Raw genomic sequence first — 72,089 nt, 5'->3', positions numbered from 1 at the left:
AAGGAACAATGTGTACAAAAAATGTTTATAGCAGTCCTTTTTGTGGTAGCAAAGAAGTGGAAATCAAGGGAATGCCCATGAATTAAGGAATGACTGAACAAGTTGTGGTATATGATTGTGATGAAATACTATTAGAATATACAAAATGATTAGCAGGATGGTGTCAGAAAAACCTGTGGAGATTTATATTAACTAATGTAAAGTGAACTGAGCAGAACCAGGAGAACATTGTACATAGTAAAAACAATATTGTAAGCATGATCAACTGGGAAAGATTTAGTTATTCTAATCAATACAGTGATACAAGATAATTATGAAGGCCTCGTGATGAAAAATGCTGTTTACCTCCATAGAGAGAACTGATGAACTCTAAATACAGATTGCAGTATAAATTTTTTTCACTTTCTTCCTTTTTCTTTCTATTTTGCAATATGGTTAATACAAAAATATATTTAGCATGGTTTTATATGTATAATTTAATATATTGCTGGTCTTCAAGGAGTATGGGAGAAATGAGAGGAAGGGAGAGAATTTGGAATTCAAAATTTGAAAAAATATTGCTAAGAATGAATGAACAATAAATTTATTAAAAGAAAAAATAGCTCTCCTCACAGGAACCATATGATTTAAATCAGCAAATCCAAGAATTATCATCGCCATTTCTAAGATTAGAAAACTGAGCCTCAGTAACAGAACAAGTGGTTCTTTGGATACTGAGTACAGAATCTTGAACTTTATGTAGGTCTTCTTACTCCACATCTGAAGCACTCTCTCTTTTATTTCTTCTATTCCATAGTATCAATGTACTAACTTTCCTTAGAAACATGTCTCTATTTATTACATGTTGAATAGAAAACTAATGCTACTGTGGATTAAAAACAAAACCAAAGACCAAGAAACCAAGGAGATGGGGAATACCAACAAGATCTTTTATCCTATTCATTTTTTCCTATCAAAAGAAAAAAAAAAAGCAACCAACATTTAATAGGATCTCTCAGTCACACATCACCACATTAGTCAATTAGTCAATCAGAGTCTCATTCTAGCTTTCTTAGTTTCTTCAAGTCTTTTTCAAAAACCATAACTATATGGGCAACCCACAAAGATTTCAGAAACCAAGCTTTCCTTCCCAAAATTCAAATTTAAAGCTAATAAATGTAAAAATTCTTAGGAAGCAAAACAATTCAAGGAAAAACACATATCTTTAGAATCAAAATAGCAGTTGTCTGAGATTTTTCTAATAACTTTTTGTATAATCTTAAGCAAGTTATTTAATTTATCTGAGCCTTTGCTTTGTTATCTACAAAGTTAAGGTATAGTGGAAGAGGCTTTATATTCAGATATCCAGCAAAAGGTTTTAATTCTTTTTCTATCTCCTACTTGATGTGTGGATATCTCATTTCTACTCTCTGTCAAAGTTGCTCAATTTGGCTCTTTTTAAAAATATATTTCCTATTTCAAGACAAGAAGATGGAATAATTTTTTGAGGTCTCTTCTGACTCTAAGATTACACAAGAGCATTTATATGCAAGTCTGTTTTATAGGTAAGTGCAGGCAGTATGCTAGTCTACAAAAAGTTTTGGATTTTATTTTTACAAACCCATCTTTAACATGTGTTGCACTGCTGATACCATTTAAGAAAGTAAGAGAAGTAGTTATTCTCTTTACTGGTTAGCTGTCAGAAATTTTTGTGGTCTCTGGATACATAAAAGCTGTCATAAGAGGATTCCAAGAAAATTTACCACAAAAGGATATAGAAAAATTGCTAGGTCTTTGGTGAAGTGAATTTCTAGATTTATTTATTTATTTATGGTGAAGTGAGTTTCTAGATGAGACATTTAAAAAATCCTACCTTCGTTGCATATTTTTGGTATCATTATAAAGTTGACTATCACCATGAAATTTGAAGAAAAAAGAGAGAGAATGATTACGAAATCTCCAAGAAAATCAAGCCACTCCATGTAAAAAAAGAAGTGGGTTTGTTAAGAGGAGGGAAGGGGAGACAAAAAAGGAGAAACAAGGAGAGGGAGAAGAAGAGGAGAGAGTAAGGGAAAAAAGAAAAGGCGGGGAAAAGAGAGTGAGAGAAGGGGAGAAAAAAAGAAAGGAATGGGAAGAAAGGGAAGAGGAGATGAGGGGAAAGGAGGAGAAGGGAATTGAAGGGAGAGGAGAAAAAAGGCAAAAGAAAGGGGGAACTGAAGGTGGTTGTTTGTTACATTATTGGTCAGCTTTCCCAGTTAGGAAGGTTTTGCTTATATTTAATTGAAATCTGCCTGCCAGTAGCTTCTTCCTCTTTCTCTCTTCTGATTCTCTTCTCTGGGTCCATGCCAAACAAATCAAATCCCTGAAGTCTTTCACATATTTAAATGTAACTCACTTTCTTTCTATTTTGTCTTTCTAGGCTAAACATCTTCTCAGTGAATTCTCAGAAAGCATAAATTCGGGTTCATTCATTAGCTCAGATGCCTTCCTTCATATGTGCTCTGCTTTGGCAATGTTCCAGAACAAGCCATCACACTCCACATGTGTTCTGACCAGAGTTCAGTACAAATGGACTAATATTTCCCTTGTTCTGGACAATTATTATTATACTTCTATTAATATAACCTAAAACCACCTTCACTTTTTTGATTGCCAAATCTCAGTGATGACTCATATTGAGCTTGCAATTCACTAAGACTTTCAGATCTTTTTATATGTGTATGTGTATATATACATGTAAACATATATATAATTTTATTTTTCCCAATTACATGTTAAAATAATTTTAAAGTTTTTTAAAGTTTTGAGTTTCAAATTATATCCTTCTCTTCCTCCACTCGACCCATTTGCAATCAAATATACAGGTACAATCTCAGACCTTTTTCATATGAACTTCTTTAAAGTCAAGACTCTTCCATATAATAATCATATAGTCAATTTTTTAGAGCTTAGTTCAAAGTTTAAAATAATCTTGGCTACGTTTTCTTTCTTTTTTTTGCTGAGGTAATTGGAATTAAGTGACTTGCCCAGGGTCACACAGCTAGAAAGTATTAAGTATCTGAGACCAGATTTGAACTCAGGTCCTTCTGACTTCAGGGCTAGTGCTCTATCCATTGTACCACCTAGCTGCCCCTATGTTTTCTTAACAAATGAAGAGATGAATATATTTGCAGAAATGTCCCATTGAACGAGTATGAATGAGGAGAAAAATTAAGTGTATAATATATATGCCAGGCACTGTGATATTTACTAGGTATAAAAATACTAACAAGTAGGATAGTTGCATCTCTCAAAGAGCTTTTCATTTGAATAGTGAAAGATAAAACATGAAAAAAATCTAGAAGTTAGGTGGGGTGAGACTATGTGGCATAGTTCAGAAATAACCACAAAATGTGCAGAAGTTTTATTCTGATCACTATAAGGTAAAAGTTCACCTATCAGAGCTCAGGGCCCAACAAACATAGTAAACTTTTCTTTCTTTTTTTTAATTTAAAACTTTAATTAGTTGCTGGACCTATCCATTTTTCGGTGTGTCACCACCTGTTTAACTCTGGGTTAGATTCAGGTTGATCCAATAATTTGCTCAGATAGACTCAAAGTCTCTGGTTAAGAAGGCAGACCTAACATTCCAGATATCCACCAAGTCCAAAAGGCCTTGTTTCCAAGCAGTTAGGCCTTTTATATCATTAGATTAACAGTAAAACATATCAACATGATCTATGTCTACTCACCAGCAATATTAATTACCAAGGGGTTTGAACCATAATCTTCTGGGCCAGTAAAGTCCTGATGACAATATTCTGTCTTTTTAGAGGAAAAACTAACTTAATTTTCATGATCATACAATAAAGTAATACTGTTCAAGAATTACTTCAGCAATACTCACCTTAAGAACATTCCCACCCCATGGATCATGGCCTTCCCCAAAGCTTTCTATGTTTTTTTTCCTGGAATTATGATCCTGATAATATTAGTTTGACCCATTCTCTACCCCAGAAAATAAAATATGAACAAGCTTACTTTCTTATAACCTTGTTCAGAGGCGATATTTAATTATTTTCTGGGATGTCCTCCTAGTTTTGCAAAACTCAATTAATCAGTGATTCTAACAAACTTCTGTAAACTCAGGAAACTTGGTACAGCAGAATGAGTATGCTTCTCAGCCTCTCTCTGCTCTCAAGGAGCTTATATTATAATAAAGGAGACAATACACAAACAACTATGCATTTGCAACATGGATAATGTAAATGGAAAATAATCTCAGAAGGAAGGCAAATCAACATGCCTAGGGCTGATGCTAACAGGGGAGAGATATGTAGATGCCATATTCTAAATTAGTATCTCTACCTTTAAGTCTTAGTGTATTGATTTTATTTGCTTATGTGAGAACAAGGACATTCAGATGCCTTTCCAGATCCTATAAAGTGACCCATTCCTTTCTATACAGAATTTCCTTTCCAAATCAAGAATATTACATGGGCTTCACCGGACCTTACATTTTGTATAAAAAAACCTGCCTTTCTGAGTTTTCAGATTCAAGAAATCCATGTAATTCAGCTAGTATTTTTCCAAAAATATCTTGTACTTAAATAGTGTTGTTTTTTTTAAATAAACAAAACTTGCTGGTTTTATAACACCAGACAACAGTCTGAAGTAGATAGAAAGTACTATTATTTTTCCTTCAGATAAGAAATTGGAATAATAGAGAGCCTGTGTCATTTGTTCAGGGTTATCCGCTCTGTCAGTGGTAGAGCAGAAAATCAGTTCCCCAACCCCCTGACTACAAATTTAGGAAATTATCAACTGCAAATTGCATAGATTTCATGCAGTTTAAGAAGTTTTCAAGAATGGGTTGAATGTTGACTTGTCCTATTATATTTCTCTGAAATTCCATATTTAATTTAAAGTCAGCATTTATTTTTTTAAGGTACTGACATAGTTTAGTTTCATATTCTCTTATATTCTCTCTGTCTCTCTCTCTCTCTCTCTGTCTCTCTTTCTCTCTCTCTCTCTCTCTCTTTTTCTGTCTCTCTGTCTCTGTCTCTTTCTATCTTTCTCTGTCTCTCTGTGTCTGTCTGTCTGTCTGTCTCTCTCTGTCTCTCTGTGTGTGTCTCTTCCCTTTCTTTCTCTCTGTTTTATTATTTGGTTATTTCAGTCATGCTGACACTTTGTGACCTCATTTGGGGTTTTTTTTTTTGGCAAAGATATTAGAGCAATTTACCTTTGCCTTCTCCAGCTCATTTTACAGATGAGAAAATCAAGGCAAACAGAATTAAGGGTCACACAGCTAGTGTGTGTCGGGGGATGAATTTGAACTCATCTTCCTAACTCTAGGCCCAGCACTCTATCCACAGCTCTACTTATATATACACTTACAGACATATGCATATTAAAACATGCACATATTCATATGAGGAACACATGTGTATGTAGAATGAAGATAAATATACATATATTTTATGTAAATGTGTGTATATGTATGGATAGATATCCCTCCTTCTCCTTTCCCCAGAAAGCTCTTATTTATAAAAAAAGAATAAAAAAGAAAGAGAAAATAGTAGTTTAGTAATTCTAACCAACACAGCATTCATGTCCTACAGTATATAATTCTACTTCCATAGTTCTCCACCTTTGCAAGGAAAGGAGGAGGTGCATTCTCATATACCTTATTTTGGGCTTAGCTATTATAATTTCCCAGCATTCAGTTCTAATTGCTATCATTTTTTCCTATTTATATTATTGTAGTCATTGTGAATATTGCTTTTCTGGTTCTACTTACTTCATTCTGTAGCAGGTTATATAAATCTTCTCATAACTCCCTATAGTTACCATTTCTTCTCATGTAGCACTATTCCATTACATTTATACACCATAATTTGTTTAGCCACTCCTCACTCCTCAAGTGATATACATCCACTTTAATTCTGGCTCTTTGCTATCACAAAAAAATGCTCCTAGAAATATTATGATGCCTATTAGAGTTTTCTTTATAACTATGATCTCTTTGAAGTATATACAGTACTTGTACTTAAATATATATTGTATCTTGCATTTAAATAGTGCCATTTTGAGGTCAAAGAATATTAACATTAGTAATTTAATTACCAAAATTCCAGAATGCTTTCCAGAATGGGAAACAAACATCTATGAAATGTTTATTTAACATTTTATAGAGCTTTAAGGTTTGCAAAACACTTTACAAATATCTCATTCTTTCTTTACAACCACCTTGGGAGGTAGGTACTATTGTTATCTCTGTTTTACATGTAAAGAAACTGAGACAGACAAAAGTAAAGTGACTTGTCCAGGGTCACACAATTAGTATGTCTGGGGACTCATTTTAATGCAGGTCTTCCTGACTCCAAGTCCAGCATTCTATCCACTGTGCCACCTAGCTGGTTTAAAATGCTGCTAGCATGAAAATAACTGTCCTAAACCTGAGGATCTAAGAGACAGACAGACAGACAGAAAGTAAAACAATTAAATTTTTAGTAACTGACATTCTACTCATTCTATTGGGGGAAGTGTGTCTTTAGCATCACTAATTTGACCACCAGAAAAACATCCTTCTTAGTTTTCAAATAATATTCCAATTTAAGAAAGAATTTTCTATTTTATTAAAAGTACTGGGAAACCAGAATATAGTATGGCAGAAATTAGGCTTAGATCAATATATTACACCATCTCCGTCTCTCTCTGTCTCTGTCTCTTTGTCTCTTTGTCTCTCTCTCTGTCTCTCTCTCTCTCTTTCTCTTCCCCTTCCTCTGTCTCTCTCCTCCTCTCTCTCTCTCTTTCTCCCCTCTCCCCACCCCCGTCTTTGTTTCCCTCGCTGTGTGTCTCGTCTCTTCTCTTCTCTGAGGTATTTATAAAATACTGAGGTATTTATAAAAGCTAAAATAGATAACTCTGATTATTCAAAATAAAAGTTTCTACACAAATGGGGGGAAATATCTTTGTATCAAATTTCTCACATGAGTTAGGGTATTGAAGATATGTATAACTGTGTGTGTGTGTGTGTGTGTGTGTGTGTGTGTATGTGTATGTAACCAAAAATCATTTTCCAATGAATTAGTAATAAGAGGGTAAGAATATAGAGTTCTCAAAAGAATTGCAAGCTATTAATAACCATAAGAAAAATGCTCCAAAAAAGAGAAATGCAAATCAAAATAATCCTGAAGTTTTGCTTCATGCTCTGCAAAATGGCAATGACAAAAATTGGGAAAAGTTAGTGTTGGTGGGAATGTGGAAAGATAGGCCCACTAATGCATTATTAGAGAAGCTATGAATCAATACAACTGTTTTGGAAAGCAATTTGGAATTATGAAAATAAAGTGATTAAAATGTCTGACTCAGAGATTTCCCTACTATGCTTATATACCAATGATGCCACTAATAAAAAGAAAGCTTCCATATGTTGAAAAAAATTTACAACAGGAGTTTGTCGTAGCAATTCAAGTTAAATACCTATCTATTGGGGAAAAGCCAAACAAATAGTGGTATAAGAATGTACCACAATGGAATATTATTGTGCTATGAGAAATGATGAAATTGATGAATATAGAAAAGGAAGGAAAGACTTTCCCAGTCTGATGAAGAGTGATGTAGAAAGAGCCAAATATATGGATATAGATATCATACACACACACACACACACACACACACACACACTGATTACAATGTAAATGGAAAGAACAACTACAAAACAATCAAAAGTGAATTTGTAAAATCAAATTCATTGTCTTCCTTTTTTATTTGAACTTGTATCCCTCATGCTTAGCACCACATCTGTGGTACAGCAAATAATTAATAAATTCTGGTTTCCTTCTGTATAAAAAACAAACATATCCACAAAGAAGAGATATTGGAATATAATTTCTACTCCAGTGCTTTATACCTTTAATACTTTAAAGATATAAAGGATGGAGTAGAAATTATATTCTCATTTCAATTCAAGTTTGGTATATCACATATAGTTTCATACTTATTCAATATATTGATTTGGCTGATTTTTCTCTTCTATCTCCTTCTTTTCTATTTTATCTTCTTTAAAGAATATATTATTTGTTTTGGAATGCTTTCCAGAAGAGGTCAAAGGAAAGAGAATTTCTGTGGGCCTGTAATAGTTGTCTCTATAGCAATTACAATGCTTTATCCCCTTAAGTAGATTGCTACATCCTTGGACTCAAAAGATAAAAGTAAAAATGAAGTGAAATCTTTTCATTTATACATGTGGGCTGATCAAGAAGATGGAAGAATAGCACTTACAAAATGGAGGACAGCAATGAAAAAAATAGGGCACTGGTTTTGAAACAAAGTATGTATAGGACATAGGTACATGGGAAAAGTTTAGTTGCTTGGATTCCACTAAAAAACAATCCCACTAGTCAATGTCTTAACTGTATTTTTGTGTCCTTTCATACTCTTGGACTAAAATAAAAATGGTGGAGGGTGAGGGAGAAAGGAGTGTATTGGGGTCTAGTGAAAAAGCCTGGGTCAAGTAAACAACTCCTAGTGCCATTTGTAAAGACACTTCTCACCACATTCCTCTGGCACATAACCCGCTGGCCAAAGTTATCCTCTTGTAGGAGGAGTTTCAAGGTCATCAGAGTATGGGGAAATGAGGAGTTGCCTGAATTTCTGTTGACGGGTGCCTAGGGCAGAGCAAGGATGAAAAGTAAAACTCAGATGAAGGGGAGGAGGAGCAGAAAGAAGATGAGGAATTTTACTCCTGAAGAAAATATGTGGTTTGAGAGCTGTGAAATGCCATTGGAAGGGAGCCCATTACCTTTAAGAAAATGCAAAGTATGTGCACTACAGACAAAAGCAGTGAATTGTAAACATGACTCAATAATTCTTTCAAGTGGGGGAGGGGTTGTATTTACCTAATAGAGACACTGGATTATCCAACATTACCTCGGAAGGAGGAAATGTCTCTAACACCTTCATATCTTAAGTACATACCACATACCACAGAGCTCCATAGTGTCCCCATAACATGCGTAGCGGTCACTGAAAGGTAACCAATTCAGCAAATGCATTCATGTGCGTAATGTGTTTGGATGACTTGTGGATGTTAATTCTCCATTCAACAACAAGAGCAACAGCTCACCACATTAATTTTAATTAAACTCTTGCTATATGAAAAGCACTGTGTCAAGCTGAGTGGGGGCACTTTTTTTTCCCACTAGTTTTTTTTCTTACTTTATGGGGCTGGGATAAGGAAGCCTCAGTACAAATCTGACCTCATCCTAACTATCTAACCCAAGGCAAATCATTTAACTCCTGTTTTCCTCAGTTTCTTATTGTATTAAAGGGGAAGGGGCAACTGGGTGGATACAACACTAACCCTGGAATAAGAAAGGCCTGGTCTCAGACATTTTCTAGTTGTGTGATCCTGGACAAGTCACTTAATCCTTTTTGCCATGGTTTCTTCCTTTGTAAAATTAGCTGGAGAAGGAAATGACAAAGCACTCCAATATCTTTGCCAACAAAACCACAAATGGAATCATAAAAGATTAAACATGACTGAACAACAAAACTAGGGATAATAATAGTACCCACCTCCTAAAGTTTTGCAAGTATCAAATAAAATAATAATTATAAAACACTTAGCACAGTGCCTGGCATACAATATAAATTTTAGCTATTATCATAATGATTGGAACTGATAAACAGCATGATTAAAAACTGGGATCTACTAACTGGAGAGGCAACCTGAAGTTGGAGAAAGAAGGTTTACTTGGAAGAGAGAATTTGAATTCAAATCCTGTCTTTTATGTTTCCTAGTTCTGTGACTCTTGGCCTTTAAAGAAACAGTGTAGTGCAGTGGGCAATACTTTGAATCTAGAGTTAGGAAGATTTAGACTCTTGTCCTACACCAAATAGTTACTAGTTGTGTTACTCTGAACAAGTGGCTTAATTTTGGCCTTACCTATAAAATGCGAGGATTAGACTTTAGCTCTAAATTTATGATTCTACCTCTCAATCTATTGCCTTGTTTGTAAAATGGGAATGAAAATAATATTTATACTATTTAACATAATTATCATGAAGAAAGAATTTTGCAAAAGCTCAAAAGAAATCTAAATTGTTTTTATTGTTATTATAATAACTAGCCTCCAAAGCAATAAGAGAAAATGAAGTCCTTGTGGAAAAGCTTCAACTTGAGATGGAGAGTTCACAGGTCTTTGATCAATGATCTTTAATTAGGTGTTTGCTAGAAATAAATAGCATAGTTACTCATAGATTGTGAGGCAATATTCTGAAATATGCTTTAGACAAATCTACAGTGTGGTACAAGCACAAACTGAGATTTCTTTTCTAGTTTTGTTTGATTCAGTTCTGGCAAACAGAGCAGGATCGGATAAAGATATGAAAATGGACAGAAACCTTGGTGGAACTGAAAAGAAAATGATAGAACACAGAAGAGCAAAGGAAAGAAAAAGAATAAGCCAGGTGACCACTTGTTAAGAGACATTGTAGACAGAATTCCTGATGTGTACTGGGGAGAACCTTCAACAGAAGAAGGTGATTAAAGTACTTTCTCTGTTCTATGATTACAAAACTGTAGTCCAGCCAGGGAAAAAAAAATTGCATTCCAGAAAATGGATTCAAATAAATGAAGCTGACGAAGGGCCTAATGGAAGCAAAGACAAAACAGATTAAACTCTGGGTCACCTATTCTGTAAACCAAAATTGTTTTTCTCTGAAAAACATCTGTTTCATCTGAAAGATATGCACTGAAGAGGAAACTGTCTGAAGAGACTTTATTCTTTGACAGTCACCCCAAATCCCAAAGGAGAGAAAAAAAGTGTTCTAGAGTATATTAAGGCATAGATTTTTCAGAGAGATTGGTCTATATAAATCTGCAGCTGTGTGGATTTCAGTGAATAGATAAACAAGAGTCAGAAGATGGAGATAGAGTCTTGGGGCTATGACTAAGCCTGAGGTGTGTGGGGAGAGCAGTTCTTTACTTTGCTATAATCTAAAGAAGGACTCTTTGCCCCTGACTAACTTGTTGTTCAGGTGTTTTCAGTAGTATCCAACTATCTATGATCCCATTTGGCAAAGACACTGGACTGGTTTGACATTTCTTGCTCCAGCTAATTTTGCACTGGGAAACTGAGGCAGACAGAATTAAGTGACTTACCCAATGTCACACAGATAGTTAAGTATCTGAGGTCAGATTTAAACTCTTCTGAACAACCACACTAACTCTCAGGCAGATGTCAGTGTAGTGTCCTTGAATTTCTGGGGCATAACCTCCTTTTGCCATATAATTTGGAAAAATTAAGTCAGCTTTTGTATGGGAAATGGACCCCCACCTTGTAAATCTCAGCTGGAATAGAATTAGCACCTAGTGCTTTACCACACAAAAGTAGGATAATGGCATTGAAAACCTCTTCTTCAATTGGAACTTCATCTAGGGAGTGATCAGTTTCAACTTGAGATAAATGGTCAATTGTTTCAACATTCATCAACATTGATTCAACATTGATGATGGTCTGTTGAGGACACTGTAGAAGTGTTCCGCCTATCTCTCGATCATGTCCTTATCATTAATCAGTGGGGAACTGTAAGCACTGAGTAGTTGAGATGCGCCTTAGGTCTTTGGACTATAAATAGCTTTCAATGCATCATAAAAAATGTTTTGTATTGTTACTATCAGCATAAAATAGAACTTCATTTGCCTTCTTATTGAGCCAAGAATTCTGAATTTCTCTAAGTTTTGATTGGATGGAATTGACTTCTGACAAAATTAAAAGCTACCTTCTTAGAAATGAACTATTCTAGGGCACACCCTGTGGAGTTCTCATTTTTTCATTTAGCAGCTTCTGAATTTCCTCATCCTTTTCATCAAACCAGTCTTGATATTTATGAGTATTCTGACTCAGATGAGAAAATGCAGTGCTTCACACGAAATCTCTGAAAATTGCTCACTCCTTTTCTGCTCTATTGTTGCCAACTGTATGTTGGTTCAACTTCCCCCTCCAAGTTGGCAACAAACTGTTCCCTCTCAGAGAACCTTATAATTTGTTGACATGAATTCTTCTAGTAGTCTTTTTGCCTTGGGGCTGCTGATTTTGTTGAATATGAATATTTAGCTTGGAGAGGATAACTCTATGATCAGTACAGCACTCTGTACCACACATTACCTTTGTCACTCTCATATCCTGCTTGTGTCTTCTTCTTACAATCACATAGTTTATTTATTAAATGCCAATATTTGCTGCTAGAGTGCATCCATGAAGTTTTATTGTGTCTAGGTAAACAGAATACAGTGTTGGTAATGAGGTCATGAGATGCTCAAGTTTTCTATAGTAAATGATTATTGCTATTGCTATTTCCAATTCCATTCCTCCCAAGGACTCCCTGGCATATTTGATAGTCTGAACCTATTCTAGCATTAAAGTAACTCAGAATTATAGGCTTGTCATCTTTTGGCACATTGACGATGAGAGTCTCTAGTCTTCAAAATTTTTTCTTTGACCTCATCAAGATTTATCATTGTGGGAGCATAGGCATAAGCACTGATGATAGTGACACAACATTTTCCTTCAAGTGGCAATTGCATGGTCATGGGCCTGAGTAGGAATAACAAGAAATAGTAAAAACAAGATTCTCCTTCCCCAAGAAAAATGGAGGGGTGCATTCTACTCTGTTAGTGTATATTATTGGAAGTTAGTCCTTAATAAATATAATTTGGTCTTCTAATTAAAAGGCAACCCTTGTAAATCTCAAAGGCTACCTCTGTGAACAAAAATACTAAGGAAAAAAATAGACCATAGGCTAGACAGATGATTGTACCTTTCATGTGGAAGTCAAAGTAAGCTATGTAAGGAAAAGGCAATTAACTTTAAAGAAAGCCCTAGAAAAGCATAGGACTGTAATGGAGGGTAGAGAAGCATGACCCTCATCCCATAGGCACAAACCTGCAGAATGCTTTTGAACCAGTGAGCAACATCATTGAACCTATATATTTTAAAAAGTTATTTTGGTAGTTGTGTGAAAGCAAGCTTAGAGGTAAAGAGAATTACAGGAGTACAGCTGAGATACAACAATCTCTCATAATGGTAGTGGAGAAGACAGTTTGTAGGGACAGTGTGGCAGCTGATTGAATGAAGTGGGTAAGGGAAAGCAAAACTTTAAAGAGAGCCAAGGGAAGATACAAGACACAGTCGTTTTTTTTAAAAAATAGTCTTTTATTTTTCCAAATATATGCAAAGGTAGTTTTCAACATTCACATTTGCAAAATCTTGTATTCCATATTTTTCTCCCTTCCTCTTCCCTACCCTCTCCCATTGACAGCAGGCAATCAATATAGGGTAAATATGAACAATTCTTCTGAACATATTTCCACATTTATCATGCTGCACAAGAAAAATCAAAAAAAGGGAAAATGAAAAAGAAAAAAACAAGCAAGCAAATAACAACCAAAAAATGAAAATACTGTGTTGTGATCCACATTAATTCCCCATAGTCCTCTCTCTGAATGCAGATGGCTCTCTCCATCACAAATCTATTGGAATTTGCCTGAATCACCTCATTGTTGAAAAGAGCCAAGATCAAAGTTGATCATCACATAATCTTGTTATTGCTGTGTTCTCTTGGTTCTACGTACACAACATCAATTCATGCAAGTCTTGCCATTTCTGAAATCAGCCTGCTTATAATTTCTTATGAAACAATAATATTCCATTATATTCATATACCATAACTTAGCCATTCCCCAACTGAAGGATATCTACTCAATAAAATACAATGATTAAAGGGATGATAATAATAATATTTAACATTTATATAGTAGTTTAAAGTTTGCAAAGTAATTTAATTAGGTTATCTTTTTGATCCTCACATATCCTATAAGGAAGGTGACTTTATTATTTCCATTTTATAGATGAGGGCATTAAAGGAGAGAGAGAGACTGAGTTGCTCAGAATTACAGTTACAAAGTGTCTGAGAAAGGATCCGAGTAAGATTCTCCTGACTCCCTTTCCAGCATTCTAACCAGAGTTGGGGAGTAAAGAGGAAGGAGGGGAAAGGAGATGGAAAAGAACTTAAGGCATAATATTTTCAATTAAAGAAAAATTGTGGTAATTGTACTTAGCCATTATTCTCTGTCTTCACAGAAGATCAAGCAGGAGAAATAGGCTTATGTTGAAGCAAGGGAAGACAGACATAAAGAGGAACCTTTTTGATTTTAATAGTGACATTGCTGGCTTCTAAGAAAGGCTATGAATTCTTCATCCATGAAAATCTCTAAAAATATGATTAGAAAAATGGAATAATGAATGCTTGTTGGATTGGGATTGCATTGAGTTGGGTTGGATTGTAAGCACAGCCCTGCCTGCAGCAAGGAGTAAAGGCCAGCTGACCTCTTCTGATTCTTTCCAGCTCTATGATTTTATTCAATTTTCTTTTTCTTATCTCCTCAATGTGCTTGTAATAACCTGCCCTCTTGCTGGCACCTTCTTGTAAATGAGATGTCTATCTCAAGGGTTTATCCCAGTTAAATAAACGGAATTCAATAAAACCCATCCTGGGTTATCCCACATGGGAGAATGATTACTTCTTTAACATGCTACTGGGGCTACTGTTACCTAATGTTACAGATACATTAGCTTCTCGTCTAGGCTTGAGTTATGCTGTGTTACTGTATATCTAAGATAAGAGCATGTCTGGAGTCTGTTTAGTGTTATCACGTAACACACAGTGACTTTTTTATTGAAGGAGCTCTACAAGTCTCTGAACTGATGCAGGTTTTATTGAAACTAATTCAGAGGCCAAAAAGAAAGAGAGAGGGAGGGAGGGAGGGAGGAAAAGAGAGAGGCAGAGAGAGAGAGAGGCAGAGAGAGAGAGAGGAGAGAGAGAGAGAGGAGAGAGAGAGAGAGAGAGAGAGAGAGAGAGAGAGAGAGAGAGAGAGAGAGAAGAGGGAGAGAGAGAGAGATGCTAATCTGAAAACAAAATAAATCATGAGGTTATTCTCTAGCTGCCAGCTGATAATCTCTAATAATTCATTAAACCAGACTGCCCTGCCCTGCATTAAATACAAGCCTAAAGGCAGTTATTGGTCTATACCAACAAAAAATGAGTACTGATTTCCTTTTGAATGTTTAAAATTCCCTGTACTTCAGTTTCTTTCTTTGTCAAAAGAGGAGGTTGGACTAAAGAATGTAAATGTCTCTTCTAGTTCTAGGAAAATAGAATTTAGTACTAGAAGGCATCTTGGATATCATCTACTCAAGGGGTTTCCTAACCTTTTCCTGCCCTAGATCCCTTTGTTTTCATTTCTAGGTAAAAAGAAGTAAAATCTAGCATTTAGTATTAATATTATGCATTTAAGAGATAATATATTTTAATATCAATAGAAAAAGTCATTTGCCAGATATTCCCATACTCCTTTCAACAAGCTTCTTGATAATGTAAGCAAATTGGTAACTCCTTATGTAGCGCTTTGTCCCCATTTTACAGCTGTGGGTTTTGAAGCGCTGAAATAAGATAATTCAGCTGTGACCACTTATCTCATAAGTGGTAAATAGGACTCAAATTTACATACCTTGATTCCAAATGCAATATTCTTTCCCTTATACCACACTATCCCCTCTTCTCTATAAGCCTTTCTCATACTGCCTTTTTCTAAATACAAAGAGAGGTCTCTCAGATCTGATTTCATAAGCATAGAAAATGTACCTTTGCTTGATTTTAGAGGAAAAATGTACAAAACTTCCTCAAAATTCCTCTAAGGATGAAAGTTGCAGGATGACTCAGAATGTAAGCAGGCTTCTTCATTTTTCTCTCTTACCAAAATCATCACATAACTCTTTATTTTGTTTTTCTGGGTGTGTTACATTAATTTATTTCATTAAATATTCCCAATTGCATATAATTTTTTTAGAAATATTTATTAAACTTTTGAGATACCACAGCTTTTCTCTCCTTCCTACTGCTCTCCCTCTTATTGCTCTATCACCTTGAGAAGACAAGCAATTTGCTATGAATGATACATGTGAAACATACAAAATATATTTCAATATTAGCTATGTTACAAAAGAAAACACAAATTATAGCAAAAATAGAGAAAATTTAAAAAATGTTTCAACCTGTATTCAGACTTCATCATTTTTTTTCTTTGGAAGTGGATAGCATTTTTAAAAAATCATGGATGGACTTCTTTGGAATTGTCTTCTTTAATCATTGTCTTTATCAGAGGAGCTAATTCTTTCATAGTGGATTATTCTTACAAAGTTGATATTGTATATGATATTCTCCTGATTCATCTCATTTCACTTTGCATCTGTTCATGTAAGTCTTCCAAGGTTTTTCTGAAACTATCTTACGCATCAATTTCTTATAGCATAATATTCTACAACAATTTTATCTAAAACTTGTTTAGCTTTTCCACAATTGATGAGCATCCCCTTAATTCTACTTCTTTGTTGCCACAAAGAGAGCTACTATAAATATTTTTGTACATGTAGGTCCTTTCCCTCTTTTCATGATTTCTTTGGGATAGAAACCTAGTAATGGTATTGCTGGTTCAAAGGGCATGCACAGTTTTATAGCCCTTTGGGCACAGTTCCAAATTATTCTTCAGAATATTTGAATTAGCTCACAACTCCATCAAAAGTACATGTGTCCCATTTTTTTTTCTACATTGCCTCCAACATTTGCCATTTTCCTTTTCTTTCATGTTAATCAACTCTTTAAAAGGTGAGATTTCTCACAGGTTATTTCTTTGTCCAATCTATCATTTCTTATGAATTGGACTAATTTGCAGTCCACTGGTTATTTTGTTTACATAATTTGAATGTAGACCTAAATCTGGAAGGAATTCTAAAGATCATCAAGTCCAACATTTTCATATCACAAACCACTCATCTTCCTAAGTTCACATCTACCCTTAAGTACTTACTTACTAGCTATATGACCCTGGGCAAGACATTTGACACTGTTTGCCTCAGTTTCCCCATCTGTAAAATGAGCTGGAGAAAGAAATGGCAAGCCACACCAGTTTCTTTTCCAAGAAAACTCTCCAAAATGATCACAAACTATGGTATTTGAACTCAACAACAAAATGATTTTCTGAATGCAGTCCAAGATCATGTAACCTCTTTTGGTTCTCCTACCACAGGACTTCTATTGAACTTATCCATGTCTTTTTCAGATTAAACTGTTTTCTAAACATACAGCCCTACTCTAAGCTGCTGAATCACTGCAAAATAGAATCAGTGTCTTATCAATTGAATGTTCTATTAATTTAGTACACTGAGGAAAAACCCTTGGTTGTATCCTCTGCCTCTACCTCCTCCCCCCCAGTAATAACCATGTATAAAGTACTTTGCTCACAACTGTCTGAGAGCAGAGGTATAAATTCTTGGGGAAACCAAGATGCTCAGAAGTTAAATGGCCAGTTCATGAGCACACAGCTGTGCTTCATCTGATTTGGAATTGGAACCCATTTCTACTGATTTCAAGTCCAGCACTCTATTTACTATACAAAATAACCTCTGCTAAGGATAATAATGCTTTTAGCATCTTCCTTATATGGGGTGTTGTGAGGAAGAAATGAAATCACACACACACACACACACACACACACACACACATAATCACATAAATAAGACTGATGAGGATGAATTCGTTATCTGATATTTAGCAAATGTAATCCAAAACACTTTTAACCTTGCAAGGAAAATTAGAAGACACAGAGCAACTACACAAATTTGATATCATTGTTATTTTTGAGACATGGGACATTCAAATCCAGGAATGAAATATTGTTCTGGATTGGTAAGGTCTACTACAGATTAAGAGAGTATCGTCATGTGAAGAAATCAGGAATGAGAGAAGAAAAACATGGAGAAGATTGTAAGAAACAAAAGCAATTTTGTCTTTAAAGTATACTATGGATCACCTAAACAGAAAGAAGCAGCAGTTAGATGCTGAAGTGGATAGAGCACCAGCCCTGAAATCAGAAGGACTTGAATTCATATCTGGCCTCAAATACTTAACACTTCCTTGCTGTGTGACACTGCATAAGTCACTTAACCCCGATTGCCTCACAAAAATTAAAAAAAAAAACAGAAAGAAGAAATAGATGAGTAATTTAGGAAATAAATTATAAGCTTGATATAATAGTAATGGGGGTTATAATCATCTAGATATCTGCTATTGTCTCTTTGTTAAAAACTATTTGTTAAATAAAATTTCTTAAACCATATTCATTTATTATGAAAATACCTAAGAGATCCATTATGAACTAGAGAGTATAAAAAGTTAGAAATGATCCCCTTCACCTTGTAGTGTGAAAGATGAATCTCAAATTGGTGAGCAATAACTCTCCATTGAGTTAGTGCTGCTTATCCTTTGGCAGGACAAGTCTGGAAATCACAGGACAACAGCCAGGGAGTCTAGTGATAGAAAAATCCTTCCATGGAGAAATGCTCAGAATTCTATTCAATAGCAGCAAGCACAAAGATTGGTCAGCTGGACAGACAGGAGACCAGTCTTTGTTTCTGGAAGTGGGGAGCCTGGAGAAAAGGTGGGTGTGACCAGTTCTGTGAAGGAATTGAGGTACAATCGATAAATAAGGGAGCATTTGACAACATTGTAGAAAAAGAGCATGTTCCTTAAAAAATAGGATAGGCTAAATGGAAAAGGAAGTACAAAAACTGACTGAGGAAAACAACTCTTTAAAAGTTAAAATTGAATATGTGGAAGCTAATGGCTCTATGAGATATCAAGAATCATACAAATTCACAAGAATTTTTTAAAAATTGAAGAAAATGTAAAATACCACATTAAAAAAATAACTGACCTCCAAAATAGACCCAGGAGACACAATGTCAGAATTATTAGACTACCTGAAAAACATAATCAAAGGAATACCTGGACAAATTCTTTCAAAATATTATCAACAAAAACTGCCCTGATATGTTGATACTTGTAATTCTTAAAAATTGTACCACTAATAAGACAGCTAGAAGGGATATACATAGATAGAGGGGATGGGTATAAGGTGAGTCTGAGGGAATGGCAATAAAAAAAAATTAAGGGGTGAGAAATAAGAGTACACTGGGTACAGAAGGATGGGTGTAGAATGAGCTAAATTATTCCACATGAAAAGATGCTAAAATTTTACTACAATGAAGGAAAAGCTGGGAGAGTGGGTAATGAGTACTGCTCAAATCTTGCTCTCAGACATATTGGCTCAAATAGGGAATAATATATATATATATATATATATATATATCACCAGTTGAATATAGAAATCTGTTTTACCTCGCAGGGAAATAGGATAGGAAGCAATTAAGTAAAGGGGGTTAGGAGGAATTGACAGAAGAAAGAGAGACCAGGAGAGGTGATAGACAGAAGGAAAAATCAGGGAGTAGGTAAAAGGTGAAAGGAGAGAGAAGACAAACAGAATGAAAAACAAGATGGAGGAAAATACACAGTTAAAAATCACAATTGTGAATGTGAATGGGATGAACTCTCCCAAGAAATAGAAGTGGATAACAGAGTGGATCAAAACTAACTCAGAATCCCAAATATATTGTTTACAAGAAACACACTTGAAGCAGAGAGAGAGATAAAAAGTAAAGGTAAGGGGCTGGAGCAGAGTCTATTCAGCTGAAGTAAAAACAGCAGGGGAAGTAATTCTGATCTCAGATAAAGTGAAAGCAAAACTAAACCTAACTAAAAGTGATCAAGCAAGGAAACTACATCTTGCTAAAAGATATCATAGACAATGAAAAATTATAAATACAAAACATATACACATTAAATGGTATAGTATCCACATACTTTTTAAAGTAGTATTTTATTTTTGCAAATACATGCCACTTCTGCAAGACCTTGTATTCCAAAAATTTCTCCCTCCCTCCCTCATTTCTCCCTTCCCCAGACAGCAAGCAATCTGATATAGGTTAAACATGTGCAATTCTTCTAAACATATTTCCATATTTTTCATGCTGCTCAAGAAAAAATCATATCAAAAGGGGAAAAAACATAAAAAACCAACAAAAGGTGAAAATACTATGCTGTGATTCACATTCAGCTTCTGTATTTCACTCTTTGGATACCGATAATAGTTTCCATCCCAAGTCTATTGGAATTACCTTGAATCATATCATTGTTGAAGTCCACTACAGTTGATCATCCCATAATCTTGTTACTGTGTACAATTTTTTCTTGGTTCTGCTCACTTCACTTAGCATCAGTTCATGTAAATCTTTCCTGGCTTTTCTGAAATCAATCTGTTCATCTTTTCTTATAGAACAATAATATTCCATAACATTCATATACCATAATTTATTCAACCATTGCCCAGCTGATGGGTATACATTCAATTTCCAGTTCCTTTCCATTACAAAAAGGGCTGCCACAAACATTTTTGCACATGTGGTTCCTTTTCCCCTTTTTAATGACCTTTTTGGAATATAGATCTAGTAGAGACACTGTTGGATCAAAGGATATACACAGTTTGATATCCCTTTGGGCATAGTTTCAAATTAGCATCCAAATTCTTAAAGAAGTTAAGTGAATCACAGATTCATGGCCAAACAAGAGATAGAAAGCATTATGAAATATTAAATAGATAATTTTGATTTTATTAAATTTGTTAAATTAAATTAAAATGCAAAATAAAACCAATGCAACCAAGATTAGAAAGAAAGCAGAAAGCAAACTATCTTTCAGCAAATGTCTCTCATAAAGGCCTCCTTTCTCAAATATATAGAGAATTGAGTCAAATTTATAAGAATATAAGTCATTCCCTAGTAGATAAATGTGTCAAAGGATATGAATAGACAGTTTTCAGATGAAGAAATCAAAGTTATCTATAGGCATATGAAGTTCTCTAAGTCACTTTCATTTAGAGAAATTCAAATTAAAACAACTCTGAGGTATCACCTTACACCTATTAAATCAGCTAATATGACTCAAAAAAAGGAAAATGACAGAAGCTGAAGAGAATGTGGAAAAATCAGATCACTAATGCATTGTTGATGGAGTTTTGAAATGATCCAACCATTTGGGAGAATAATTTGGAACTATGTCCAAAATGCAGCTAAACTGTACATATCCTTTGATTCAACAATACTACAACTAGATTTGTATTCCAAAGAGACCATTTAAAAGGGGAGAAAGGGCCTACATATGCAAAAATATTCATAGCTGCCCTTTTCATGCTGATAGAATATTCAAAATTGAGGAGTTGTTTATCAATTGGGGAATGGCTGGATCAGCTGTGGTACATGAATGTTATAGAATACTATTATGCAATAAGAAATGATAAACAGGGAGGTTTCAGAAAAGCCTCAGAAGAATTGTACAAATTGATGCAAAGTACAGGAAAACATTATACACAGTATCAGCAACATTGTTTGATAATCAACTATGAATACCGCAATTCTTCTCAGCAACATAATGATCCAAGACAAGTACAAAAGACTCATAATGGAAAATGCTATGTATATTCAGGAAAAAAAAAAACTGATGGGCTCTGAATGTAGCTCAAAGCATATTTTTTCACTCACTTTATTCTTTTTTTGTTTTTTATTTGTTTCTTCTTTCAAAACTGTAACTAACATAGAAATAAGTTTTATATAATAAAACATCTATAAAACAACTTGCCTAGCAGTTTTAAAAGAGGGGAAGGGATTGAGAGAGAGAAAAATTTGGAATTCAAAATCTTGTAAAAATTAATGCTGAAAATTGTTTTGACATGTGATTGGGGAAGAGGGGGAAGGAACTAAATACAATTAAAAATAAGCAATCCATTAAGCACTTATTCAGGGCAGCTAAGTGACTAAATGGATAGAAAGTCCCCTCTGGAGTCAGGCTTTTCTTTCTGAGTTCATATCTGGACTCAGATATTTACTAGTTCTGTGACCTTGGACAAGTCACTTAATCCACTTTGCCTCAGTTTCCTAATCTATAAATCATCTGGAAAAGGGAATGGCAAACTATTCCAGTATCTTTGCTAAGAAAATCCTAAAACAGGTCAGAGTGGGATATAGTTGAAACCACTCAACAACAAAATGTTTCTCTTAATGCAACCCAAGATTGTATTCCTCTTTTGGTTCTTCTATCACAGAACTTCTTTCGAACTTATCTAATAAAATGTCCATTATTTTTTTCAGACAAACTTTTTAGCATAGATAGGAAACAATGTATATAATATGATAGCTCAAGTTGCCATAATTTATAGGTCAGGCATCTTAAAAGAAAAAAAAAAATATCCTTTCCTAACAAATCAACCCAATATAAGTCAATTCAAAAATCTACTTTAAGCCATCTTTCCATGGAACTTGGGCTCCTTAAGACTCTTCTTTCCAAGACTGATAGGTAAGTATACGAAGTAAAAACCTTACTTTTCATGATTTTCCTTTCCAGTTTTCTCCTCCTTCTCCCCCATCCACCCATTTTCTCAATGCCTTGGATTGACACATACTGAAAAAGCATCGCCCAAGTCCCTGATGGAGACCGACAAAACTTATTATATAATCTCATCTTTCCTTCCAAAAAAACCAAGATCAATCTCAAAGAGCAGCTTTCTGAACTTGGCAGTCACTCGTGTGGGAAAGTCTTTAAACAAAAACAAATTTGTTGATGTACTGGACAAGAATCTCAGAGAACAGATAGATTGTCCCATGAGCCAACAGTGCCCTCAGTCACAGATTTGCTCTGTTTTCCGCCTGCTGTCTGGCTACTTATTCTGATGTGTACAACTGAAGGCTGCTTGGCAGCTTTTTTTAATACAGTAAAAGACTTTCTGCCAAAGGGTCCTGGATGATGTGAAAGTAAAGGAAGAGTAAATGATTCATAATAATGAAGAGTCATAAAGAAAATGCCTTAAGTTTTTCTTTCCTACCCAGTTTTGTCCTGCTGATACATAAATGGTATTAAGAAATGAAAGAATAATTAATCAATCCTCTGTTTAGGAAGCTCAGCACCAAAGATGAGGTACATGATTTTCCCAGTTCAAGATGAATGTATGATACCTACAAGCCATTTAAAAACAACAATAATGGAATGTTTCCTTCTGAAGAGAAGGGAAGGCTATCTCTAACTTCATACCATTTCACCCTAGGGCAACGTGAAATGTTTCTGTCCAAGTCTCCATGAAAAAATCCTTTTTTGCCACATAGCAGGGAAGGACAACATGGCAGCACTTAACGGATTTCTGCTCTAAAATAGAAATCAAAATAAAGATTAGTGTTCCCTGAGGAAGGAAGTTGCCTTGATAACTTCTCCTTTCCCAAGCTGAACACTGAAGTCTCCTTCAGGGTGAAGAGAGGTCTGGGTAATATCAAAGGGGTTCCCTGAAGCCAGGGAAAGAGTTTCTTGTGAATGGGTATCCTTTAATTCTTAGGAAATAGAAAAAAAACACAACAATCAGGAGTATTAGATATCATCCCATCCAGAAAATGCACATTGAAATCACCAAGGGTAGGAGAAGAAAAAGGCAATAAAAGACAAGAAAGGATCTATAATTTGTGTTTATGACACAGAGATGTATGGAAAGTTCGGGGAGGACTAACACAAGCTCTTTTCAAGAAGCTATAGCATCAGAGTGGCCACAAGCCTTGGCAGATGGACTAAATCAGACTGAAAATACTGATGAGCCTCAAACCCATTGGAGATTTAGGGGAATATCTACCCCAAACTTCTCCCTAGTGGAATGTGAAGACTTCTCTCTAGTGGAATGGGAATGAGAATGATTGATTCCTATGACCATGAAAGTGGCTGAAGCAAGCACTGTGAGTCACCTAAAGAGTGTTACAACTTGGTCAGACATTGAAGACACAAGATCAAACACTGCCTCTTGGGCCAGTGGCAGTCATCTTGTCATTGGAGTTTGATGATTAAGGAAGAAAGAGTGAAGCTGATACCTGTACACCTCTTTCTCACATAATTACAATTCATGAACAAGTCAAGGTGTTAATCTGTGATATCACTGATTCTCTTCAAGAAGGAAGGACAAACAATAGCTAAGCCACAACTTTCTTCAAGGGGCATTGAGTGATACAGTAAATAAAACACCAGCCCTAGAGTCAAAAATATCTGAGTTCAAATGCTAACCAGTCAAGTCACTTAACTTCTGTTTGCTTCATCTGTAAAATGGAGTAAGAAAAGCACCTACCTCCCAAGATTGTTGTGAGGATCAAATGAAACATTGATTATAATGCAGTTAGCACAGTGACTGGCCCTTAGTAAGCAATATGCCACTGTTAGTAGTAGTAGTAGTAGTAGTAGAGTTATACCTTCAGTGACTTCTCACAAAAACAAGGTATCAGAAAAATGGCTTCCCCAACACCAAATAAGTAGAGAAAAGGAAGACAAACTGAGACAACCTAAGGATCTTTAAGGAAATAGGTATTCTTACTTTCCCTCCTGGAACTAAATGTCTTTTTCTTTCTTTTATTAGAAGAAATTGAAATCTGAAAACTATAAGCCAGTAAGATTAATTTTGATTTCTGAAAAAATTTTAGAATATAATATTTAAGGGAGAGTTAGTAGGCTTCTTGGAAAAGAAATGATAACCACAAAGAGAAAGTGGATCTTCTCCAAAAACTGATGATGTTTGACCAACCTCATTTCCCTTTCTAATGGGATTACTAGACCAAAAAATCAAGGGTATATTGTAGATATAGTTTATGTTATGGGCCAGAACTCTGAACTTGAACCAAAGGATGCTTACAAGGTACTAAGTGGAACTGAGGATACAATGGTTATCTAGTTTAGCATAGTTCAATATGATTGATTTAATCCTACAACAAATAATGGTTTCCTAGTGATATAATGATTGGTTTATATTCAGTGTAAAGCATATAAGCCTCAGCCAGGATTCATTCGGAAAGATTCAGAGGGCAGAGAAGACAGGCAGGAGCTCAAGCTCTTGGCAACAAGGAGAGAGATAGGCCTCTGAGAAAGCTAACCGGGCCCCAGGAAAGGAGACAAGATTTTGAAAGAGATAATAAAGGATTTGGACTTTAACCCTTGGCTACTCATGTGGTGATTACTGAACTGAAGCAAAAGGCTGCTCCCAGAGATTCCAAGAAAACTGAATAAGAGAACATTACATTATGGCGCCTGAACATGGGATAGAAGATAAGAACAATTATAAGAAAAACCAGAGCTGTTCATGAGAAGGATCCTTCCAGAGTGAAGGAAGAAGAGCCCCGGTAAGACTTTTTAGTCGGGGTAATTAAATGGGCCATTGCATTAAAGGGCCAAGCCAGGAGACTAATAAGAGACTTAAATGCCTATTCTGACTACAGTCTCTTCTCCAATGGAAAGTTTGCCTTGATAAACACCTGCTGTAACCATCTAGAAGTGATAGTGCTGCTTGTATTCCTCAATGTGCAGACCATGCTGTGGGGGGAAAATAAAAACAAAAACTGGGGAATCATTAAGGGACAGGTTAATTTTCCAAGAGCCTCCACAGCTGTGGATCATAACACTGGAAGAGTTGGCAAGGCAGCCTTTGCTGACACGGGTGTTGCGGACTGGGAAGGAGATAAATTGGAGGCAGAGAGAAGAGGAGAGAGATCAGACAAGGCAACGGCCTTTCAGTTAGAGAAGTCAGAGAACAGCAACTGCCTCTCGGTCTCCTTGTATCATCTTTTCACAAGAAGAGATTCATTCTGGGTTGGAACTACAGCAGCCACTGTTAGGTGGTTCCTGCGTATTTCAGCAACTCTCCTGTGTATTCCAACAAGTTTATTTTCAATAAAGTATTTCATTCTCTCACACTGATATGGTAGTATTTAAAATTGCAATATGTTATCTGGATAGTAGTTCACTTAAGTGATTTTGAAATCATTTGAATGACCAGACTAAAGAAGAAGTTATTAACAGCATTATATCCACTTAGAAGGAGGCCTCCAGCAGCACTGCCTCATGAATCTATGCTTGACCTTGATTTATTTTATGCTAGGAAGCAGAGTTATGGTCCAAAAAGATCATGAAAAGCTAGAATGGACCTGATGAAATAAAATGACATTTAAGAAAGATAAATGTTACTGTATCTTTGAATTTAAACAATCAACTTCATAAGTATAATGAAGAAGAATTTTTCCATGACAAAAGTTTATCTGAAAAAGATCTGGAGAGTTTAATAGTTAGCTCAATAATGTAAAATGGCAGGCAAAGATCAATTAATATGATCTGGAATATATTAAGAGACTTATATTGTTGTATCAGTCAGCAATAAGAATTTATTAAGCACTTTATTTGTTCCAGGTCCTTGAGATCATGCCATCTATTTACTATATGGCCAATAGTTACATTGGCTGTATCTCCTTTTCAAGGTTCTAGGAATACTCTTAAGGGTTTGGGATGTTTCATCTAAACTCTCTAGAATTTATGGGCTCTAGACCCAAATCTGGGTATATTCCCACCATTATAACATGCCAGTGACTAGCACCTCTTTTCCATTTAACTAATTAATATAAATTAGTGTTTTTTAAGAAAAGGATATATATATATATATGTGTGTGTGTGTGTGTGTGTGTGTGTGTGTGTGTGTATGATCTACATACATATGTAGGTATACATACATAGATATATACATATATGTGTATACATGCATATGTTCTCAAGACATAGCAAGAACAGAAGTATAAATATTTACCTCCAAGATCTCAGAGACATAGTTTCACCTCCACCACTTCAGTCTCTGGAAAGAGTGGGCTTATGTTTAGACAGTTTCTATATAGCACTAACTACACCCAAGTCACTTCAAAATTCATTGTCATTGCTAGATGAATCCTTGCTTAGCCACTGCAGGACTGAATCCTGAACATTGCCTCCTCATTACTTGGAGTCTCAAAGATGGTATGGCTGAGAAGAAAACATAGCATGTACCAGCTTCTTCTTTGACCTTAAGAAACATACAAGATTGTAGCCTCCAATTTTTACCTACGACAAAACAACAAATATAGAGGTATTTGTTCATGAACCTCACAAGGTCTCAGATGGAGAAGGTCCAAGGCCTCTCCCTTGACAACATTTTCTCTTTTTTCCTCACCTTAATCCACCAGGAAGGAACAAGTACATGAAGAGAAAAGGACAAGGTCGATATGTACCTTTTAAATCTCTAGTTTTTTTCCCCCCTCTAGTTCTGGCTATGTAGCTACAAACAATCAAAGTTACTCCTCCTGACCATGTGGCTAGAAGATAAGAACCAGTAACAGGATATCTGCGCATGCTCCCACTCTACCCAAGATTCCATTTCATGTTGTCATGACTCTCCTGGAGGCAGGCTTCCAAGCTTTTTCCACATGGGAATTGAATTAGAAGGATTCTACACATAAGAACTGGATTCATCAGTCATTCTCCCACTAAATGGATTATGTTAATGATATCAATCATGCAAAGGCAACTTACCTTGATTTCTGAGTTTCTCAGAGAGTGTCACAGACAGCATTGCTTTGGTCCATAACTATATTCAACACTAATAGTAACAAAATATGGCCAAGTTACTAAATGTGACTAAGTATTCCTCTATAGTTTCAGTCTATCCAACAGTCGAGCAGTTAATGCTTCCTTCAAAATCTTTCTCAAGTGCCTTATGTTAAGAATCTTCTGTGCTTATTTGAAGTCTCTTCAAATTATTGTGTATTACTTTGTCTAAACTTAGTATTTACTTATCTGTACTTATGGAATATATCCTAGAAAAATGTAAATTCCTTAAGAGCAGGGACTATTTTGTTTTTGTATTTCTATCCCTAGTGGGTACTCAGTAGACAACATGATAAATCATTATTAAGCACCTCCAATGTGCCAAGCACTGTGCTGAGCCTTTTATTTACTTTAGAGGACTTCTTCATGTCTACAGAATATATTCCAATTCAACTCAACTCAACAAGCATTTATTAAGTTGCCAGGATCAACAAGATACTACATTAGAACCTGAGGATATTAGGATATTATCTAGTTTGTTATACTTATTTTTGAATAATGGTAAGAGATAATTTCAGCATAGTTTCAGCATATTGCCAATGATTTGAAAGATGAAAATAGTATGTTATGATCTTCATTAGTACTGACAGTTCTCCGAATCCAACCATTTTGGAGAGTAGTTTGGAACTATGCTCAAAAAGTTATCAAACTGTGCATACCCTTTGATCCAGCAGTGTTACTACTGGGCTTATATCCCAAAGAGATTATAAAGAAGGGAAAGGGACCTGTATGTGCACGAATGTTTGTGGCAGCCCTTTTTGTAGTGGCTAGAAACTGGAAACTGAATGGATGTCCATCAGTTGGAGAATGGCTGAATAAATTGTGATATATGAATATTATGGAATATTACTGTTCTGTAAGAAATGACCAACAGGATGATTTCAGAAAGGCCTGGAGAGACTTACACGAACTGATGCTGAGTGAAACGGGCAGGACCAGGAGATCATTATATACTTCAACAACAATACTAGATGATGACCAGTTCTGATGGATCAGGCCATCCTCAGCAACGAGATCAACCAAATCATTTCTAATGGAGCAGTAATGAACTGAACTAGCTATGCCCAGAAAAAGAACTCTGGGAGATGACTAAAAACCATTACATTGAATTCCCAATCCCTATATTTATGCCCACCTGCATTTTTGATTTCCTTCACAAGCTAATTGTACAATATTTCAAAGTCTGATGCTTTTTGTACAGCAAAATAACATTTTGGTCATGTATACTTATTGTGTATCTAATTTATATTTTAATGTATTTAACATCTACTGGTCATCCTGCCATCTAGGGGAGGGGGTGGGGGGTAAGAGGTGAAAAATTGGAACAAGAGGTTTGGCAATTGTTAATGCTGTAAAGTTACCCATGCATATAACCTGTAAATAAAAGGCTATTAAAAAAAAAAAAGTACTGACAGTTCTCTTTTGAAATGCAGATGACTCTCTTCAGATGATTTTTATTTGGATATAAGAAGCAGCATAAATATTTTATCCAAAAAAGTATCTATGATTGAAAAAAAAAGGAGTGAGCTGAGCATATTGGAAGAACTGGGGATAATAGTTGAGCAGGCAACTCATGCTCTGTACTACTGTCCATTCAATTCAATTCAATAAAAAATGTATTGAACATCTACTAGGGACAATATACTGTGCTAGAAGATGGAGATGCAAAGAGAAAGTCCCTCAAAACATTGGATGAATCTTCTAAGGATTTATAAGAGAGCATAAGCAAGAATAGCACTGGATGAGAAGACATGAGGGAGGGGACTGTGATCTCTATCAAGAGACAAGGAGTGTGTTCATTGTACTCAGTGAATCCATTGAAGTCATTCCCCACCCCTTTACTAGAGTTTTTAACTTCATGCAGATAAGGAAAATGTTTTGTTTAGACTTTGTATCTTCTCCAGTACCTGGCACAGTGTTCTGCACTCAGCAAGTGCATAATAAATGTTCATATAATTTAGCTGCCTTATAATATTGACCTGCTGAAACTGTCATTGAGATGGTTCTGAGCTCCTCAAAATTTCTGGGAGACAAAGGTGCCTTCATTCAAAAAGCACTTATCAGCCCCCAACCCAGTACCCACTGGGGACAGAAATACAAAGCAAAATAGACTCTGTTTTCAGGGAGCTTACATTTTACCAAAATATATTCTATAAGCACAGATAAGTAAATACTAAGTAGAGACAAAGTAATATATAATAATTTAAAACCATCATATTTGCCATACCTTGTATCACTGAAATGGAGGATAAACTAAAGAAATCACTTGAGAAAATGGGAATTTAATGAAATTATTTTGAAGATGGAGAAGATGAACTTGTTTGTAGTTAGGGAAGACATGAGTAAAAAGGAAGAGACTGGGAATTAGAAAGAGAGAGGAGATGATTACAGTTGCAATTTGCTAGAGAAAAAAGGAGAGCATGGGATCAAGTGGACATGTAGAGGAGTTTGCCTTAGGAGAAAATAGATAGATAGGTAGATAGATAGATGAATAAATAAACATATAAAAATAAATAAACATGAGCCCTCCCCCCCGTCAGTAGAGGGTGGGCAGTGGTATTAAGGGATTCTGGGATAAGAAAAAGAGAGGATATACATAGATCTACACATGCATTGTCTACTTAAGAATGATCATTGAACCCATGGAAACATATGAGATCACCAAGAAAAAAAATATAGAGATATAAGAGAGCTTAGGACAGAGCCCAGCAAAGGGATATGGTATGGACAAAGATCCAGGAAAGGATGCTGATGTCAGAGACATGGGAAGGGAACTAATAGAGAGCAAGGTCATGAAAATCTAGAGAAGATAAAATATCCAGGTGAGAATGGTCATCAGCATAATATGCATAATAATAGAGAGGGTAAGAAGGAAGAGATGGTTGGTTTTGATATTAAAGAGATGTAACTTTGAAAAGAACAGTTTCATGTATGTAATAAGGTTGGAAGCTAACCTGTAAAAGTCTGAGAAGTGAGGGAAATGGTGACCTTGATAGTAGACTTCTATTTCCTGGGAGTTTGTGAAAGGAAATCAATATAGAGGGTGATTATTTAAAGGAGTCAAGTAAAGAATCTTTAAGGATAGGGAGACCTAGACTGAAGATTAGGGTGATAGAGGGATACTTTCCAATTTAATCTGGATATATCTTGCTCTAACATAGTTGTCTGTGTGTCATCTCCCCCAGTAGATTGTGAGTTTCTAAAAGGCAGGGTCTGCCCTTTGCCCTTCATTATATCCTCAATGCTTAGCACAGTGGTTAGCAATACAGTAGGCACTTAATAAATATTTATTGACTGAGTGACTGATTGTGAAGGCAATCCACAGGAGGAGTTAGGAAGAGATAATTATATTAGCAGGGTTGGGCTTGATGGGGAAGGTCATCTTTACCTCAGAGACAATAATAATATTGGAGAGATGGGGGGTTTAAAATGGCGAGAGAAGATAGGTTTCACTTCTGATACCATTGATCTACATGGAATTTCACCGAATCATAGTATTCATTGTAGAATTGATGGGGAGGTCAAAGGTCATTTAGTCCAACCTTGCTTTAAAAAGGAATTTGCCCAGGAGAATATTGTACACAATTATAACAAGATTATATGATGATCAACTTAGCTCTTCTCATTGTGGTGTGACAAGACAATTCCAATAGACTTGGGGCAGAAAATGCTATCCTCACCCAGAGAGAGAACTATGGAGACTGAATGTGGATCAAAGTATAGTATTTTCACTTTTTTGTTGGTATTTGCTTCTTCTTTCTCATGGGTTTTTTCCTTCTTGGTCTGATTTTTCATATACAACATGACAAATATGGAAATATGTTTAAAAGTATTATTGTACATACATGTATCACCTATATCAGATTGCTTGTAAGGAAGAGAGAGAGAAAAAATTAGAAACACAAAATCTTAGAAAAATGAATATTGAAAATTATCTTTACACATATTTAGAAAAATAAAATATTATTGAGAATAAAAAAAGAAAAGAAAAGAAAAAGGAATCTGCTCCATATTCTCTCCAAAAAAGAAGCTATCTAGTATCCATTCCAAGATTTCCAATGGTAGGGAATTCACCATTTTCTGAAGAAGTCCATTGTACTTCTGGATAGCTCTAATTGTAAGTGGAGTACTCAAGATTCCCTCTAGCCCCCCAGAGATGTTTGCCCCGGTTTGAGGCATTCTGAGCATTAGCAACCACAGTTCACAAGATTCCACTAACTTGTCTCCTTCTCCCAGTCAATGGAAGAACATTTTTAATGAACTAGATTAGCAATGTTGGGTGTGAGAAAAGATTCTCCTCTACATGTCCACATAGGGTGCCTTCTCACAACTTGTTACACAAGCAAGGGGGAAAGATTATACATTTGGAGAATACATGTGGTACGAGAACTCGCAAGGTATTTTCAGAACTCTTCATAATCTGATCGCTTCCTATCGTCCCCATCTCCTTATAACCCCTTACTCCTCATGCTCTACAATCCAGCGACACAGACCCCTTTACTGTTCCTTGAACACCAGAGTCTGTCTCCCAGCTCTGACTGTTTTCACTGGCTGTCTGCCATGCTCTTGGCTTCCCTGATTAAATTAAATTCAGTTCTACTCAATAAAAGTTCTACCTTCTATAAGTATCCTTTTCCCAATCATCCGTAATCTTAGTGCCTTCCCTCTGAGATCACATAGTTGTTTGCATATCTCTCCCTCCATTAGGTTATGAATTCCTTGAAAACAGGCTGTTTTTCTGCCTTTTTTTTGTATCCTCAGTATTTAATATGGTTCCTGGCAAATTTGTTATTGTTCAGTCATTTCAGTCATGTCCAACTCTTGGTGACTCCCTGTGAGGTTTTCTTGGCAAAGACACTGGAAGGGGTTGTCATTTCCTTCTTCAGCTCATTTTACAGGTGAGGAAACTGAGGCAAAGTTAAATGAATTGCTCAGGATCACACAGCTAGAGAATGTTTGAGACCAGATTTGAACTCAGAAAGATGAGTTTACCTGACACTCAATCCACCTGTGCTAGTTGATGACTGACTAACAAACAGCATAAAGAGACACAGACCAGAAATCCATGGGGCCAGTGCACGTGCTTAAGATAGGTGTGAATGGTCAGGAAACATGGACCACTGGGCAATTGGTACCCTCAAAGCATCTGCCTGGTTAGATCTTCTGATAGTGTTACTGTGTTGCTCTCTGCTGCCCCCCTCTGGGTGATGAGTCAAGAATCCGGTCCTGCGCTCTCTGGAGCCTCATTTTGCTTCCCCATGTCTTCATTTTCCATCACATTCTCTTTGCTAGGCGTCTCTGTTGCTCTCATCAAGGAACTACCATCTGCTGGGTTTCAGCTCTTAGCCTTTTCAGGGCCATTTGCTGCTTTCTGCTCCCATTTCTTGGGGGCACATAATTTTAGAAAGCCTCTCACTGACAAAGACCAGCTTACTCTCTTTATTGCATAATCTAGGTTCATGAGAAACCAACCCTGACAGGAAAACAGCTAAAAGCTTGCAGAAATGCCAAAACTAAGAGTGTCTGATTGCTTCCCTCCATTTTAACTGATCTTCAGTCCCTGAATATAGAATATATTCTATATTCTAGACAATTACTTTTGTCTTTAAATAAATCATAGATTGTAAATCTATATATCTCCAGTACCTATTTAATTAGACTCTAATCTCTGAAAAAATAATTTTTAGGCCAGAAGAACTATATATGGCTGTGACATTTCCATGAGACTTCCTAAGAAGCATGCAAACAAATTGGTTAGAGGCAACATACTGCCAAGTAAAGCAGACTAGACCTTCGTTATCCATCTCTTTTTTTAAAACACATTTTTATTTTACTTCTTTATTTTACATAATTATAAGCAAAAAAATCACTTTCTTATCTGTCATATTCTGAGCAGGACAAATTTTGCCTATCATCTTGCTTTAGAAGTTTCTTCATTTGGGGATGAAATCTTCCTTCCTATAGCTTCACAGAAGTATAGAATATTATTATTCACAGAATCATAGAATAATAGCAAAGTCTGGGGTGCTCTAATCAAAATCATACTTGAAGAGAAACTTCTCTTCTATAAAGTATTCAACAAATGATCTTTCAACCTCAGAACTCCAGTGAGGAAGAACCCTTAAACTCCTGAGGCATATTATTAGATTTTTGGACAGCTTAAATTTACAGCAATTTTCCCTTTACATCAAACTTGCATCTGCTTCTTTACAAATTCTACCCATTGCTCCTGTCCTTGTCCTCAAGCTAATCAGAAAAAAATCTCCTATATACTAGCCCTTGAAAAAGTTTAAGACGGCTTTCAGTGTGGCGATAACCTCTGATTACATGGCCTTTCCCAGAACTTCCATTTAAAGCGGATGTCTAGACCTGTCATGACTCAATCCACTTCAGCCTACACTCTGAACTTTCTTTACCATTCCCCAGAAACATCTCTATCTTGGAAGTTCATTCCAGTCCTGGAATTTACGCATTAGTACTACCCTTGGCCCTTATGACTTGTCCCTCAGACTGGATGGTTTCTTCCAAAACATCCATTTAAGGAGGGCTTCCAGGCCAGCAACATTGCATCCCTCTTCAGGCTGCACTCATCTTTCAGTATTATGCCCTTTGCTCCCCAGCCCAGCTGCTTTCAATCCTTTTTTTTTTACATCCTCAAGTATTTGAATGTAAACTCCTTGCGGGTAGGAATTATATTTTCTGCTTACATTTTTAACACGATTGTTTAGCTTATCTACTGGCATATCACTTAATAGATGATTACTGACAAAAAAAAAAAAAAAGACTGTTGTAGGAGATAGAATTCTGGTTTGGGAGTGAAAAAGATCAGGTTCTTGTCCAGTGTCTGACATTTACTATATGTGTAATCTTAGAAAAAGCCATGTAGCATCTCTGACTGTAATCTTCAGCTGTAAAATGGGGACAATGATATTGTTAGTAGCTACTTGTTTGTTGCTTGTGAGGTCCCAGTGAGAAAATGTATGTAAAATGCTTTGAATACTTTAAATCACTTTATAAATACTAATTTTTTACTTTGTCCACTCCTCTCTGCCCCCAAGTCTTCATATCTCTAGCCTAAATATCTTGAGTTTCTTCAACTAATGGCATGAACTTGACACATTTCATCCTACAGTTGAGCTCCTCTGAAAGCCTGCCAAATTGACAATATCCTCCCTAAAATATAGTGCCTATGAGTCAACACAATACTCAGGACCCAGTCTGATGAGGGCAAACACTGTAGGAGTTTCTCCTCCTTTTTTCTGGTTGCTATGTGACTTAATACAACTTAAAGCAGCATTAGCTTTCATGGCAACTATATTAGAATACATTGAACTTTGGGAATACAAAATTAAATTCTTCCTAATATTTTCAGATGAATTGGCATCTAGCCATACCTCTGTATATTGTACTTAAGAAGTTTATTTCTTTTCAGTTCTAGTGTAGGATTTGACATTTATTCTTCTTAAATTTCGTCTATCTAGATTTGACTCACTCTTCTAATTAAAATCTTTTTGAATCCTGATTCCATCATCCACTAAATTATACCTCCTTGTTTTATGTTTGCTAAGAGGCCATGTGTGTGTTTTTTGTCCAGGTCTTGGATAATGTAGTTATTAGGTGTGATGATGTCCCTTCCTTTCTCCCGTCCTTTTGGGGGAATAGATAAAATTTATTTTTCTTGAAATATCCTTCTCTATTTCCTTTCTTCTCTCTCAATTTCGGGGATAAAGAAAGCCCAAATGACCTTTCTTCTGGAATGAATAAATTTTAATATGTATATTAAATTCTTCCTATGTGAAAAATTACAGGAATACAAACAGAGAAATAAAATTATCCCTCCAATTAAGGAGTTTACATTCTAGTAGAGGGAGATAATATATGAGAAGTTGCTACAAGTCAATTGGAAAGGTCTTGAGGTCCTCAGGGCCCAGCAGAAAAGCAGACATGAATATATATATATATATATATATATATATATATATAGAATGAATAGAGTTGCTATAAATATTATTATACTTGATACCATTAATATTCTATATAAACAACTCCTAATACTATGGTAAATCTTTAATATATGGGAGCCTAAATCTATATATCTTTTTTAGTGTCAGTCATTACTCCTATATCTACTTTATTCATGGTAATTCTACATATTCTACATATGTAAGTTTCTGATGTTGAATCATTTGACCATGGCAAGGACATTAAAAACAAAATTTTTCTTTTCCTATTCTCAATAGCTATACCTCCTAAAGAAGTATGACCTGCAGAAGAAGTTCTGAGATCACATTTCCACTATGTTGCTTGCCTAGAATTTGGTTGCAAGTCTGGAAAGTTGCTGCTGCTGGCCATTGCTTAACATTTATTGTTAGTGGTAGTAAGAATGGCAAGACTTTTTCCCACAGGTGTTGATATCCATGAAGATAGCTAGTGACTTATGTGGAAATGTCTTTTTGGGAGTGGGACTAGTATTCTGAGGGGAATTGGAATTCCCAGATCTTATGGTTTTGGATTTCCACCTGGGCTTTTCCACTAGGGTCTAAGCATCCTGGGATTTAGTTTAGGACAAGGAGCCTCATCCATGGAGCTTTGTTTCTTTACAAAGTTACAAAACTTAAACAATTAAATCAACAAAACAGATTATAATAAGAAATCATAAATGCTCTAAGCATCCAGCTAACTTCTTGATATTAGATTGGAAATGAGGATTCCCTGTTTAAATTCTGAGTTCAAAGGTGACTCAGAAACTTATCAGCTGTAGGATGCCGGGCAAGTCACTTAATTCTGCCTTTTTCCTTGAGTCTGCCTTTGTTTCCTAACTTGTAAAATGAAGTAGAGAAGGATATGGCTTTCAGTATCTTTGAAGTACCACTTCAGTATCTTTGCCAGGAAACTCCAAATAAGGTCATGAAGGTATGAAAAGACAACAACAAATTGTTTAAATTCTATATAAAATATCCATTGGCTTACTTTTCCCTCCCCATCCATATTCTTTGCAACCAATTAAACACAATGAAAACTATCTTATCTTTATCTAGAAAAACCACTGTTAAAATATAAACAATAAGCAAATTTAAAAGGTACATATTTAGTAGTAAACAATGCCAACTTTGCAAATGACATTTTTGTTTTAAGAGAAAAGTAGAAAAGCATCGATTCACCATTGTCCCAACATTTTCTCAGGATAGCCATAGTTCAGACACTCCCTGCTAGACCCTTTTTCTAAGGAGAGAAGAGAGACAGGGAAAGGAAAGTTTCCTGCCAGCACAAGGCTTAGGGACCATTATCAAGCATATAAAAGTGAGCTTCTTGAGAGCAAAAATTGCATTACTTTTCTGTTTATATCCTCAGCTTTTAGTACAGTGCTTGGCACAAAATAAGTACTTAATAATCCTTTACTTATTTATGTTCACTACTTGTTGTTCATAGATGATTGTGCACTTTAATGCAGGTTCTGAAGCAGAGATGAAACAGAGTATAAACTTGTGCAAATTTTGGTCTTCCATCAACCAGCAACACACTATCAATAAATGGAACCATTGATTGAAGCAAATGGAGAAATTTTGAATGCTGTGGATAAGTTCACTTACCTTCACAGTATATTTTCCAGGGACATACATATAGATGAAGAGGTTGACACACGCATTGCCAGAGCTAGCTCAGTGTTTAGAGATGTCTGAGAGGGAAATGTGGGAGGGAAGAGATATTAGGTTGCCCACCAAATAGAGCCATCTTCTTGATCTCATTACCTGTGAAATCTGGACAGCCTACCAGCACCATGCCAGGAAACTGCATTGCTTCCATTTGAATTGTTTTAGGAAGATTCCAAAAATCACCTGGCAAGATGATACTAGACATTGAGGTCCTTTCTCAAGCTGAATGACCAAGCATTCAAACTCTGCTGTAGAGAGTGCAACTCCATTGGGCTGGCCACATTGTTCAAATGTCAGCCATACTTTTGCCTAAACGCTATTTTATAGAGAACATAAATAGTAATTGTTTCTGTTTTGTCCGGAAACCTTGAGGGTCTTTGCTGCTCAGATTGATTTTTTTTTTTTTTGAGTAGGTAAAAAAGCCCATTCCTGGCCTCATTTCTTTTTTTTTTTTTTAACCTAATCTTAATCACAATGAGTAGTTGCCTCAGTTGTTGCCTAAGACCTCATAGAAACATTAATTTTAAAAAGACTAAGGTGATGATTAACTATGAAAGACTTAGCAACTCTGATCAATAAACTGATCCAAGATAATTCCAAATAACTCTTCATGAAAAATGCTATCCAGAGAAAGAACTGATGAACTGTGAGTAAAAATTGGAGTATATTCTTTCCTATTATTTATTTTTTTTGCTTTTTTGACAAAATGGCTAATATGGACATTTTTTATTAAAGCTTTTTATTTTCAAAACATATGCATGGACAATTTTTCAACACTGACCCTTGCAAAACCTTGTGTTCCAATTTCTCCCCCTCTTCCTTCCGCCCTCTTCCCCAGATGCAAGTAATCCAATATAATATGGAAATTTGTATGATTTCATGTGTATATATATCATATTACTGGCCTTCTTAGTAGATGGGGGAGCAACTGAAGCAAGGGAGAGAATTTGAACAAAAAGGTTTTTTTAGAGAATGTTAAAAATAACAAAATTTTTAAAATAACTTGTTCTCTTAAATGTGTTAAACATTGGTTACAACAACAATTTCCTCAACACTTTTTTATTTGCAGATATCCTATAAGAAAATGAATTTTTATATGAATATGAATTTTACATTCATATAATTTATAATGAATTGATAATTTTATAATTATAATAAAATATGAAATTTTCGGGTTACCCTACATAAGTCTAGAAAGTCTAGGAAGTCTTGGTGCTATCTGAAAATGAATGCTATTGCATATGAATGAAATCTGGATGTTTCAGTATACTATGACTATTAAATGAATAAATAGTGATAGGTATCCCCCCCCAAAAAAAAAAGCTAATACAGTCTTTAATTATATTAATAGAAACACAATATCCAGAATGAGGAAGAGTGATAATATCATGATATTCTTTCACCATCAGATTATGTCTGGAAAATGTTGTTACATTATAGGTGCCAAATTTTTTGAAAGAAATTGACAAGTTGGAGTTGAATTAATACCTTCAGATGAATATAAAGAGGATTGCAAGAGAAGTAGAAACTATACCATTTGATATTTGTTGAAGGAAGTGGACATTTTTTAAGTGAGACAAACTTACATAAGAAGATAACAGCTGTTTTCATGCATTTGAAGGACTGTCATGTTAATGACGATCAGCTTGGCCCCAGATTGTAGAAAGGGGATTAATGAGTAGAAGATACAAAAAGGCATATTTCAGATGAAAATAAGAAAAAATTGCTAAAAGGCAGTGTATCCAAAATTGGAATGGACTGCCTCAAAAGAAAATGAGTTCTCTCTTTCTCTCTTAGTTGAAGTCTTCCAAAAGAGATTAGATGACTACATGATGGAAATATTATAGAATGGATTCCTATATAGGTACTGAGTGGATTAGATGGCTGCTGAAATGCCTTCCAAATCTGAGATTCTGTGACTTTGTCTTTCATGCTTGGAATGTTATATCTGCCTTCCGTCCAGACTGTAAGACTATATTCTCTCTCCCACCTAATATGGTTATAACACTAGTCTTCCTAATGCAACATTTTTATAGTGTCATTTTCCTAGTATAATATCTGCAGTGGTTCTCACTGATTCTCAAGACCAGAATTTGGATTTCTAGAGCTTAGCTTAAAATATATGAGTAATGGAGTATTAGCCAGGGATGGAGCACATGAAACAAGAACTTGTTAAAAGCATATTTGAGGGGCAGCTGGGTGGCAAAGTGGATAGAGTACCAGCCCTGAAGTCAGAAGGACCTGAGTTCAAATCTGATCTCAGACACTTAATACTTCCTAGTTGTGTGACTCTGAAATCAGGTCCTGAAATCAGGAGGACCTGAGTTCAAATCTGGCCTCAGATACTTAACATTTCCTAGCCAAGTGACCCTGGGCAATTCACTTAACCCCAGTTGCCTCAGGAAAAAAAAATAAGGATCAATAAGATAATACCTAAGAAGAGAGTCAAAAATGAAAACTCATGTCCTCTGATGGTAACATGGAAATACATAAAGTGCTCATGATAAACAAAATTAATGAGAACATTTTTATGACAGCTTTTTAATTTTCAAAATACATGCAAAGATAGTTTTCAATATTCGCCCTCGCAAAACCTTGTGTTCCATATTTTTCTCCCTTCCTCCCCATCTCCCCTCTCCCCTAGACAGAAAGCAAACAACAACAACAAAGGTGAAAATACTATGTTGTGATCCACATTCAATCTTCACACTTCTCTCTCTGAATGCAGATGGTCTTTTCCATAACAAGTCTATTGGAAGTGACCTGCATTGCTTCACTATTGAAAAGAACTAAGTCCATCACAGTTGAACATTACATAATCTTGTTGCTGTGCACAGTATTCTTTTGGTTCTACTCACTTCACTCAGCATCAGTTCATGTAAGACTCTCCAGGCCTTTCTGAAATCATACTGCTGATCATTTCTTAAAGAACAATAATATTACATAACATTCATATACCATACCTTCCTTATTCAGCCATTTCCTAACTAATGAGCATCCCCTCAGTAGGAAGGAGAACTCTTAATACAAGTAAGGAAATTTAAACTTGTAAGTATAGTATCTTGGTGGTTGAGACTCTTAACTGGAATATGGCTCAAGAAGGGACTACCTAATTTAAAAGGGAAAAAATTGATAAAAATGGAATAGCATTTTTCCCGTGACCTGAGCAGTAATAACTCACATTAAAATAATGCTGGGGTCAGTTCTATCCACTGCAACCTCTCCTCCTTGACCCAAACTGAGACCACTTTTAAGGATAATAAAATATTAATCATGCAGAACAGGTAGAAGTGGATATGTGAAAAGAAGACTGAAAGATCTCAGAAGGAAGAAAATTCAATTAAAGGCTTTGATCACAAATAGATAAATTAATGGTGGAGATATTAATAACAGACTGGAATGTGGATTAACTAAAAAAAAAGACCAGACATCTATGAATAAATATTGCAAGACAAAAGAAAATAAATCAATATCTGAAGAGGCAGAGTACCTCAAGGATTCCCAAGAGAGCATGTAACCACAGCAGAATGTTTCTGATTATTTCAGAGTTGCATTTGAAAAAAAATTCCTGCTACCCTTATAGATAAGGTAGAGAACTTTGGGGTAAATAATGGAACAATGAAGTGAATTTGGAATTAATTGTATAACTAGACTCAAAAATTATCATTAGTAATATGCAGAAAGTAGTATCAGAAACATGTCCTTAGCTCTGTGCCATTAATACTAATGACAACACACATGTAAAGAACACATTTAAAGTATGCAAAACATTTCATTATTGACTTGATGATATCCTTGTCGAATTTTCAAATGACACAAAGAAAGAGGGGGATAATTATTATTTTTTTCCATTGCCTAGAGCAATAGTGTATTTCCTTTAGCTCAAGAAAGATAAGCAATTGGAGTAAATATGTAAATTCCATAGTATCTGAAACAAACACTACTAGGTATTCTTTTCTTCCTTTCAAAAGTTCAGAATATTTTTACATGTCTCATTTCTCAAAAGTACACCCATTTCTATCATGAAAAAATGAACTGGATCTGGAATCAATAGAATTGATATTTTATCCTGACATTTATGAACTTTAGAATGAAAACTAAATTTAGAATTGAATTCTATGGCAAGCCTGAAGCTCTATTAGTGTAGCCTAGGCTATGTTGTGAGCTGCCAAAGAGTGGCTGTTATTGTTCACTAGTTATAGTCATATTCAATCTCATCTGGAATTTTCTTTGCAAAGATACTGGAGTGGTTTTCCACTTCCTTCTTCAATTCATTTTAAAGGTGAGGAAACTGAGGTAAACAGCCTTAAATGATTGACCCCTGGTAACCCAGCTAGTAAATGGGGCTGAATTTGAATTCACATCCTTCTGAGTCCAGGCCCAGTGCTCTATCTTAGGTTCCTCGCTCTCTTAGGTTAGCAACTACAGGCTAGTTATTTATGACCTCTAAACCTAAATTTCCTCATCTACCCAAATAGAAATAATTATGAAATAAAACACCCATGAAGCAATCCTAAAATGCTACCTGAAAGTATCAAACATCCGTTTGGGTTGCAAATCTATTGTTTGCAGATACAAAACCCTATTTTCCCCTCTGAATTTTAAATAGCCATAGTCCCTCTGTCTATCTGATTGTCTAACCCTTTCTCACTCACATACACCTCATAGTCATGTTAAAGGACATTTCCTTAAAATAAAAATGCAAGATAAATAATTTTAAAATTTCAACAGAATATAGTCTCCTCATAAAATCTCTCTTCAGAACTTCCAAGGACAAACGAGTTACACCTCAGTCTATTAGCTCAAGGTGCTGCTGAATCAGAATGGCACTAGATTTAGGGAAATTATTTTTTTAAAAGATCTTAATGACTTGCCCATTGGCTGAACCCTAAAGGCTCTACATCACAATGTCTAGAACTCCTGTCAATGTCTGTTCACTAATGTGTGAAAGACATTGACAGGCATCCAGGACACTGAGATGTCCCAGAATTCTGTAGCTGGATGAATTCCTCTGGACTTCTTCATAATTGAACCTTCTACTCCTACAAGATCATTTCACCCATGAAAGTCACACCTTGTCAATACCCTCCGTCCCTGGTGGTCCTCTCCCCCTCTGATTGGAGGTTGGAGAGCAGAAAACTCCTCTCAGAATCTACAATTAAGGAGAGCACCCAAGTCAGCTATTTGACTTCCCATTATCTATTATGTCTCACTTAGAGTTTTCTCAACCACTTGCAGTTTCATTTCATGCTTTGTCTTCTCCCATTAGATTATACACTCCTTGAAAATAGGAGCTATCTTCTGCCTTTCTTTGTCTCTCCAGCATTTATTACAGTGCTTGGCACAAAGTAGGCACTTCATAAATGTTTACTAAATGATTGACAAAAGGGTGGAATCATCAAAAGAATACCAAAACTCTGCCACAGCTAAGTCCGGATGTCTACCCCTGACATAAATAAGGGTGAGAAGGAGGAGAACACTCGCACTAAGCTACCAAAGCACCAGTGCATCAATACCCAATAGTCTATCATCAGCAAATATTGGAAAACACTTTAATGTCTGCTAATCAAAATAGGAGGAGATATAGTGGAGGAAAAGTCCCTAATCCTATAGCCATTTCTTCTCCCCTTCCCTTTCTCTTTCAAAATTTCTTCAGTTAGCATCACAAGGAAATTCTAGGTAAGGACATCACATGAATGGCTCTGAGAGAAGTAGTCCCAAAGAGAACATGATGTCATCTCCAACCAGGGGTAACCCCCTACCCTCTCCTACACATATACATCTCACATTCAGACATACCCAAAAGTTAACATTCCTTATCAGTAAGAGCTCAAGAACATGATAGATGCCCCTCCCCCTATGATTTTTCTTTAGTTTAATCACACCATACTACCAGTAAAAAAACAGGGAAAAAACCCTCGGAATAAAGAGGTATGTCAGAGATCACCTACAGTTCTGATGTATTGACTGGAACAACTTTCTCTTCCATTGAAATTTCCCTGCCTGAACTTATGCCAGGGATATATAACTAGATAAAGTCTTGTTTCACTAATAACCTAAATTTGATTCCTCTCCCTGAGTTGTTGCTCTTCTGTACCTGGCTACAATGGACTTACTCTGCAATGTAGGCCGAATCACCCATGTGCCTCAGCACGCAAAAATGTACTTCATCACTCCTTGACAGGAGATGGCTTCTTGGATCGGCTCTTCAGTCACTGGGTGCTTTGCCATGACACTAAACAGACTCCAGAACAATAAACCATCTTTGGCTGCAGAAATAGGAACTGGGATTTTTGCTCTTCCAATCTGTTTCCTCTCTTCAGTTTTAAGGATGGATTTGGAGGCCGGAGGGAAGGGAAATCTAAGGGCCTAAGATATATTTAAAAGGATTTCCTTTTCTTCTCTTCCCCCCCCCCCCTCTTTATTTTCCAGCACCTTGGTTGAGCTACTTGTTGTTATCACCTACAACCATATAACCTGCATGGATTGGGTCACTGAAGCCTAAGAGGTTTCAAAAGAGACAAAGGAATTGGCCTGGAATCATGTGGTTAAGTTAGAAGCAGAAACTGAAGCTTAATCTCTGAAATTTATTTTTCGCCCAGGTAATGTTGGCTACCCATTTAGATTGCCTTTCTACACTGTCCCGACAACTGCCTGAATGGTGATGCTGACATAGACCTTCTGGTGGCAAAGACAAGGCTTGGCATCTGGATTTTGTCTCATTCAGAAAGGCTGTAGGCCTAAAAATAGAAATACTGAATCCTGTTAAAAATAGGTCTTGGTGCAAAGGATCTTCTATCCAGAAACATTCATGATGGGAAGAGAAGCCTTGCTCCCCTGCTCTCCCATTCCCCCTCTCCTGTTCTTTTATCTCTTTCACATAAGCTATTAATTATGCAGGCTCAATCCTGCCTAAGTTTTCCAAATCTCTCTCAGGACAGTCTTGCAGGAAGGAGCTTGAGGTAAGTGGCATGTAGACTGTTTTTCTCTGCCTCACTCAGGAGGTTACCCTGGATTATTAGCCCTCCTAGGGATCCATTAGAACAACTCAGGGTTTGAAACATTATGCTTAACTTTTCCCAAGAAATGAAACTGAAATTTATAGGTGAGATGAGATGGTCCCTGATGAGATGGTAAGCAATGACCTAGAGCGCAGAACAAGGATATCATCTTTGCCATTTATCTCCTTTTCCCTCTTTTTGCTCATTGGTCTCTTCATCCATCCATCCATCTATTCATTCAACAAACATTTATTGAACACTGATTCAAAAATTCTACTTCAGTGACATTTCTCCCTCCTAAACTACTGAAGGGTTCTATGATTCACTATTTAGTGGGAAGTGACTATGTATTCTTATTTTTCTTTTTATTAAAATTATTTTTAGATTATGCATGTATCTTAATTTCTTTACATATTTATATGAGTCATGTTGGGAGAGAAAAATAAGAACAAAAGGGAAAAAACAGGAGAAAAAAATACAGAAGAAAATAAAAGGTCAAAATAGTATGTTTTGATCTGCATTCGGTCTCCCTAATTCTCTCTCTGGATGCAGATGAATTTTTCATTCAAAGTTTATTGGAATTGCCTTGGATCACTGAATTGCTGAGAAGAACTAAGTCTATCATAGTTGATAATCACATAATCTGCTGTTGCTGTGTACAATGTTTTCCTGGTTTTGCTTGTTTCACTTAGCATCAGTTTAGATATAAATCTTTCCAGACTTTTCTAAACTCTAACTGTATTCTTGAAGCACATATTGTTAGAATATAAACTGTTAAGTTACTTGAATTCTATGATTTCAAGATGGAAGATCCTTTGGTGAATACATAGTCTGGCCCCACCTCCAAAGTAATCTAAAGCCAGAAGTAATGAGTGATTGACCCAACTAGCCGTTACTGATAATTTTTTATTAACTGCTTATTGAAGTGATTTGATTTCTTGTCTGATAGTTGGGACATTTATGTGGATTAATTCAATATGAAAATAATGAGACCAGATTAAAAAAATTTAATGTCAATTAAGGTCTAGAAGGTAAGTTTTCCCATTCAAAGTTAGAGATATCCAGGGTGAATTTTTTCCACATTGGAATGTTTTTATTATCTATTTACAGGACTTCAAAGAGTTCTAAGCAAGATACATATTAATGAGGATATATGTTGTTATTCACTTTCCTCTTAAGAACATGTTAATTATCTCTGGCTAGAGAAAAATCAAAAGGAATGTTTAGCTCAGGTTTAGAAGTAGTTTGGGAAGTTAGGATTCTCCAAGGAAAAAGCAAAGAACCTGGGACTTAAAAACTCAAGAAGATGATCTCCTGGAAAATCTGAGAACTAAGGTCATTATATTGAAGTTTTAGCAAGTCCTAAACTAGACTTCTCTGGGAACCCCTTAGGTGCCTTGTTTCCTTTGAGAATAATGGAAATTAAAGTCCTCATTCAAATAGCCCTGGTCTGCAAGGTTGTAAATTGGAAAGGCTGTAAGTGAAAAAGCTAGAGTAAGAACCAGGGGAACACCTGCCTCCTTTGTATTTTTCTAAAGACAATGATACTGACAAAGTAGCCTCATATAGTATAGCAAGTGTGAAGATCACTTTATTTTTCATTTGTTGTTTGTTCTTCATTTTTCAAAAGGACTAATGACATCATCCTATAATTATGGAATTATGGGTTAGGCAGAGTTACACAAAATTATCAGCTTTGCTCCCTCTTCCAAAATCATCAGAGTTTATCAGGATGACTGGTGATGGCTTAGGATGCAGTGGGTGACCTTGACTTCTTTGATAGACGACCAAGCTCTAAGTTCTCCACAGCACCTGCTTTAGCCACTCTTCTCTGCTGTTGGAGCAAATTGTGCTCATCTGTCCATTCTTTGGGGAGAGAAGGGGCTTTACATGCTTGACATTTGTTAATTAGGAAAGGGTGAATGACTAATTTTGAGAAGCTCAAACAGGACACCAAATTTTCAACTTCATCTCTGTTAGGCAATTGTTTCATATTTGTTCACGCTAGTAACACTGACATCTCCATGTGTTCACAAGTGCCTATAAGTTAGTGCCCAACTGAAAATCATCATTAGTCATCAGTTAGGTTATTATTTGCTGTTATCACTATCAGACAGGATATAAAATTCTGGACTTGATGCCAGGAAAACCTAAATTCAAAAATCCATCTGGCAAGTCACTTAACTCCAGTCTGCCTTAGTTTCTTCAAGTTGAAAAATGGCAATAATAATAGTACCCCATCTCCAAAAGTTGTTGTTGTGAGGATAAAATGAGATTATATTTGTTAAATGCTTAGTATGGTATCTGCCATATAATCAGTATTTAATAAATGTTTGATTTCTTCCTCTCTTATTCCTTTCCTTTCTTCTCTCCCTTTCTTCCTTTCTTCTTACCTTCCTCTCCTTCCTTCCTTCCTTTCTTTCTTTCTTCCTTCCTTCCTTCCTTCCTTCCTTCCTTCCTTCCTTCCTTCCTTCCTTCCTTCCTTCCTCACTTCCTTCTTCCCTTCCTCCTTTTTCTTCCTTCCTCCCTCTCTCCTTTACTTTTAGAGAGTACTTTCTGACATTGGCAAAGGAGAAGTTGTTTGGATTATAGCTGACCTCTCTGGGTCAAAAGGACTGAGTTTTAAATGGAGCCTATCTGGCAGAGTAGTTTTCTCACAATATTCCCCTATCGGGATGTCCCCCACAACCTTAAGAAATAATTTTGATGCCTCAGGCCCCCTTCACAAAATACACTTGGCAACCAACAAGTATGCCCTCAAATCAAGTTTTAAAGATTAATGTAGTTAGATGAGAAAGTGACCTGTGGGGCAGCTAGGTGGTACAGTGGATAGAGCACCAGCCCTGAAGTCAAAAGAACTTGAGTTCAAATGTGACCTCAGACACTATACACTTCCTATCTGTGTGACCTTGGGGAAGTCACTTAATCCCAATTGCCTCAGCAAAAAAAAGAAAGAAAGAAAAGAAAGAGACCTGTGCTATAATGAGCATATAGTGCTGGTGGTGAGTAGGGGAAGGTGTCAAAGAATAGAAACCCTGGCATACTATAAGCCTGTTACTATGGAAACCATATCTGAGCAAGGAGTAGAGCAAAAAAGGAGTAGGCTACAAAGGATCTTGCCTAAGGTAGGGTTAATGTAGACAATGATTACTATTCAGCCTGTGTAAGCAATAGAGGAGTAGGCTTAAGATTTTTCATAGGTGGGTTTGGTTGAATCCTCCCCATCTCCCTAGGATAGTGAATAGAATTGCAAGGGTAATGAGGATATTTGTGTTTATCTGCAAAGTGGCAGATTGGGAGGGAGAATATTTTTACATTATTTCTCTTTGTTAAATAGGTGCTAAATTCTTTTGTCTCTGTCTGGTAAAACTTTAGTGTCATCTCATTTCAGTGCCCTGGGAAATAGGCCCACCTTAACTATCTTCCAATGGGCAGCGACCTCTTCTTCGTAAATCTTTCAGATGGCTTTAAGACTGTGAGCTAAGATTGTGAAGCTCCCTTGGGGTTGGGGGTCTTTGCTATTAGCTAAGGATAGAGTTGTCTCATCTGTGTATCCAGAGAAGGGATTTATCAGGAAATCCTGTCTGTACTGCTAAGTGTAAGAGATCAGCAGAACTTCTGATAGGTCTGAAATTGAGGTGTTCTGAAGTCTCTAGAGCTTTGATAATATTGTTTATAAATCCTAGTGAGCATTAGTAGAACTATCCTTATTTTCATCCTTCTCTTCCCTATTTTTATCCTTTTCCTTATCTCAATGTCTCTATTAAAAACATCTATTTTATTCCAACGTAGTTGATTGATTCTAATAGTATAGACCCAGCACAGATATAACAGTAATCTATTTTTAGGGATAGGAATCTCTACAATGGGACAAGTATGAAGAAGTCCTAACTTCTGAGTTTATGACAAAAAAGATTCAAGTCTAACTGAAAATGTCCAATTTATGTCCATGATAGCTGTCAGATTGACATGATTGTTTATTTCTGTTTTACTTTATTTTCTAGCCAGAATGACAAATACATCCACATTTATCTATCTGTCTAGCTATCTGTTATCTACATGGATTTTTGTGATAATACTAATGAGAAAATTACCTCATCTAAGTCAACAGGCCTATGTTCAAATCTCACCTCTGGCATTTACAGTATATTGTAGTTTATCACTGGTTTATGAAGAGGACCACTATTGACATCATGGGGTAATGTCTTACTTGCAAATGACTTGGATTTAAGTGAAGAGTTGCACAAAATTGTCAGCCTCACTGTCTCCTCCAGAGTCATTGAAGTCCACTGGCAAAATAAAAATCAAGATCAATGGTGATGGTCTTGGATACAGTGAATGAACCCTGGAATCTTTAATGTCTAATCAAGTTCTAAGCATTTCATTGCATGTGTGACTCAGACAAGTCATTTAACTTCTTTTGCCCTCAATTTTCTCATCCATGAAATATAGAAAGTACCTTCCAATTCTAAATCTATGATCCTAGTTGGTACAGATTAACATCTTGACTATATTTGATATTTAACAAATGTATGATTACATTGATTTGGAAGTCTTATATCACAATGCCACTTAACAGGTCATGGCTTATAGCGGCCCAGATTCACAGACAACTGACTTTTTAGAAATGACCCTTTAATCTTTGGGTTGCAAAACTTTCAGGGGCTCCATGGGTCACAACTTCAACCATGAGTGTCAACTTCATTGTAGACTGAGTTGACCTTTAAACCAAAAGATACAAAGACCTTAGTTTGTTTCCCTGCCTATCTCTCTCTCCAGATGTATCTTCTTAATCCTGATCCCCCCAAAGCCATGAAACAAAGAGTAGAAGCTCCACACATCAAAAAATAATTTAAAAAAATAGTTGCCCAAAATTCAGCAAAAGCAATGTGGCATCTGGATGGCCAAGGAGACATATTACTACCTGCCTACCACATAAGGCCTGCTGTCCTCTTTATTAAATTGAAGGGGAGAAACTTATCCCAAGTGGAGGATGAAGATAGGGTGTGTGAGGGTAATAAAAAAGGGAGAAATATTAAATAAGTGACTTTATTGTTTACAATGTGTACTTAAAACAGTCATCAAGATCGATTGTGGGTTTATTCTAACCTGTCCACCTCCCTATGTCAGCAGGTGCCAGGTACAGAGAATTAAATTCCTATCAGACATTTACCCTGGCATTCATTGAGGAAGCTGATGTATTCTGTTTACTCCAGCAACTGGGAAGCAACCCACTTACAGTAAAGGTTTATAGTTGGTTCAAGACAGACTTCAGCTTCATTCTTTCCAGATTTATTCAGAGGGAGGGAGGAGAAAAACGGGAGGTCAGGAACAGAAGAGCAATGTTTAACTCAATTGATTCCCCAGGCTCTCTTTGATGAAGATGACCAAAAGCCTTCCCACCCCAACCCCTCCATTTTTTTTACTTCCCTATTCCCATCTCCCACTTTTCCCAAGTCTTGACCAAAGATAGTGTCAAGGTATCAGCCTTCTGCCAAGTCGCTGCTGAAACTGAAACAGAACTGCCCTGGGAATGAGGGAAGGAAATAAAGTCTAAGTGAGGCCAGAGGAAGTCTATAAAAACAAACAAAAGACCACCCTCAAGACTCCTTCCTCTAATTCCCCCATTTGCTCAAATAAGAACTGGAAAGCAGCTGTCTTTTTGTCTTAAATGTCCTCTTAACCATCAAATGTGAATCAAGCTAGAAGAATGTAGTGTGAAATGTCAAGGAACAATGCCCAGAACTGAGGTTGTTCCTCCTCCAATGTCTACAGGACATGTTGGAACCCATCCTGGACAAGCACATTGTCCATTTTCCATAAACATTAGAGCAGCAAGTAGCAGGGAAAAGGTAGCAATGAGCTGAACATGGGCAAAAGTATCCTTGCTTTGATTTCATGCCACATTCTGATGATTATTCATTCAATAAATACAAAGTATTTATTAAGCACCTACCACTTGCCAGGATAAACACTGAAGATAGAGAAAGAAGCAAAAGATATTCTCTGCCCTCAAGGAGCTTATACTCCAGTGATAAAGTAAGTCTACAATTCCAGGTCATTTTATATATGTTGAAATTGAGAGATTACTTTTTTTAAATCAAATTGGGGACCACATTTTGCTTTGAAATGGGTTTATATAAAGATAGGTTGGGTTTTTTGGTGGCACAAATTCTTCACACTGTTGGGAGAAAGACAGCAGAACACTTTCACAGCTGACAAGAGAAGTAGGAAATTTATTACCTTTTATACAAACAAAAATAATTAAGTGCCTGGATAGAACCTGATTTTGAGTGTAATACTTTTTTGAACATTAGAAATTAAGTAAGGAGGAGACAAAAATGGGAAGGATTTGTTGAATAAATGAGTAATTGAATAATTAAAAGGTGAAAAAAAGTATTCATTTGAACTCCAAATTTAGATAGATTTCCTTTGAGTTGCAAGGATTATTTAAATTTAAAACTATATGTAAAATATGGTAATTGGTTCTAACCCAGTAAAAATAAGCAAGGCAAATTCAAATAATTCAATTACTTCATGGGATTCATAATGTACACTCATTGGGACCTAGCTGTAAATCCTGTCTTATTTTAAAAACTCACATATGCACTCTGAATATCAGTCCCAAGTGGAAGAAAATGTCTTGTAGTTCTACTTTTATAACATTTTTCTTTTTACCAAAAACAAAACAAAAAAACATTCAAAACCTCATTTTTAAAATTTGAATGCAGAATATCAGAGCCTAATTCATCCCCACACAAAGATACACATCGACTTTATACTATAACTAAACATATAGTCATCAGATCTTTGTTTAAAGCTTTTTAATGATGAGGAACACACACCAGGCAGTCAATTTGCACTTTGGGATGATTCTAATTGTTGGGAATTTTTCCCACTTTATTCAAGCGTTAATCTGCTTCACTCTTATCCATAGTTCCTGGTTCTGAACTCTGGAACCAAGCAGCATAAATCTTCCCAAGTCAACGAAACAATAGATCAAGTCCTGATTTGTAGCCCAATTTGCAAGTTGTTAATGTGAACAGCTAGCATTCAGTTCACTAGAGTTGGCTTGAGCTGGCTCCAGCATATCCCAAACCTGTGACTTCTTAGTAACTTTGATGTGACTTGCTACTGTAACCAAAAAGCATTTAAAAACTGTACTTTTTTGCTAGTAGAGTAGAAGACAAAAAAGAGAACTAAGTTGCAAAGGGAAATAGTTGCAGAGAGGCAAAAGAATGGTAAGAAGAAAAAAAGGAAAGAATTTAAGAACTGGAAGGCATATTAAACATCACTGAATTCAATGTCTTCATTTTAAAAGTGAAACATAAGAGACCCAGTGAGTTTAAGTAATTCACTCAAGTTCTCACACTGAGTTTGGCAGGGAAAGAACTAGAAATCATGTTTCCTAATCCCCAATCTTCCCACTGCACAAAGGTGCTTATCTGTTATCTCAAATTTGAGCTTTTCCCCCCATTTTTTCATTTGAGAATATTTTAAGCTATTATTTGATATTTTTTGTCCAGTTATTTCAATCATATCTGACTCTTTGTGACCCAATTTGGGGTTTTCTTAGCAAAGATACTGGCATAGTTTGCCATTTCCTTCTCCAGCTTATTTTACAGATGAGGAAACTGAGGCAAACAGGGTGAAGTAACTTGTTGGAGTCACATAACTAGCAATTGTCTGAGATCACATTTGAACTAAGGTCTTTCTGACTCCTTTTGAATGCTGGTAAGACAGCTAGATGATCCAGTGGATAGTGTCTTAGGCCTGGAGTTCAAATGTTTGTATAATATGTTGGAAAGGAAAAGGCAAATTACTCCAGAACCTTTGCCAGGAAAGCCCCAGATGCAGTCACAAAGAGTTGGACATGATTGAAAAATAAGCGAACAGCACCAGAATCCAGTCCTGGAATTCTATTCACTGTGCCACTTACTTTTCTTAAAACTATGATACAGATAAACTGAGGCAAGAGAACATCAAAGATCTTCTCAAAAGTGAGGAACAGAGTATGATAAAGAATATAGCAAATACCCACCTAAATTCACTTCACTGCTTTCACATCCAAGAGCTATCATCATCATCATCACCCCAAGTATTCCTATGAGTTTCTTTTAATTTAGTAGTCAGTGTTCCTAGTCCCATTGATAGAAAGAAGAATGAGGGCACAAACAAGGGGAATGAATATCTCAAAAAGCTCTTACAGAGTAGCAATTGTGTGATCATTCAGGACTATAGCTCACTGGCCTTTCCAATTTACTTGAATACATTAAGGAAAATTCTATAGGATCTTATATTGGACAGCTGTAATTTTGAGTCTTTTGAATTTTATTTAGTGGGTATAGAGTACAGGAACATTAGAAAATTATTTCTGTTTCAAGACAGTAGAAAACATGCTTTGAGTCTGTCCATAGACTTCAGGTGGAGGAGGGGAGAATTTTGCTCTTTTGAAATAATCGGCTAACCTGGCTCTGAGCCCAAGACGTCTATGGTAAAAGATGAGTACATCAAAAGTCAGTTTCAAGTCTTCCTCTCCTCACAGATGTACCTTTAACTTCTTGTGGATTAAATCTCTCTGTGTTTTTTCATATGGAAATAAAGAATGAGGAAGGAAAAGTAAATGTTTTTGGTACATATAAATGGGGGGGGATGAGGCTAGAGGGGGACAGGGAGGAGAAGCACTTTAAGAAAACAACCTCCTTTTTGTTCATGGAAGAAAGAAGATGTGGTTTTACATGTCAGAGAAATGGCACTTTCATTTTTTGGCACCATTTGATATGGTCTCTGGTAAAATGTTAGGAAATCAGTGTATGGATCAAAGGCATGACTGCAGAATTCTATAAATTTCAGCAAAATCCTGTTTGCCAAAGACTTGAAGTGTTTTTCCTCTGTCCTTTTGAACTTGTTTCTGTTCTGCCCTGTTTTAAAAAAAGCATTTGAGAAATCTTATGATATGGCAGTTTCTTTCATGCTCACAAATCTTGGGATGGGGGCAATGATAAAGGGGAATGGAGAAGAAGGATATTAGAAAGTGGTGGAAACTTCTTATACATTCCATTTAAAAGTTCCTTTAAAAAGGAACCCTAAATTTACTTGCCCAGATGGGTTAAGCTATTAGCCCATATAGCTAGTAAGTTGCAAAGAGATTTGAATCTAAGTTCTCCTAACTCTAAATCAGATACATTTTCTGAAGGGGCTGAAATCACGAAGTAATTTGTAAATTTAATCTTAATCTAACATTTAGACACAACATTGTAACTTCTATTAGATATTAAGAGGAAAATTAAATATTAATGTCACAATGGCAAGAAAGATAAAATGTGCTGTGCTGAGGGACTGAAGAAGAAAGACATTAGGGGAAATGTATTCTATTAGATTGAATTCCATCAGAGGTTGATATGAAGCTAATGGATAATATCCTAAAACCACACAAAAATATCTCATTAAATGCATATCAGTCAGAATTAATAGCAAGTGGTCTTATATGATTTAGTAAGCTTTCTCTTTTGGGGGGAGGAGAGGTTATGCTACTCAATTCTTTTTTTATTAAAGATTTTTATTTTTCAAAACATATGCATAGAAAATTCTGCTACATTAGCCCTTGCAAAACTTTGTTTTCCAGTTTCCCCCCTTCTCCCACCCCCTTCTCTAGGTAGCAAATAGTACAATATATGTTAAATCTAATATATGCATACATGTTTATATAATTATCTTGCTGTACAAGAAAAATCTAATCAAATCATGAAAGAAAATGATGAAGAAAATAAAATGCAAGCAAACAACAAAAAGAGTGAGAATGCTATATTGTGAACCACACTAAGTTCCCACAATCTTCTTTCTGGGTATAGATGGTTCTTTTGATCATAAGATTATTGAAACTGGTCTGAATCATCTCATTGTTGATGAGAGCCATGTACATCAAAATTGATCATCGTATAACATTGCTGTTGCTGTGTACAATGGTCTCCTGGTTCTGTTAATTTCACTTAGCATCAGTTCATTATGCTACTCAATTCTTAATGCTTAGTCAGTGAGCACCACTGTTTGAGAAAAGTCTTTTTTGTCTCATCCAAAAGAATGAGTCTTTTCCTTCTTCAAAAACCAAACTTTTCATTATTTACAAAACATAAGTCATTTGACAAACTTTGGATATGGTCATTCAAGTTGTTAGTCACAAGTAATAGAAAAAATTATTTTCATAAAGAAAAATATTCCCCAAACAGCTCACATTCTATTTTCATTTTAAAAAAATTTTGAGTACTGAACATGTGACTAACTCAGAATTAATTAACTCTACTCAATATTCACAGTGAACTGAAAAGGTCAGTCAATAAATATTTATCAAGCATAGTAAGCTATGTGCCAAGTCCTGTTCCAAATGTTGTGCTTTCACATTTAGAACCCCAGAGTTTGGGATTTGAATCCTGACTTCTACTTACTATGGGAGTAACCTCAGATAGTCACTTAATCCAGGCCTCAGTTTTCTTATCTAGAAAAGAGATAAATTGAACAAAAAGAGTGGTTCCTAACTTTTTTTCCCCTTGATCAGAGACCCCTCTGGCAATCTGGTAAAACCTATGTAATTCTGACTAGAATTATATTTTTTAAATGCATGAAATAACATCCATAGTAACAAAGAATTGGAAATTGAGAGGATGATCATCATTTGAGGAATAACTGAACAAGTCGTGGTACATGATTGTAATGGTGTATTATTGTGGTATAAGAAATGACAAGGAGGGAGATTTTAGAAAAACCTGAAAAGAATCTTATGAAATGATACAAATTGAAGTGAACAGAACTAGGATACCATTGTATGAAATAACAATAGTATTGTATGGTGATCAACTGTAAATAACTTAGCTATTCTCAACAACAAAATGATCTCAGACAATTCCAAAGGACTTAGGATAAAAAATACTATTGATGGAATATGAACATATATTGAAGCACACTCATTATCTTTCGTTTTCTGTATTTTTTTCAAGGCTCATTTTCCTTTGGGTCTGTGTCTTCTTTCAAAACATAACCAATATGATAATATGTGTTGCATGAACGAATGTTTATAACCTTTATCAAATTACATAATGACTCAGGAAAGGGTGAGGTAAAGGAGAGAGAGAGAATTTGAAAACAATTTTTTTTAAAAAAATGAATACTAATAAACATTAAATAAATGTCTATGTGTAAGTGGGAAAATAAAATATTATTCTAATAAATAGATATATAAATAACATATCCACAAAATTATCAAAATATGTTTTAAAGATTATCTCTAAGATCCCTTCCAACTGTACAAAAAAAAAGCTAACATTTATATGGGGTTTATTGTGTGCCAGGCATTGTGCTGAATGATTTACAATTCTCTCGTCATTTTATCCTCACAGCAATCCCAGGAAGTGGGTGCTATTATTATCCTTATTTTACAGAGGAGGAAAATGAGGCAAACAGACTTTAAATGACTTGTCCATATTGGTAGCAAACATTTCAAGTCTGATTTGAACTATGGTCTTCTTAATGCCAAACCTAGTCTTCTATCCACTGCATCACCCAGCTAGCTGCCCATAGATAGACCTATGATGATCAATGCTTTTGGTGGGGTTTCTTGAGTGATCCTAGGTAATTATCTGTGAGCACCATGTTCAGTTCATGATGGAGTTCCATGTCCATAGAAAGGATTTTCATGTGCTACAAATACAAAATGTGTTTTTAGTTTCTTAAGATGACTCTATTTATCTGACTTCAAAACAACATTTCTCAGCCTTTGTGCATTGATATACTTTAGGAAAAAACTTACTTTAAGGTTTAATCTGACTTTCTAACATTTTCTCCACCACTTTGTTGAGTCCAGGAAATCAATAAAGCAATAAACCAATCCCTAATTTTCAGTATTTATCCAATTAGTGGTATTTGCTCATACTATACATTTCCCAATGGGTTCTTGAAGCTTGTAGAAACTGGTTCTAGCACATGCCTGCTCTGTAGTTACCCAAAATCAGGGGTTATATAGCTAAAAATTGAATATAGCAAACAATGGATTGAAAAAAAGATAAGAATAGAAGGTCTTTTAGTGTTGGCAAAGAATTGGAAATTGAGGGGATGTTCATCAATCAATATGATTGTAATGGAATAGTATTGTGCTATAAGAAATGAAGAACAGAATGTTCTCAGAAAAACTGCAAAGATTTATAAGAACAGAACCAGGAGAACACTGTATATAAACATAGAAATATTGTGTGATTATCAACTGTGATGACTTGGCTATTCTCAATAATGCAATGATCCAAGAGAATTGTGAAGGACTTATATGAAAAATGCTATCCATCTTCACAGAAAAAAAAAACTTGATAGAGTGTGAATGGAGATCAAAGCATACTTTTTCTTTATTTTTCTTGAGTTTTTGTCTTGCAAATGTTTTGCATTATGGCCTATAATAACCTATAACAAATTGCTTGCCTTTTCAATAGGGGGAGGAAGAGAGCAAGGAAGGAAGAGAATTTGAAACTCAATTTTTTTTTAGCAAAACAAATGTAAGAATTGCTTTTGCATATATTGAGGGAAAATAAAGTATTAAATTAGAAAAAAGAAAAAACAGTACCATGTAGCACACAGTCAAATGCTTAATTACCTATGAGAATATCTGGGGATTGAAGATCGAGTAAGGGCCAGAGCAGTTACTGCTAAGCAATCTACTACTTCCTTAAAACTCCTATTTATGTAAAAAAATACCTATTTGAGTAAAAACCTACTGCTAGAGTGTCTCTGCTGGATCTGTATCCTAAAGAGATTATAAAAGAAGGAAAAGGCCCATATGTGCAAAAATGTTTGTAGCAGCTCTTTTTGTAGTGGCAAGGAACTGGAAATTGAGTGGATGCCCATCATTTGGAAATTAGAAAAATAAGTTATGGCGTATGAATGTAATGGAATCAACTGGCACTCTCTTTGAGACCTTATGCTCACCTCTATGTCATATTATAGCATATTATAGTGAAGTTTCCAACATGGTCATCATTCATTGAGTTAGGATGGATTTACAAAGGTCTTCCTCTCAATTGTTCATTTTATCAATAGTTTTATAAAAAGCCAGGAGAAAAGGAATAATCTAAAAAATAATAGATATTCCCCATTTATTTTAGATCACATAAATGAAAATTATGATATGAAGAGATATCTCCCTTATCAAAGGCAGTATAATAGCTTAACTTCTTGTAATAGTTTACTTCTCCAACCGTTGTAGAAAAACAACATTGGACAAGTGAGTAGTATAGTGTTGGACAACAAGTCAAAAGACAAATTCAAATCCAATTTCATTATATCTGTCACTTAATTTCTTTTTGCCTCAATTTCCTCATCTGTAAACTAGGATAACAAAAACACCTATCTCCCAGAAGAGTAATTGTCAGAATAAAATGAATCAATATTTAAAATGTGATTTGTAAATCTTACTAGCTGCTATTACTATTTTTAAACACTTTGAAACCTCTTACCCCATTCTTCTTGTCTTCTCAACAAAGACTATGTTTGATTTTCTTTGTACATGTCCATACTGACATATAATTTTGTTTGGTAATCAAGTCTGTGTGTGTGTATGTGTGTGTGTGTGTGTGTGTGCGCGCGCGCGTGTGTGTGTTCACACGCTGCCTCCCTGTTGTTCCTTGGTGAAAATATGCATTCCCTTTCTTCGGGACTAATACCTTATCACTGTGTATTACCTATCACCTTGGCAACCATACAACTCCCCCTTTCTGGTTGTGCCAGCAAAGAAGCTTACCAGGTCATAATTGTCTATTCATCAGATTACTGACTAAATCAACACATTAATATAAACTTCTACATTCTTTCTAAACTAATAGAAGATAGAGCTATTCCAACAACTTTTTTTGGCCAAATAAAAGATACTTTGAATGGAAGAAAAGAAAATCAGCATTTATTTAGTACCTATTATATGCTAAAAACTGGAGTAAGCATATTTTTTAAACAAATATTAACTCTTTGGTCCTCACAACATCCCTCTAAGGTAGATAATATTATTATCCCCATTTTACAGTTGAGGAAATTAAGGCTAAGAGGAGTTAAGTGATTTACCTAGGAACATACAGGTATGAAGTTTCTGAGGTCAAATTTGAATTCAGGTCTAGCTGACTGCAAATCCTGAATCCCACCCACTGTGCCACCAGTTTATCTGAGGAAGATTCATGAGGGGTGACTTTTAGTGAATGCTGATGCAAAGTACACCTTGAAAATTGAGTGGATGCCCATCAATTGGAGAATGGTTGAACAGGTTATGGTATATAAATGTAAAGGAATATTATTGTTCTATAAGAATTGATGAGCAGACTGATTTCAGAAAAGCCTGGAAAGTGTTACATGAACTGATGCTGAGTGAAGTGAGCAGAATCAGAAGAATATTGTATGCAGTAATGTGATTACCGCGTATTTTAAAATCAGCCAGAGTCAGGAATTCAGGTTAAGAGGAAATCTTCAATTTTTATTCTCAGGAGAGTTGAAGGGGGATCGGAGGTGAAGGGGGGATCATGATCGCAATGTGTGCAGCTGAGTCAAGAACCAGCCAGACCAGAAGCCAGCCAGCCTTCTCTCCCCCCCTCTCTTCCTCCTCTCTGCCTCCACCCACCAAAATCGTCATTTTCTATACAACACATCAGGACTTGCACAAAGACTGGGCGGGGGCCATTCTTTCTCCAAGCATATATATTAATAGAGTATGGTCCAATTACTATTTAGCCTCATGTGCTTGGGACCTCAGTGCATCAACTCGAGCTTCAGCCCATTACACAGTAACAAGATTATGTGATGATCAACTACAATAGATTTAACTCTTCTCATCTATACAGTAATCCAAGACAATTCCAATTGGGATGGAAAAATGCTATCTGCATACAGAGAGAGTACTATGGACACTGAATATGGATTAAAGCATAGTATTTTCACCTTTTTGTTTATTTGCTTGCTTTCTTTCTCATGGTTTTTCTTTTTTTAGTTGATTTTTTCTTGCACATGACAAATATATAAATATGTTTAGAAGGATTTTATATGTTTAGCCTATATTGGATTTCTTGCTGCCTTGGGAAGGGGGAGGGAAGGGAGGAAAAAAATTGAAACACAAAATCTTACAGAAATGAATATTTAAAACCATCTTTACATGCATTGAGAAAAATAAAATATTACTGAGGAAAAAATATGCCTTGAACCTAGAGTAGCTTTCAAGGATGCCCATAATTGAATGAGATCTGTTTTATATATGCATATTAAGGAGTAAGGAAACCAAACACTATGTGAGGTCTGAATGAGAAAGTCACTACCCACAAGCTGGATATGGGGAGCTGCCAAACAAGAAGTATTTGAGTTGTGCTTTTTAAAAAATGGGTAAGAATTCAGCCTAGAACTAAGCTGGAAAGATCAGGAATTCCAAGACATTGGTGTCAATATATCAAGTAAACAAAGATGCATTAAATATTTACTGTATATGTCAGATACTTTGCTAAATGTGAGTGAAGACGGAGACTCTGGAAAGTAGGGGATATAGTACAATTTGACTGCAATGTAAAATTTGTCAAGTGAAATCATATGAGATAAGTTTAAAAAGGTAAATTGGTACCAAATTGAGATTACAGAGGGCTTGAATACCGAGATGTTTGGACTTTACTAAATAGTAAATAAAGCTGCTGGAGAAGTGACGTGGGCAGATATATAAAAACAGTAAGAAAGGCAGCAATGAGAAAAATGGAGTAGGGAGTAGAGAATGGAGGCTGAAAGTTCTGGATTAAACCATGCAGATTATAATGATGTCTAGAGTACTATGAATAAGAACAGAGAAGGAATTGATAGGAGAAATACAAAGGTAGAATGAAAAGGTATAGGGGAAGGGAAGTGAACAAGCATTTATTAAGTGTTTATTATTTTTCAGGTACAATGCTAAGCACTTTACAAATATCTCATTTGATTCTCATTGAACTCTGAAAGGTAGGAGCTATTATTATCCTCATTTTGCAACTGAGGAAACTGAGGCCAATAGCTAAGTTACTTATCTAGCCTTACATAGCTAGGAAGTATCTGATTTGAACCCAGGTTTTCTTGAGTTCAGACCCAGTGTACCCTCTACTGTTCTATTAAGACTCATAATGACAATGATCTTATGAATATTATCTGTCAGTTTACCATCATGTATAGTCTTCTGAATAGCCAGGGCATCATTGGGTTTTTGTTATACTCAAGTATTTTCTTGTTTTGGTCCTACATATTCTATTGGTTTAAATGTGAGCCCTAAAGAAAAAATAATTAGAAGCCTTAGGCTTTTTCTAAATATATGAAAGCTTTAGCTAACAGAATACTTTCTTAGAAATATGTGTTCTTTGCTCTTATTATCCCCCCAAACTGGAAAGAGATCTTGTATAGAAGGGTTTGTTTGGGGTGCGATTACTTGATTTTTGTTCATTTTTAATGAAGATTGATCAGTCTACAATGATTTTGATGGATGTCCATGTGGGATAGACTAGATCAGTGGTCTTTAAAAGAGGAAACTATAGCATAACCCTAAGAGGTCTACCATCAACTAATTAGAAGGTGTGAAGATTGGCTGTATCATACTCTCTTGAGGGTAGTCAATTATGGAGTCTATCTCCAATAGAATCCATTATCCACAATAATGCCTTTACTTGATCCCTTCCTGCTGCAATTCATATCCCCCAGTATCCTGACTTTAACCTCTTGGAGTAGTTATGACAACCATGACTATATTAGGAACCCCCTAAAGATGGCAGATGGATTATAAAGCCGTGACCAGTGCATAAGAGAACTCCCACACCACTGTTTACTTCCTCTTTCTTGCTGCCTTAGGAAGGGGGAGGGAAGGGAGGAAAAAAATTGAAACACAAAATCTTACAGAAATTAATATTTAAAACCATCTTTACATGCACTGAGAAAAATAAAATATTACTGAGGAAAAAATATGCCTTGAACCTTTTCAAGTAGGATGAAATGAGAACCACAGGATAAACAGGAATGGATTAGTTGTTATTTGCATAGCAGATCTTACTACATTATCTTTTCCCCAAAAACCTATCCCACTTCCAAACTTTTCTATTTCTGGTAGACAATACCATGCTTACATTCAGCTTTACAACTTAGCAGCTTTAACTCAATTTCAATCAACAATGTAGATTCACAGAGTTGCCAAATTTTATTGTTTCTGTCTTTACATTTTAAAATGTTTCTTTCTTCTTACACCACCACTCTAATTCCAGGTGTCATACTTTCTTTCTTGGATTATTTCAATGACTTCCTAATTAATCTTACTGCCTCAAGTCTCTCCCTTTTCTAATCTATCCTCCATATAACTTCCTAAATTATTTTCCCTATTTCCAGGATTAACCATTCCTACTCCTACTCCATAAACTCCAATAGTTCCCTCCTGGCTCTAGGATCATCTCTAAATTCCTGTTTGGCATTTAAAAACATTCATTACTTGCCTCCAACTTACCTTTCCACCCTTATATACCATATATGCTATTTTTCTCCTAAAACCTTATAGTCTAGGGAGATAGTTCTTTTTGCCCTCTAACATTCATACAAAATCACTCACAAATATCCAAAATTGAATGAGCATATAAGATGTGATATCATCCACTAAGCAGAACCATAAGCAGTGGATTTATATTGAAACTTTATTCTGAGTTGAAATCAGAAAGAAAGAAAGAAAGAGAGAGAGAGAGAGAAAGAGAGAGAGAGAGAGAGAGAGAGAGAGAGAGAGAGAGAAAGAGAAAGAAAGAAAGAAAGCAAGGAAGGAAGGAAGGAAGAAAGGAAGAAGGAGGGAGAGACAGAGGGAGGAAGAGAGGAAGGGAGGAAAAGAGGGAATAAGGGAGAACGAGACGGAGGGGAAGAGAAAGGAAGGAAGGAAAGACAGAGATAGAAAGACTAATGGATAGATGGACATGTTGAGGATGCAAGTTCAAAATTTTTTTTTAATGATGAAGTATTTGAACAAAGAATTTGGAGAACCCTGGACTAACTGACTTCTCAACATCCTTTCTGTTCTCAAGAGTCAGCAGTTCCTTTAAGTAAAATCAGTAGACAGCATAATAAAGTCTATTTTTATGGTTGATAGTTGTTCTTTGACACTGGTTATAGGAAGCGACTATGTCTGTAATCTAAGGGCTTGTCCGACTTGATTAAGAGAAGGTCTTCAAAGAGTTAACTATTCTGACTCATTATTCCATCTACCAAGATACTTGTAATTTCAGACATTAGGACCATCCTCAATATGAACTATTTGAGCCCTTCCCCCCATGTCTAATAGTACTTCCCTAAGATTATAGAGGGATGGGCTTTTAGCTATTCCTTTCATAAGGTCAACCACCTGCACTTGACACCCTCTCTCTTTCCATGCCAGGGCTAAGCAAAGTTTGAAACATAACATATAACTTAAAGTGGCCCTTGCCACTCCCCTCTAACTTCCATTTGTGCCCTTTTTTCTCCCCTCTACCACCCTTCACCTCTAATTGATCTTGAGCCATTCTGTATGGGTCTTCCTCCCCAGTTATGTTCCTGCTCTCCTTCCCAACCAAATTTACCTCCCATTTCTTCGGGACCCAGCCAAAGTCAACCTTCAGCCCAAAACAGTGACTCTATTGACAGACAGAGGGCAAGCCAAGGATTCGTTGGAAGGTGAGGGCCTTTTCTAGCCTTTAATTTCACACAGTCATTCCAGTCTAGACCAGAGATGACCCTTGAGCACATTCTCCTTCCATGATTCTGTTTTAGCTGCATTTCTTTGGCTATTGTGACACTGGAAAAATACATCAAAAACTCTTTGTTGTCCTCCCCTCCTTGCTTCCTTTCACTTACTCTGTGTAGTCTTATTCATGTCTATACTCAAAGCCTCTGGACCTCATATTTTCCATCTATAAAATGAAAATAATGATATTTTTATCATTTATATGACATAATAGTGAGGAAAGATTTTAAAATATTACCTGCTAATTGTGTGTTGAGATGATGCTGTGAATATAAAAATCAAATGAGATCCTGTATTTAAAGTTCTTTTAAAAGGTAAAGTACTAATGTTAATGTTACTTGTTGTTACTGTTATTAATAGCTTACTTACTCTTCTCATAATTTTTACAGAGGATTCACATACAAATGTTCTAAGTTTCTGCTGCTGCTATGCATTTGGCATTAAATAGTTCACCCTTAAAGTCAGCAAGACTGGGTTCTAGCCTTACCCCTGTGCATACTAGCTATGTAACTATGGGCAAGTGATTTAACCTCATGGTCCTCCAGGCAACTCTAGAAGTCTATAGGTGGCAGAGAACATGCTGATCTGAATGGATAGAGGCAGTTTCCTCACCCAAGTGTTTCCTATCTTAAGGAAAGCACAGAACTAGTTCCTATCCTTATTATCATTAGTAGATATCTTAGAAAAGAATCAAAAGACCCTAGATTTAAGGTTGGAAAGAATCTTAGAAGCTCCTAGTTCAACTCTCACCCTCAAATTTTACATATGACAAAACTAAGACCTGATAGATGAAGTAATTTGCCCAAGGTCATCCAGGTAAAATCACCTGGTTCCAACACTAGCATTCTTTATAACATAGTACTTTGAAACATAAGCATAGCAATTGCTCCACAAATGTTTGGTGATATCATTTCTTCATTAATCAATTTCCCTCTCTTTCACAATCCACACTTCCTGACGCATCTTGTCCACTGGTGATGTCACCATTGAAATGAATTATTGTACTCCATCTTTATAGGCTGTGATGGTAAGTACCATATACAATGTGCAATTATTTGCACAAATGATTGTTTAATTATTAATATTTATAGTTTAGCTATGATTAACTATATGCTGTCTAAAATATACAAAAGACTCAATCTGTCATTCAAGAACTATTGTGTATGTGTGTGTGCGTTTAATGCCAACAATGCCATATTGTATGACTGAAGTTATGTTGACATGGTTTTTCTTTGTGTTGTGGGATAAAATCACCTCCCAAAAATTTTTGTGTAATGCTGAGCTTCTTGGTTCTTCAACCTATAAGTCAGCCCTTTTCATGTTCAGGGACCCCTTAGTGGGTAAATATAAGCGAAAGTTAGGAGTTATTTTGTTTTGGGTTTTTTTTTGTTTGTTTTTTTTAGATTTTTTTGGTTTGAGTTACAAACACCATCCTATGGGATTACTTTGCTTACTTTGCCTTTCTGCTACACTTGGTTTTTGTGATGGCAACAATATGTATAATCAACCAATTTTACAACTACTTATTGGGCACTACTGATACCTTTAGTACTATCTTAGTATTGTGGGGCTACAAAGAAACAGTATGGTATAGTAGATTCCTCATGGGATTAAGAAGCTAGGAAACTTGGGAGCCAAGGCATTTGGAGATAGATGGGACCATGGAATGATGTTAAGTTCATAGGGTGTCTCTCCAGTTCTGACATCTGGAAAGGATCTTTAAGCACATTTTCCTTTCATGAGACCACTTAAACTATCTCCCTTTACTTAGTCATTATACTTTTCTTTTTAAAAGTACCTTTTTTTTTTCAACATATATGCAAAGATAGTTTTAAACATTTACCCTTGCAAAACCTTGTGTTCCAAATTTTTTCTCCCTTCCTTCCCCTGGCCCCATCTCCTATATGGCAAGCAATGCTATGTATGTTAAATAAGTCATTATTCTTTACACAAAATACAGAGGAAAAGCTCCTCTTTCCTTATTCTCTCTCTTTTTGTTTCATCATATATAGTCTCCTTTAATGTTCTCTCTTCTCATCTTATCTCATTCTTTTCTCTCTTTTTCCTCTTCTTTTCTTTCCTTCTGTCATCCTCCCTTTCCCTTTCTTCTCTTCTCTTTTTTCCTTTTCTTCTATTTTACTAAGCCTATTCTTTGAAATTTCATTACTTGTTGCTTTGTTGCTGTCCAAAACTTTAGCTCATAAATTCTGAATGGTAAAGATTTGTGTCATCAGTGGGAAGAGCTAAGTCTAAGAGCTTTGGACTTAGAGTAATAAAACTATTAACTAGCTCTGTGGCCTTTCAGTTTATTTATAAAAAATAAGAAGGTTGGATTAAATGACCTCCAGGATGCTTTCTAGATATTCTCTTTTCAAATTGGTATTGGCCTTAACTTATTTTCTTTATCTTGAGCTTGTTCTGAGCTTAAAATAGTTATTCTCATCTTGACTTATGTCTTCCCACTGGATTCTGATGACTTTGGAGGAAAAAGTGAAGTTGATGACTTTGTACAACCCTGCCTTACTTGAATTCAATTCATTTGCAAGTAAAGACATCACCCTCCTAATGTCTCTGTTTTTCTTCCTGAACAAAGCATGAACAACAATAATTCTCAACTTAAGGAAACAAAATATTCATATGTGAAAAAGAAAGACAATACAAGAGGTTTAATCTTTTGCCTTTTTATTATTTGTAAATTTTTAAAATTTTTAAACTTAAATACAAAATTAGAAAAGAAAAAATTGCCATGTTCAAAGCAGACCATAAGAGAAAATTCAATATAAAACAATAAATCTTCATTTCAAGGACACCTATATAATAAATACCACGCATTGTTTTCAAAGCTGCCCAGCTTTCCTTTGCTTCCTTGTTAGTTTTCTTTTGTTCTTTGCTGTATACTTTTTACTTTATTTTTTCCCATCTCCCCTACCCTAAAAAGCACTATAATTAAGCATGGATTTATATCCACATACATGGATATCAATAAATATATATGCACATTCATACTCATATATGTAAGACTGTGCTATGTTTACTACGTTTCTCTGAAAGTAGAATCTTCCTTCATAAGTAAGTTTTTCCATGTTTTTATAAATCAACCAGCTCATCATTTCTGACACCCCTGAATTCTAACCCAATTATATTCTATCTGAGAGATTGTCTATAAAGTTTTGTCCCAATTTTCTCGGCTGTTCTTGGCTTCTTCTGTACTTGGCTATGTAACATTCATTTATACAAAAATAAATTTAATTTAAAATAATTGAAGTTATCCCTTTTACACTTCAATAATGATCTCCCCTTATAACATAGCTTAAGGTCTGATATTACCATTACATCTTTTTTTCCCTGATTTCTTTGAAGTTCCTCACATTTTGTTTTTCCAAATGAATTTTTTTATTATTTTTCTAACTTAGGTAATTCTTACTAATTTAATTTGGATAATATTGAATAAATAGTTTAGTTAGGTAAAATTGTCACTTTAAAAATTGTATTGGCTTTACTTACCCATGAATAATAAGTATTGTTGCAATTATTTAGATCTGAACTTATTTGTATAAAAAGTGTTTTATGTTTATGTTCATACAGTTCCTGTGTACATTTTGGCAGGCATACACTCAAGAATTTCATACTATGTAGGTATTTTAGAAGATCTAAAACAATATTGAATAATATTGCTGACACAGAGTATAGTTTCTCCATTTTCCATTTTTGATTAAATCCATTTTAACTTTTAGATCATGATTATTAAACTTGCTTTTTGTACATATTAAATTCTATACTTGCCCTTTATTTTATCTTTGTATGTATCTCCTATTTTTATAATATTTTTTGAAAGCAACAAATTGTTGAATACAAATTTTTAATCTGTTATACATTTTCATTTTATGGGTAAATTAATCCTATCCACATTCTAAACTACAATTACTTGTGTATTTTCCACTTTCATATTTTTCCTCCCATCTATCTCATTCCTACTCTTCCTCACTACTGTATTCACCAAGTGTGTGCTAGTTCCTTCTCCTTGCAGCTGTAGCCTGGGACAATTTTGGTCAGCATAGCTGGGATTGGCATCCCGCAACAGTGAAAGATCCTTCAATCTTTTCCTACACAGTTATCAGTCCTCATATGAAAGTTTCTAAGCTGAGGCTGCCTCCCAACCCCTGCTACTTCCAGGGCTTGTTATTTACTGATTCCACAGAGTTTACCTGAAGGTATTTGCATTTCACTCAGGTCTGGAAGTCTAGTCTTTCTCATGGCCTTCTCAAATTGTCTCAGGAGGACAACTGCCTTATCTCATGTTAATCTCTGCTGCTCTGAGACAATGTTCTGTCGTTTTTGTGGAGGAAATTTGGAGAACTGAAAGTTTTCTGACCTACTTCTGCCATCTTCCCAGAATCCTCTCCATACAAGTGATTTAAGAAGGCAACATAGTAAGTACAAAATGAGTCATTCAAATGATTAACTGTTGTTGGAGTCAAAAGAAAGAAGGTGGGAATTGAGTTGAAATCTTAAAAGATGGACAGAAGTTGTGTCTGCGAAGGAAGAAGAAGGAATGTAAAATAGAAAAAGAATAGTGTGAGAACATTTATTGGAAATAAAAACAGGAATACTTTTTTAAGGTAGGATGGAGTAGTGAGTAAAGAGACTGGCTGTGGTAGAAATTAATGAATGATAAGACTATAAAATTACAATAGGATCACACTATGGAAGATCTCAGACATAAAGCTAAGGAGTCCAGCCTTAACCTTTTAGGTAAAACAAGATTTATTAAAAATTTCTAAGTAAGAATCTAACTGCCAGTAGTTTTCATCTATGTCAATTATTCACTGTGTAATTAAAGGAATGTACCCATTTTTCATGGTATTCTGCCTTAGTAACAATAATTGGCTGCTCAAGGACTTTAGTTTATTAATTCTATTGCAATTATTGCTCTCACCACCAATGAAACCTTGTGCTCTTCCTCCTATTCCCTTTATCTACACATCTACTATTGGGTACTAGAGAAAAGACAGCATTTCCTAAGCAACTGCTACTGTCATAAAGTTGCCGGGGTAACTTCTGTGCCTTCTGCTCTGTCACACAGATTCAACAATAACACAGGTTGGAGTAGAGGCCTGCCAAGTGGGTAGGTCACCAACTGAGGCAGGCATAGGACCAGGAGTGGTTCATGCCAAGAGTGAAGCCTTCCTTATCTGGAGTGGGACTCACAGCTCCTGATCCCAGTCAGGAATCCCTACCTTTTACCAGAACAGAGGCTGGGCAATCCTATGCAGGAAGCTAGGTATTTATATCTTTTTCAGAAAACAACTACTGAAAAGTATATTCAGAATGTAAAAAAGAATCTATATGTGTACATAATAACAAACATTTATATATTATCTTGAGGGTTACAGAGATCTTTACAGATATTATCTCACAACAATCTGTTGTTGTGACTTTTCCAAGGTATCACAGCTAGTAAGAATCTAAAATTTAAATTCAGCCTTTCCTCCCACCAAGCCTGGTATGCTATCAATAATAGTGAACTACCTTCAAGAAAGATGAGAGGTTGAGGAAAACAATACTGTACTCATTACATCATTTGTACTGTCCAAGATCTAGTATCATAAGAAAAAAGATAGTGACCATTATTCCTTCTTTTCATTGAGTTGGTATTTCCTGTATTTCCCAATACAGTTTTTGGTCAGTTAATTAGGGTTAAATGACTTGCTAAGGGTTACACAGCTATTAAGTGTTAAGAGCCTGAGACCAGATTTGAACACAAGTCCTCCTGACTCCAAGGCCAGTGCTCTATCCACTGCATCATCATTAATCTGCCCCATCCCCAATATCTTTTACATTAAAATAGTTCCTCAAAATAATATTCTTCAATGTCATTTAGTTTTAATCATAAAGTTCACTATTAATTGTGGTTTTAGTCTTACTGTGGGGTCTAATTGTGGTTTTGAGATTACCCTGGTCCTTAAAGGCTATACCTACAAACTCTAAACTTTGAAAGCTTCTATGAAACTAGAAAGTACTATCAACAGACTGACTGTTGTCTAGGAACCAGCCTACCTAAACAAAGAAAGACTCAACACAAAAACACTAGCCATCTGGTCTTCTCTTCTGGTTGATCTCCCTGTCTCCAGTTCCCATCTCCTCCCACTCCCATCTATCTTCTGCCTATCTGCCAAAGTGATTTTCCCAGAATACAGGTCTGACTATGTCACTCTTCCAATACTCAACAAACTTCAGAAACTCCCTGTTGTCTCTAGGATAAAATTGTAAAAAGTCCTCTTTTTTTTTTGGGGGGGGGTTCCTACCTTTTCAGTTTTCTTTCACTATGATTTAGCAAAAATGACCTCCAATTTCTATTACTTAAACAAGACATTCCATCTCCCAACTGCATGTCTTTTTCCTGGCTGTCCCCTATTTCTGGATTTCTTCAGAATTCAGTTCATATTCCATCTTCTGATGAAGGTTTTTCTCAGTCCCTCTCATCTCTAAAAAAAAGAGAGAAAGAAAGAAGGAGAGAGGGAGAAGGGAGGAAGGAAGGAAGGGAGGGAGGGAGGGAGGGAGGGAGAAAAGAAGAAAGGAAAGGAGGAAGAAAAAAGAAAAATGTTGATATGGGCAAAAATGTAGATGTAGATAACAGATAAAGACATTCACATAGATATAACTAGATATAGGTAAAGGAAAACTTGGTGATGCAGTGAATAGAGTGCTAAACTTGGAATCAGAAAAACTCATCTTCTTGAGTTCAAATGTGGCCTCAGGCACTTACTAGCTGTGTGACTCTGGGCAAATCATTTATCCCTCTTTGCTTCAGTTTCCTCATCTGTGAAATTAGCTAAAGAAGTAGCAAACTGCTTCAGTATCTTTGGCAAAAAAAAAATTCTAAATGCTTCTCAAAAAGTTGGACCCAATTGAAAAAATGAGTAAACAACCATAACAGATGTAAGTATAGATGCAGATAGTCATTGATAGAGATGAAAGTAAAAGTAGACATAGTGAAATGAAGGAAGACACAGTATTACAAAAGTCTTAGTGCAGTTTCAAACTAATATTTTATTATTTAACATACATTGAATATATATTATGTATTAAATATATGTATATTTTATATATTATATATTTACATAATTTTATATGTGTATATTTTTATGTATGAATATTCTCTTCCCCATTCAAATGTGAACTCTCTCAGAACAAGGACTGTGTCTTTTACTTTTTTTCAAATCCTTAAGGGAACCTAGCACATAAAGAACAAACACATAGCAAGTGCAGGTTGGCTGATTGGATAAAGTTTGCACAACATCATGGCCTTAATAAATTCTTGTTGATTGATGTTGTCTCATGAAAATCCAGCTTGTAATCACATTTGTATTCTGGATTGATCGAGGTTCCATTCCTAAATAAGACTACAATGCAACTTTTATGACCTCAGCTATATGACAGAGGAACTGATCTCCTCTGATCTGCTTCCCTCAGCAGACAGCGCCAGACTTCCAGGTGGAGATCCTCCTGTGTCAGTCTTTATGTGTAATTCAGACCCTTTGCTACTGCTGGTGGAAGTGGTCAGTCTCCAATTGCCTTTCCTTCAACCTTTGAAAGAGTTCTCATTTTCGGTGATTCAAGACAATTACAATAGAGTTGTGATGGAAAGAGCCATCCACATTCAGAGAGAGAACTAAGGCAACTGAATGTGGATCAAAGCACAGTATTTTCACTTTGTTTTATTGTTGTTTATTTACTTTGTTTTTTTTTTCCTCATTTTTTTCTTTCACCTTTTGGTCTGGTTTTTTGTGCATATGATGCACATGGAAATATATTTAAAAGAATTGCATATGTTTAACTTATGTGGATTGCTTGCTGTCTTTTGGAGGGGAGAGAGGAGAGAGGAGAAAAATTTGGAACCCAAGGTTTTACAAAGATGAATGTTAAAAACTATCTTTGCATGTATTTGGGAAAATAAAAAGCTATTATTAAAAAAAAGATTTCTCAATCAGCAGGATGATTTCAGAAAGGCCTGGAGAGACTTACATGAGCTGATGCTGAGTGAAGTAAATAGAACCAAGAGAACATTGTACATAGCAACAACAAGATTAGGTGATGATTACTTCTGATGGATATGGCTCTTTTCAACAAGGAGGTGATTCAGACCAATTCCAACGGACTTGTGATGGAGAGAGCCATCTGCAACCAGAAAGAGGACTATGGGGACTGAATATGAATCACCTCCTTTTGTTGTTGTTTACTTGCTTTTTTTTTCTTTTTCACTTTTTTTCTCTTTTTGATCTCTCTTGTACAGCATGATAAATATGGAAATATGTTTAGAAGAATTGCACATATTTAACATATATTTGCTGTCCAGGGGAAGGGGGTGAGGGAAAGGGAGGGAGAAAATTGGGAACATAAGGTTTTGCAAGCATTAATGTTGAAAACTATCTTTGCATGTATTTTGAAAATAAACTATTATCAAAATTTTAAAAATGAAGGCCAAAAAGATCTCTCATTTTCTATAACTTGACAAAAGGAATAAATGTTACCAAAAAATGGCAATTGCCTCCTAATTGGTCTCCCTACCTCAAGCCTCTCTTCTTTTCAAACCATCCATTACAAAACTGCTAAAGTGATTTTACCAAAATGGAGGTTTGACTACAACACCATCCTCCATTCTCTACTCAGTAAACCCCAGTTGTTTCCCATTACCTTTATGATCAAATATATAAACTCTTCTACTTGGCATTTAAAACCCTTCATAACCTGACCCCATCATACCTTTCCAACCTCAATCTTCCTTTCCTCATACACTTTGGTTTAGCCAACTTGGCTTTCTTACTGTTTCTCATACATGACACTTATCTTTTGCCTCCGTGTCTTGGCAGTAGATTGGGTCCGTACCTGGAACTTATTCTCTCTTCATCTCTGCTTCTCAGAATCCCTAATTTCCTTTAAGACTCAATTTAAGAGTCAATTACATGAAGGCTTTTCTGGTCCCTCAAGCTTCTGATGTCATCAAAATCATCTTGTATCTATTTTACATATATCTGGGTACAGTTACATAGCTTCTATCTAGACTTTAATTGAAGACAGGGTTTTTGCTTTTTTCTTTATTTCCAAAACTCAACACAGTACCTTGCATATAGTGAGAGCTTAATATTTGTATGAGAGGCAGTGGATAGAGTCAGGAGGACCTGAATTCGAATCTGATTTTAGACACTGAACACTTCCTAGCTGTGTGACCCTGGG

The 72,089-nt window shown here is 35.7% G+C and overlaps 1 long non-coding RNA gene across 2 annotated transcripts; it reads left to right on the top strand.

Moving 5' to 3' along the window:
• Positions 1–43,893: 43,893 nt before the first annotated feature.
• LOC116420601 lies at positions 43,894–67,215 on the top strand. Of its 2 annotated transcripts, none has more exons than XR_004230967.1 (3): positions 43,894–44,062; positions 63,874–63,882; positions 67,131–67,215. It is a non-coding gene; the product is annotated as an uncharacterized LOC116420601 (long non-coding RNA). The 2 variants fall into 2 exon arrangements; XR_004230968.1 differs by having other exon boundaries at positions 67,086–67,189.
• Positions 67,216–72,089: the final 4,874 nt, after the last annotated feature.

This window comes from Sarcophilus harrisii, chromosome 1 (assembly GCF_902635505.1).
Source record: "Sarcophilus harrisii chromosome 1, mSarHar1.11, whole genome shotgun sequence".
Taxonomy (NCBI): Eukaryota; Metazoa; Chordata; class Mammalia; order Dasyuromorphia; family Dasyuridae; genus Sarcophilus; species Sarcophilus harrisii.
This window is presented reverse-complemented; position numbering and strand designations above follow the sequence as displayed.